This window comes from Bos indicus, chromosome X (genome assembly GCF_029378745.1).
Source record: "Bos indicus isolate NIAB-ARS_2022 breed Sahiwal x Tharparkar chromosome X, NIAB-ARS_B.indTharparkar_mat_pri_1.0, whole genome shotgun sequence".
In the NCBI taxonomy this organism is placed as follows: Eukaryota; Metazoa; Chordata; class Mammalia; order Artiodactyla; family Bovidae; genus Bos; species Bos indicus.
Genome location: NC_091789.1, coordinates 33,711,126 through 33,782,008, shown reverse-complemented (window position 1 = coordinate 33,782,008; position 70,883 = coordinate 33,711,126). Strand labels below are relative to the sequence as shown.

At 48.7% G+C, this 70,883-nt stretch overlaps 2 protein-coding genes and 2 long non-coding RNA genes across 4 annotated transcripts in view; 1 reads left to right on the top strand and 3 right to left on the bottom strand.

Moving 5' to 3' along the window:
* Positions 1-14,288: 14,288 nt before the first annotated feature.
* Positions 14,289-16,196, bottom strand: LOC139181481 (melanoma-associated antigen 9-like). Its single transcript, XM_070785010.1, has 3 exons — positions 15,555-16,196; positions 15,325-15,426; positions 14,289-14,342 (listed from the first exon to the last, which is right to left on the bottom strand). Exons 1-3 carry the CDS (start codon positions 16,194-16,196, stop codon positions 14,289-14,291), a joined length of 798 nt encoding a protein of 265 aa, XP_070641111.1.
* A 1,112-nt stretch (positions 16,197-17,308) lies between these two features.
* Positions 17,309-21,493, top strand: LOC139181480 (melanoma-associated antigen 9-like). The gene is made up of 3 exons (XM_070785009.1): positions 17,309-17,408; positions 19,726-19,818; positions 20,167-21,493. The coding sequence occupies exons 1-3, from the start codon at positions 17,309-17,311 to the stop codon at positions 20,970-20,972; spliced, it is 999 nt and encodes a 332-aa protein (XP_070641110.1). The 3' UTR covers positions 20,973-21,493.
* A 5,408-nt stretch (positions 21,494-26,901) lies between these two features.
* On the bottom strand, positions 26,902-36,063 carry LOC139181139 (uncharacterized). The gene is made up of 3 exons (XR_011565232.1): positions 35,235-36,063; positions 34,744-34,810; positions 26,902-29,798 (listed from the first exon to the last, which is right to left on the bottom strand). It is a non-coding gene; the product is annotated as an uncharacterized lncRNA (long non-coding RNA).
* A 32,172-nt stretch (positions 36,064-68,235) lies between these two features.
* Positions 68,236-70,883, bottom strand: part of LOC139180860 (uncharacterized) — a 14,869-nt gene continuing 12,221 nt past the window's right edge. Inside the window, exon 4 of the long non-coding RNA XR_011565082.1 lies at positions 68,236-70,883. This exon is cut by the window's right edge and continues 3,902 nt beyond it. This is a non-coding gene — a long non-coding RNA (uncharacterized lncRNA).

Below are 70,883 nucleotides of genomic sequence, written 5' to 3'. Positions count from 1 at the left end.
AATGACAATCTTTGGGAACATCAGAGAGGAAACAGGCCTCTAAAGAGCATCCAGTCCAGCCTCTTTTGTTTACAAAAGGGGAAAATGTGCTCCAGAAGAGAAAGGGATCGTTCAAGATTATCCATCTACTGACAGAAAGGGGACTAGAGCTTCAGTCTCCTCAGTAGTATCCAGTGGATGTCCAACCTGTGTCATGACCAGCATTTACAGACAGATCATTGAAACTCTTTAAGGAAGGGAGGGAACAGAGTATTAAACTGGGAGTTGAAAGACCTGGATCCTAGCCCGGTTTTGCCAAGTAAGCTTATCTTCACCTTTGGGTTTTAATGTCTCCACCTGTGAAATACAGGGTGACAATACAAAATCAACCAGAGATAGCAAGTTTTGGATCCATGACAGAGGCAGATCCAGGTTGTGTGGGACCTGAAGCTTTATAATACTTGAGGCCCTCTTTAAGGATAAGAATACAAAATTACCAATACAAAATTAGGAACAAAAGTGAATATTTAAAATGAGAGAAGAAATATAATAGAGCACACATTTGAAAAAAGTTGACAAATGCTAGACATATCTCAAAATTAAGGAAAAATGACATAATAAATAAAACCATAAATCCCCGACACACCTCTGTAATAGTGCCACTTCTCTGTTATAGTTGGAGACTCAGTTCAGTTCAGTTCAGTCTCTCAGTTGTGTCCAACTATTTGCGACCCCATGAACCACAGCACACCAGGCCTCACTGTCCATCACCAACTCCCGGAGTTTACCCAAACTCACGTCCATTGAGTTGGCAATGCCATCCAACCATCTCATCCTCTGTTGTACCCTTCTCCTCCTGCCCTCAATCTTTCCCAACATCAGGGGATTTTCAAATGAGTCAGGTTTTCACATCAGGTGGCAAAGTACTGGAGTTTCACCTTCTACATCAGTCCTTCCAATGAACACCCAGGACTGATCTCCTTTAGGATGGACTGGTTGGATCTCCTTGCAGTCCAAGGGACTCTCAAGAGTCTTCTCCAACACCACAGTTCAAAAGCATCAATTCTTCGGCACTCAGCTTTCTTTATAGTCCAGCTCTCACATCCATACATGACTACTGGAAAAACCATAGCCTTGACTAGATGGACCTTTGCTGACAAAGTAATGTCTCTGCTTTTTAATATGCTGTCTAGATTGGTCATAACTTTCCTTCTAAGGAGTAGGCGTCTTTTAATTTCATGGCTGTAATCACCATCTGCAGTGATTTTGGAGACTCAGAGGACTCACGATACAGTCGCACTCACAGCTAAGATATAAGCACAGCAGTGCAGTAAGGACGCAAAGGTGAATCACAGGGAGAAAGACAGGCAGAGCCTGGAAGAATCCATGTGCAGACTTCCTTATGCTCTCTCCCTCCCATGTGGGGCTACAGAGAGGATACCCTTCCCTCAGCAAGGAAAATGCACTGACAGATGTGCAATGTTTCTGCCCAGGGCAGCCCAGATTCAGAGCCCACAGCTTTTCTTCAGGGCTGGTCACATAGACAGCATCTGCCTACTGTGCACCAGAATCCCAGTCTCCCAGAAGGAAAATGGAGTTTGGCATAAAGCACACTGTGTAAATGGTCTGTGCACAGTTTTCTGTTAACTGGGGACATTCTGAGAGCCACGATGCTAGACGCCAGCAGAAGGCCACTCTTATAAGCAGCCCTTTCTATGAACAGCAGTCTCAGGCCTGCTACATTAATTCATCTGCACACCCCCCTCAGTGTTTGGGGTCTTGTTTCATGTCTGTGCCCACAATGTCAGGAATTCTGAAGAACATCTTTTCACACAAGCCCCATCCAAAGGGGAATATAAATATATCTTGTGTTTATAATTGCACCCACTGCACACTGAGTATATTCCTGACAGGACAGAACTTATGTTCATTGGCTTTACATATCTGATCATGACTGAAAGACTTTCCCATAAACTAGCTTCTAGCTCCATATAGTGTGACCTGTGATGCTCCCTCACTGTCAGCGTTCTTCTGGTACCTAGTGCTGTGAAGCACAGTAACATCACAATGTTCCCTTCAGCCTCTCACCTCTTGTCCTGATACTGCGCAGAGGCATCGTAAGTTTGAGTATTCCTGGAAGCTATTTCAATACAGGACAGCTAGGAATAACTTGAATGTGTACAGAATTGGTTGTGAGCACCTAAAATATGTTTCTCAAAATCCAAACTACTTTCTCCTGATTTAATCTCCCCTTAGCCAGATTCCCAATGTGCCCATGGTCACTACATAGCCACCCAATCCCAGAGCAACAGGGATGGAGGCAGCAGAATGGACACAGAGGTGCCCTGAGCCAACTGTGGCTAAACCACCTTTTTTTGATTTTACAAACCAGACTCTGGTATATATCATTATGCTAAGGCCCCTTCCAGGCTTGGAAATTCCAATGACTCTGAAGCTTAATCTTAAACTTCATTAGCTTCACTGTTCATCTCTGTCTGGTCCAGAGACTTACAGAAGGGAAACCAAACACCAAGAAAAGGCTTGTGACTCAGATAACAAGGCAGAAGGGAGGAGGGTGTCTAACCAGAAGCAAGGATAAGGCATCAGGACGAATTCCAGATAACCAGAATGCAAAAGTACCTGGGAGTTGGACTTCCCTGGTGGTCTAGTGGTTAAGACTCCTTGCTTCCACTGCAGGGAAATGGGTTCGATCCCTGGCCAGGGAACTAAGATTCCACATGCCTCAGAGCAAGGCCAAAGTAAATAAATAAAAATTAAAAAGACATCTACATTTACTGAGGGCTCAAAAAATAAAAAAATAAAAAGTACCTGGGAGTGAGTGACTAGCATGTGACCTAAGAAATGGAAAGACAGCCTGAGCTGGGACACCACACAAGGACCCAATGTATGGAGCTGTCTTTTCTCCACTGAGGTGAGAAACCTGGCATGATGTTGGGTAGACACTGAGTGGCAGGAAGAGGAAGCAGTTCAAGGAGGCGGGCTTCTTGAGCCAACATCAGAGAAGAACCATGCTGAGGCAGCACAGCATCGAGTCAAGTAAGGCAGAAACCAAAAAGACAAAGACAAAGACAACCCTCTGAGTCTGTCAACACTGAATTCCCGGATGGTACAGTCATAGCATCCAGTGTGTGCTGAGCTTGAAATGACCTCCAATGTCCCATGTTCCAGGCCCCACCCTCTATGGGGACAGGGAGCAGGTCACTAGTGCAGGGGTCAGGACTGCCCCTGGGGGTGGACTCCTGTCTCACTACCATCCACACCCCACGCACTCTGCAGTGTGCCACTCAGAGCCCGCCTTCCTCTTCTCACAGGGAGAGGCATCCTCGCACTTCAGATGTTTCTACAGAGAGTGGTCCTGCGTCCAATGAGATTACTGACATATCTGCCTCACTTACTCAACTCGCACACACTGATGCCTGGCCAGGGCCCATCTCATCACCTGCCAAATCATGAGTGGTACAGCAGAGTTGATGAGTGCCAAGTGACAGCATAAAGAAAGCTGAATGCAGAAGAATTGATGCTCTTGAACTGTGGTGTTGGAGAAGACTCTTGAGAGTCCCTTGGACTGCAAGGAGATCCAACCAGTCCATCCTAAAGGAGATCAGTCCTGGCTATTCATTGAAAGGACTGATGTTGAAGCTGAAACTCCAGTACTTTGGCCACCTGATGTGAAAAGCTGATTCATTTGAAAAGCCCCTGATGCTGGGAAAGATTGAGGGCAGGAGGAGAAGGGGATGACAGAGGATGAGATGGTTGGATGGTATCACCGACTCAATGGACATGGGTTTGGGTGGACTCTGGGAGTTGGTGATGGACAGGGAGGCCTGGCGTGCTGTGCTTCATGGGGTCACAAAGAGTTGGACACGACTGAGCGACTGAACTGAACTGAAGTGACTGGAAGCCAACAGTCAGCACCTAGTCAGTGTCTCCTCTGGCAGAAGCATCTCTGGGGACAGTACCAAGGTAAACTGGGCGGGGTCTTTATCCTCAGAGGGATTGCAGTCTAGCTGGGGTAACAGTGCATGCACATGTGCACACGCACACACACAGAAACAGAAACAGAAACCACCCCAGGTAACCTTGCACAAAAGGAGTACTATACAGAGGGTTCTGGAAGGTTTCACACACATGCACACACACACACAAACACATACATACAGAAACCGCCCAAGGTATCCTTTCACAAAATGAGTACTATGGAGAGGGTTCTGGAAGTTGTGGGGAGGAAGGAACAGTCCTGAAGTCAGCCTCGGAGGCTTCAGAAGGACACGGGAAGTGAGGAGGGAGGAATCGCTGTGAGCAGCAGTGTGAAGGGCTGGGCACACTGGGAGCAGGCTGCGGGAGTGGAGGCGAGTCCATGACCATTGGGGAGACAGGGGGAAGTGCTGCTTCGAGGAAGGGAGGAAGGCCTGTGGTAGGGGTCAGAGCCCCAAGAAGCATGGAGAGCGACGGCTGATCCTGGGCCCAGAACTGTTTTCATTGACCTCATTTGACAGACGGGCAAGATGAGGCCAGAGAGCTGCAGGCACTCGAACACCAAGTTGTGGGAGTCAGGGGTTGCCTGGGGGAAAGCTGTGTTTTAGGATTCGTGGTTATGCTACCAGGGTGACCTGGGTGGGAGGGGCTGGAGAAGGATTAGTAAACTGCCTGTGTCGTGTCAGCACAGGCCCCAGGTTAAGAGAGCTCAGGAAGCACTGGACAGACGGGGTATTCTTCCAGAAACTTCTTCTTAAGGATTCTGTCTGAGACTCCTCTACTCCTAACTGCTGATTTTATGCCAGGGGGAACTGAGTGGGAGAGAGGTGGCTGGAAAAAAAGACTCTCATGCTTCATCAAAGGTGTGCAAGGAAGGCTTAGGCACGGGCCCTCCACATGTACCTGCGGTGACCCAAACGCTCTGGGGATGTGACGGGAAGGCAATGCACTCTGGATTGGTACCCCAGACACACACTGAGCTCTATGGCCCCCGGCAACCATCCCTGGCATCCCTCCTCAGAGATTCCAGATTCTAGGAGCTGCGCCTTTCTGTCCACCTGTCTGGGGCTTGTCAGCAAGTTCCCCATCTTCTCCACCCTTGTAGACCCAATGCCAGGCACCAAGGAGGTGCTCACACACCAGAGAGTGAGGGGATTAATGAAGGAAAGAAGGTGACCGGTGGCCACTGACAGAGCTATTGATGGACCAGTCGCCATACTCTCAGCGTCTGGAGGAGGGGGCGGTTGGGCACACTCTGTCTGGGCTTCCCAGGTGCCTGATGCTAAAGAAGCCCATTGACAAGTCCTGGGAACACACATCCCCTAGACTGTTCTCTTCACTGACTGACCACCTAAGGAACACCTCTGTGTTTGGATCCAGCCTCCCTGGTGTTCAGTCTCAATTGCTTCCTCAGATGGTGCACATGCCACCTCCACCCCATGGGAAAGTGGTCATCCTTCTTAATGAAGGGCTCGGGCAATGCCACCGAGCACACACTGTTCTCCTGCCATATTCCACAAAGGATACCTGACATTTCAACACACTGGCTACTCTAGCAACTGGGCTTTTGTCTCCTTGCTAAAGTGGGTTCCTCACCTTAGCCATGATGTTACTGAATTGAAACAGACAAAGATTGACAAGCAAAGCCCTATGGTCTGTCAAAGCAGCCGGTCTTCTGGACACACACCAGAGGAGTCCCAACAGAGTGCCGAAGACAGAACACTCTACCAACTCTGAACCTGGAGCACTCAACTCAGCAATGGACAGAAAGGGTGGAGGCCACTTACATGAAGCTATCTTCCTAGATGCCATGTCATTAAGATTATCAAAAAAGCACATGGATGCCAGACATACCAACAGCTGTCCACAATTCTGAACCTTCACTTAGACCTAGAGTGTGGAGACAGGCCTCAGCTAGGGTCTGAAAGCAGGTCACTTGTTTCTGTCAGAAGTTCCCTTAGAAAAGTGTCCATTAGCTTACCTTGTGGCTCAGATGGTAAAGAATCTGCCTGCAATGCAGAAGACCCAGGTTTGATCCCTGGGTTGGGAAGATCCCTTGGAGAAAGGAATGGCTATCCACTCCAGTATTCTTGCCTGGGAAATTACATGGTCAGAGAAGCCTGGTGGATTACAGTCCATGGGGTTGCAAAGTTGGACACAACTCATTGACTAACGCTTTCGTATGATCCAGACTACAACCAAACCAAAGTGGAACTCTTCTTGACAAAGTTAAACAGCTTCTTAACCCAAATTGTGTTCTTCAGAAAATATTTTACAGATATTTCAGACACTCGCAGTTGAGAAACAAATACTTTCTGTCTCCTTCATTTCCCAGGTCAGTTTCCAGATCTGTATACTTGAGGATGTTGCCCTTAATAGACACATCCATTCAACACAGATTTTTATTTTATGACACAATCAGAATAACAGTAAGAACTCCGAATCAAAGGATGTGAAAAGTCAAAGGCAGTCTGTGATCAGACCCTTGCTTTTCAAAATGTTATCCCCAGACCAGACACTTAGGCATCAACTGGGATCTGGTCAGAAGCACAGAATCTCAGGTCCACTTCAGAACATGTGAATCAGAAGCCACATTTGACAAGATCACTGAGGGGTCTGAATGAACACAGAAATCTCAGATCTAGTTTTCAAACTGTGTTCTCTGGCACATTTTGGGGGCCTCTATGAGGAGTGGGCCAGGAAGAGAATAGGAAGAAGGGGGATGGGGAGCAGGCCTCGCTTCAGCTGAGCAGCCTGCCTCTGATCTGTTTGGGAGGCTGAACCCCACACCACCTGCCAGCCAGATATCCCATGGACACAAAGGTTGGAGAATCCCTGTTCTGGACCAACCATCTCATTTTCTGCATGCACAACTGACAACTTCCAGATAGCATAAGGGAATTTCACCAAGGTCACATTAGAGTCCCTTGAGCACTGTTAGAGGATTCTGAAATTTACAAAGTCTGGGAATCAAGAAAAATCTTCATAGGCAGTGTGGCTGGAATAACCTCCCAACTGCAGAAGTAGAAGCAAAGACAGACCCTGAGCCCCAGTGGGAGACATCATGACGTCCAAGGCTGTGCCCTGGAAAAGCCCTGTGACATGAGCGGCATCTTGTGCTACCTGGTTTTCAACAGAGGAGAGACACCCAGAGATAGCAAGTGCCAAGGCTATACAGCAGGAGAAGAGCTGATGTCCAAACCCAGGTCCCTGGATCCCAAAGCCCAGGCTCTGGATTATGTCATTCACATCATGAGCACAAATAGGCAGCCCCTCTGTGTGCCCTATGCACTGGCCCAGCCTATGAGCTACATGGACACACATCCACTCAAAAAAGGAGCCATCCACCCTCACAGACCCCTGGGATACAAATAATTGGCTTCTGTGCCAATGCCTGGGCTCCTGCTATAGGCTTAAGGTACGGAACATGCAAATTCAGTTTCTATATCTTTGTGGTAATGAGAGTTAAGAATCCACTTTAATATCCATTGCTGTGTATCTGACATCTCCATGCCTTGGGAAAGTTAGAAGGATTAAGAAGGCAGAAATGGTCAGAGGAGGAACAGGAAATGAAATACATTACAATGTATTACATATTAGGTTTAGCACCTCATTTTTATATTTACACCCTCCAAGCACTGCACGGAGCTTTCTGCCATGGAAGCTCTTATTACCAACCAGTTTTAACTAAAACTGAAGCTGCAAAAAAAAAAAAAAAAAAAGAGACAATCCAATCAAAAAATGGTCAGAACACCTGAATGGACATTTCTCCAAAGAAGACACAGATGGCCAAAAGGCACATGAAAAGAGGCTCAACATTCTTAATAATAAAAGAAATGCAAATAAAAACTCTAATGAAGTATGAACTTACACTGGACAGAATGGCCATAATTAAAAAACCTATGAAGAATAAATGCTGGGGAGGGTGTAGAGAAAAGGGAACCCTTGTACACTGTTGGTTGAAAAGTAAATTGGTACAGTCAACACGAAGAACAGTATGGAGGTTCCTTAAACAATTATAAACAGAACTACCATATGATCCAGCAATCCCACTCCTGGATATATTCCAGGAAAAGACAAAAACTCTAGTTTGAGAAGATACATGCATCCCAATGTTCATTGCAGCACTATTTATAATTGCCAAGATATGGCAGCAATGTAAATGTCCATCAACAGATAAACAAGATAAAGAAGATGTGGTGTACACACACACACACACACACACACACACACACACACACACAGAGGAATACTACTCAGCCATGAAAAATAATGAAGTAATACCATTTGCAGAAACATGAGTGGACCTAGAGATTATCATACCGAGTGGAGTATGTCAGAAAGAGAAAGACAAATGTCCTATGATATTAATTATATGTGAAATCTAAAAAGATGATACAAATGAAATTATTTGCAAAGTAGAAACAGACTCAGAGAATAAACTTTTTATTATCAAAGGGGAAAATCAGGGGAAGGGATAAGTTAGGAGTTTGGGATTAACAGATACACGCTACTATGTATAAAATAGTAGTACTGTGGTGCTGGAGAAGAGTCTTGAGAGTCCCTTGGACAGCAAGGAGACCAAGTCAGTCAATTCTACAGAAATCAACCCTGAATACCCATTGGAAGGACTGATGCTAAACTTGAAGCTGCAATATTTTGGCCCCCTGATGTGAAGAGCCAACTTACTGGAAAAGACCCTGATGCTGGGAAAGACTGAAGACAGAAGAAGAGGGTACTAGAGGATGAGATGATTGGATGGCATCACTGACTCAATGGACATGAGTTTGAGCAAACTCTGGGAGAGAATCAAAGACAGGGAAGCCTGGTATGCTTTAGTCCATGGGGTCACAAAGTTGAACATGACTGAGTGACTGAACAAAAATGTATAAAATACATAATTAAGGTCCTACTGTATAGAACAGGGAACTATACTCAACATATACAATAACCTATAATGGAAAAGAATCTGAAAGTATTTATATAGTGAATCACCTTGATGTACACCAGCAACGATGGGCACAACATTGTTAATCAACTATGTGAAAGTGAGGGAGAGTCACTCAGTGGTGTCCAACTCTTTGTGACGCCATGAACTCTACAGTATACAGTTCATGGAATTCTCCAGGCCAGAACACTGGAGTGGGTAGCCTTTACCTTCTCCAGGGGAATCTTTCCGACCCAGGAATCGAACTGGGGTCTCTTGCATTGCAGGCGGATTCTTTACCAACTGAGTTATGAGGGAAGTCCTGACTATACTTCAATTAAAAAAAAAAAAAAGTGAAGCTGGAAGAGCTGGCCAGCAGATGGCACAACGAGCAAGCAGCACATTACTGTCAAACTCTAGTTTCATTTCAGACGCGAAGCTGGCCCCTTTCCTAAAGCCTCCTCCAGGTGCCATTTGGGAACACTAGGTGGGCAATACAGCAGGCCAAGGCCAGCCTCCCGTATCATCTTGTCTTCACTGCCTGCACTACTCCTTCAAAGGCAGTAAGCGAGGGGCCCACACTGCCAAACTCCTCCTGGCGCTTGAAGCTGCCACAGTTCAGGCCACTGGGGAGCTGGTCTGGGCAAACCTGCACCACGTCTTCCTTCTCTGCACAATGCATCAGCAGCAGCCACTCTGCTCAGCCTGGGGGACACTGGGTGCCACAGGGGGCAAATCAACCTTCTGCCGGGAGCCAGGAGAATCTGGGCCCAACGCCCTCACCTGTGTGTGTGTTTGGTCGCTAAGTTGTGTCCTACTCTTTGTGACCCCATGGACTGAAGCACGCCAGGCTTCCCTGTCCTTCACCATCTCCCAGTTTGCTCAAATTCACGCACTCACCTGTGCGCCCCTCGTGTATCTGCTGCCTGACCCTGTGTATGGGAGGCACACAAAGCTTTGTCCAATCACCGTCTAACCAAATGACTGAATCAATGAATTCTTCTCAGGCAGAGAGGCAATGGCTTGCCTTTAAAACTGCAAGTGAGAGCATTGACCAACTGTACACAGGGCAAAGGCCAGATGACTTAGAGTCGCCCGAGTGGGACCCAGGCTAGTGTCTCAGGCCCTTTCCCATGACCTTGATCCAGCTACACACCTGGGCTCAGTTCCCTCCATGGGTCTGACCCTTCTGGGGGCCCTTCCCCCATTTCCCAGCCAAGGAGACCCTCTTCACTATGAGACCCAGCCCGGATGACACTCCCATCTAAAAAGCCCTTGATGTGAGTCAGTGGTTGGTTCCCCACTCTTCATGCTCCCCAACCTCTGCTTCGTTTCAGACTCTGCACTTTACAGATCTGCCTGGAAGATGTGCTCCAGCCTCCCCACCCCCAAGCCCTGAGTGATGCAGGGGTGAGTGGAGACCTGACGCCCTGCACAGTGGAGGAGCCTCTTGCAGGACGGGTGTCTTGGAATTGAATGTGCTTTGCTTCGTGAGGTCTGGCACCCAGACCTGCCCTCTCACATCAGGCTGTGCTTACACCAGGTCTAGCTGATGGCCAGGTGGCCAGTACACTGGAAGCAGTTCTCCTGCCCAACCCAGTCTGATGAGAAAGACGTCAAGAGCCCCTCGCACCAGCCTGTGTGCAGGGCAGAGCGTGGCGCCACCCAGCCAAAGGCACTTGGCGTCCTGTGTGTACACACGGCCACCGCTCAGGCACCAATTCCTTTTGTCAGTTCTCCTGCTTGGTCAGTAGTGATCATGAGCCTCAGGCACTGTGAGGGCCCGACCACCAGGGCCCACTGTGGACACTTTCAATGCCTGTCTGTGCTCTGCACCTCCCGACGGGCTGGCAAGAACAGTCAGGTAAACACTGCAGGTGAAGGGATGCCCTGCCCACCTCTGCCTGCTCCCTGTCCCCTTTGTGGTGAGTCCCCAGCCAGCCTCTGGCACCAAATCCCCCCCACCCCACCCCCGGGAATAGCCTCAGGAAGGACCCATCCCGAGGAGGCTGGCCCTGGAGACGTCTGAGGAGAGGTGGCGAGATGGGGCCTTGGTATGAGGTTCACATCCCCTGCCCCACGGGTTATGAGGACCCATCCTGTGCACTCAGCCCTGGGCTCAAGGCCACAGCCCAGCTGCTAGAACTTTCACTGGGCTGGCAGTGGGAGAGGAAATCCCTGGCAAGTGAGAAGATCCAGGAGTGTGGGACAAGGGGGAAATAGAGGGAAGTGACTTCTTTGCTCTGCTGTCCACAGGGGGCTGAGCAGCTCAGGGTGAAGAACAGTGAGAACTGGGGGTGGGGGAGCCAGGGTCTCCCCGGTATCTGACAAAGCTTCAGACAGTGGACAAACATCAGCCCAGGATTCTACAGGATTCGCTGAACTTCAAAGACACTGAACGTTCCACTAAGGCAGGCCTGACCCACTGGCATCAAAGGTCCTCTTGGGAAAACCTGCATCCCTGACATGAAGGCCAGGGAGACTGGGAGGCAGGCCCCTGAAGACCAGGACTACCCAGACATCTCTGAACTTCTGAACCTACAGCAGCAGCCCATCCCCCCACCGGATAAAGAGCTGGTGCCCTCCCACCCCCACCCGCAAGGGAGCAAACGGGACTGGAGCCCTCCCTCCCAGGAAGCAGGGGAGCTCACCGCCCCAAGGTGTGGCAGGACCCACAGCACTACCAGCAGGAGAACCAAGGAACCATGAGAAGAGGTGGTCACCTACTGCTCGGCCACCAAGCAGAGCAAAGTCACCACACAACACAGGCCAGGCTCGCCGGGCCTCATGATGGAGGAGACGGACGACACTCCTCACTCCCTGTCCCCACTGCCCAGGGACTGCAGCAGAGTTTGCAGGGTCGCACTGAGTGGCCAGGAGCCAGGGGCCATGATGAGGGCTGCTGCCCCCTAGAAGACCAGACCCACAGAGCGGGGCAGGTGGTCAGTACATGGCCTCCTGGGGGCTCAATGGATGGGCAACGGATTAAGGTAGGCTCCACAATGACACTGAGGCCAAGGGCAGCCACCCCAGTAAACAGGTCAAGATCCCTCATCCAGGTTCGGCCCCCAAGCCAATTCTCAGATCTCGAACTGAGGAACAGGGATAGGGTGGGCCTCCGGGGGAAGGACGCTGCAGCACCACAGCAAACAAGGGAATGACCCCAGCCCTTCCCAAAGGGACCTCAGGCTCTTGGTCAGTGACCCTATGTAGGGAGGTGGGACCTTCAGAGGGGTGGATGTTGCCAGACACAGGGTCAACTTGACAATGACGTGACAGACTAGTTAACTCTGACTCTGCAGTCAGTTTGGGAGGACCCCCTGGGCTGAGCTTTCTGAGTGGAGGGGGTCAAAGGGCAAGGGACACAAGGCCAGTCCCAAGGAATCATCAGTCGGTCTTGAGCTGGGAGAGTCTGGAATGCAGTATCCCCCAGAGCCACGTGCAGGGCTTAGTGAGACCTGGGCGAACATGTGATATGAGTGAAAGATGGTAAGGCCAAATGGAAACCCTGTGTAAATTCCAGTGAGTAAAAGAAATACACAGAAAAAGAGGAGGGGATACATGTCCCACTGATGAACTGGAGAACCTTCTCACCTCTGGTGGCGCCTCATGGACATTCTCTGCTCCTGACTCCTCACACCCTCTCTGTGCTTAGCCAAGTTACCATGGTGTGCACGCAAGTACTCATAGGGTAGCCAGATGGGTCTCCTGCCCAGAGCATAAGAGTCCATTCACTGAAGTCTTCCCACCATGGGTATGGGATGGCAATGTGCCCTCCAGACCGCCCTCCCTGCTCCTTGATCTCAGAAACAAAACAGCTGGACCTATTCAGTGGGCTGCAGCCTGGTGTCCAGAAGCCCCATCCAGTGCTGGGGGGCCTGGCGCCCGGGTCGTGGCCAACCTGTCCAGATGGAGGACAGTGAAGAGCACATTGTCCCCAGAGTGATGGAGTGATGGAGACATGCAAACCAGCATCTCCCGATCCCGGGTCAGATGCGATAAAAAGGCCTGTGATGTGAATGTGAGCGGGGCAGTGCCAGAGGCTCACATAAACTCCCGAGGTCCCCCTGGGCGGTGCCCCATCCCCTGGGCAGGGAGCAGCGGCAACAAAGTGGACACCTATGTCCTCTCAAGGAACTGCAGTGAAACTGAGATGAAATCAGAAATGCGGTTGGTTCTCAGGCTGGCCCCTCGATCTGGGCTGCATGGAGAGGGGCAGAGCCAACAGGAGCTGCCCCGGGGACAGAGGGGAAGGCTGGTTGATGTCCCAGAGCTACACGGTTGCTCCTGGGCTTGTCCTGTGGGAGTCCAAGGCCTGGAACTGAAGCTAGGCAGCGACCAAGGGACTGACATGGATGTGAAGGAGCCCTCTCTCACAGGCAGAGTGCTGGATGCCAGGGCAGTGTCTCCTTGAGGAGTGCTCACCCCAGGTGCCAAGCCTGGGGGTGGATGGCGGCCCCCAGTGGGAGGGTCTGAGGGACACGCACCGACCTCTGGGGCACTTACAGCTCCAAGAGACCGGGTGAATACTGAGTCTGCCACTAGCCTGCAAACAGAAGAGGATGAATCTGAAACACAACCAACCAGGGCGGGATGAGCACCCAGAGCCAAAAGAAGTGCCCAAAACTCAGCACACAGAGGACACACAGCTCAGTGGAGAGATGGGCAACAGGCATTTCAGAGAGGAAACCACATCGGCCAAGGAGAACACGAGGGAAACCGAGAATCTGGGTCGAGCTTGTTCCAGGTCAGTGCTGCCCTCAAACACACAGCAGGAGCAACGTGGAACCCTCACCAAGCCTCAGAGACCCAGGTGGGGTGGGAGGCAGCACTCCCTGTGGCTCAGTCCCCACATCTGGGCACGTGAGGAGAGCTGGGGCCAGCAGCAGGGAAGGGACTGCTGCTGCTACTGCTAAGTCACTTCAGTCGTGTCCGACTCTGTGTGATCCCATAGACAGGGAAGGGACAGGTGCAGAGAAATGCCACGGAGCAGGTCCTCACAGCTGCCCCATCAGCAGCCACATGTCATAGGTCTCCAGTTCACTGGGCAAAGTCTACTTCAAAACCAGGATTTGGGAGGAACAGCAGCAGCCCACCAACCATTCACAGGACCCTCACTCATTTTCTGAAACCACTACCAGGAGATTCTGGGGTGTCTGGAGGCTGCTGGAGCAGGGTGCCAGCATGAGGGAGTTGGATCTGGTGACCACTCCGGGTCCTGGCAGTGCTGAGGCCTCAAATCCAGGAGGCAGCCTCTGCCCCTCAACTTGTGGCTGGGAGGCTTCTGCAAGGAGAAAGCAGGCTGCACACTGGAAGGGAAAGCACTGCTCTGCTGACTCAACATTCCCACAGCACCAGTGAGACACCGATCCTGCCTTCCTGGGACTCAGCTAACCTCGGGGGTGGGGGGCGGTCCAGACTTGTGCACAGCAGCCACAGCCTGGGAGGAAGAGGGGGGAAAAGGCAGGCTGCAGGAAGACACAGGGCGCCCCAGAACTCCCAGATGAGAGCACCCGACACTCGGGCGGATGGAGAAAGGATGTTATGGTCCTGCCTGGAAGGAGGACAGTAGGTGGTCAGGACAAGAAGAGCCAGTGGTCCAGGGGCAGAACTGCATGAGAAAGTGTTGGGTCCCGGATGAGCTCTGTGCACAGTGCATGGCCAGCACAGCCACCCAGAGTGCTGGGCGACGAGGAAGGAGACCTAGGACCACCGGAAGCCCCACCAGGGCACCATGGACACGTTGGGGCTGAAACAGGAGAGGGCTCGGCTATGCTTTCCATCCGGGGCAGATGAGGACAAACGTGCATGCAGGGTGACACAGAACCATGGTATGTGAAACACCGGTGGGAGGAGGTGAGACAGGAGGGGTTCAGGCTGGTGGGGGCGCCTAGGCTGACAGCACTGGCCCCAGGCCATGCAGTCTGAGCTCAGATAGTAGCATCGGGGACAGGAAAAGGAGCATTTACTCTGATCAGGCAGTTGGGAGGCAGGGACACAGCAGGGAGGGTGGCGGTCAGGAGCAGAGTTAGGTGGCTGTCCTGGGTGGGCTGAGCCCCCAGACGAGAGGAAGAGGTTCGGGCCCTGTGGGGCAGGTTGTCTTGGGGGCCCGGATCTGGGTTCTGGGTTCACCACTTCTCCAAAGCTTCCTCTGAATCCACATTTGAATCTGGGTGACATCAGGGGGATGCCCTGCTGTGGGCTCTCCATCAGTGGATGGGGCGAGTGGAGCTGCACATGGCTTGTTGGAACTCTGACTATCCATGGAGCCAGTCTAGTTCAGGAGTATTCTCTACCCAAGCAGTGAATGGTCAGGGCAGAAGGGCCTCAGAGCAGGGTGGTAGTGCCCAATAAATACTGTCTGGAGATTCTAGAATCTGGATCTTGGGCCAGGCAGCCAATTAAGTGGTCTGCTTCCTTACTTGTCTCATGATGTCACTGAGGTGATGTGGAGAGGCAGCCCTGGCCCAGTGTGGGGAAGGGGGGTCCGGGGACAGAGATGTGATCCCCAGCTTGTCTCTCGTCTGAAAGTACAGAAAAGTATGTTTCAGGTTGCCTGCAAAGGCTCCCATCTGCTGCCATGTGCCTTGTTTCAGGGGGCCAGGCCCTAGATGAGTTGACAAACATGCCCCTGGCTCCACCCCTACCCTACCAAATACCAAGGCTCTGGGTATCCCTCTTGCACCCACACTTGGGTCAGCAGCTCTCTGGGCTCCCCAAAGACACAGTACACACTACCAACATACACCCCCATCCTGCTGAGTGCTCCCAAGACTGCCTCCTCAGGGGCCAGGTCTTCATTCTGCATGATCAGGCTGAGGACCAGCACCAGGAGGCTGGCCTTGGGCAGGCTCTGCCCACTGCTCAGCATCTCATCACAGGTGAGGCCCAGGGTGGGGACCATGATGTAGGTGTGCTCCCCGGGGTCCAACTCCTTCACCTCCATGCCAATGACCACCTGTAGGCACTCTGAAGCTTGACTGAAGACCACCAGGAAGTGCTCCTGGTTATCCTTGAGGACCTTCTTCAGCATTTCCGCTTGGGAGGTCAGCTGTTTGGCCAGATACTTGAGGAGAAAGAACTTCATCAGGTTAGCCACCATCTCATTCAGAGCTTCCTGGGGCAAGGCCTCTGCAAGGGCGGAGCAGGAGACTGTGGGGGAAGAGGCTGAGGGGGATGCAGCCTCCCCTGCCTCAGCCCCAAAGAGCTGTGCCTCCACAGGGCCCTGGGCCTTGCCTGGGTCCTGAAGGTCTTCCTCGAGCTTGCTCAGCTCAATCATCTCGACCACAAGCATGATGCCTGCTATCAAACCACAGAGTGAGGCATGGCGGCAAATGGAGACAGATGAGGACCACGGGCCTGGATGGTGGATAGAGGGGGCTGTGAATGGCCTCACCTGAGAACCGCACCCTGGGCAGCCACAGGCCACTTGCAGGTCTCCTCTTGGAAGGTGCTCTCAGACCTCATAGGGGCATGCCTCTGGAATGGCCAGTCCCCTGGCTATCTGAAGGAGGAAGTGAGGTGGCTCCCTAGGGTGTGGTCAGCACAGCCCGAGATTTCTGGGATTGACAAGGTAAGGGGATTAGGCCCTTGTGGGGCCCCCTCTGTTCTGGGATGGGAAACCCTTGGTGTACACTCAGGGCACCCTCCTCACCTTGACTCTTGGCACTGCCTGGACCTCCTCTGCTCTCCAAACTCAGGACCTGGGCCTCAGATGTCTGCCTTCACCTCCTGGTTCCTGCAGCTCCTGTGAGAGAAATGGAGGGGGCACCTCAGTGGTATCCTGTGGCACAGCCCTGAGCATTCTCTGACGGTACGAGGGGTGGACTCTGTGAGGTCCCCTCAGTTGTGTGGTGGGAGGTCCCCTCAGGGCTCCCTTGTAGTGCTCACCTTTCCCCTGGCACAACCTGGTCCCTCCCCTCTGGGGCCTTCAGGAAAACTCAGAACAAGACCTGAGACTGAACAGAAAGCGCTGAGGGGCCCCACATGTGGCAGCACCTGCCCAGGGTCTCCTGCAGCTTCTAGGCTGGGGGGATGCTTGGTCCTCAGCTCCTCCTCACATCCTGCCTGGCCTCCCAGCACTGACCACAGGGGCGGGAGTCTGCTCAGTCCTCCATTGGGGTTGGGGAGTCCAGCCTCTGCTAACCTGAAGCCTCTGCCCTCTGCCTGAAAAACCTCACCTCCCGTGGTCCCTAAGCCAGAGGTCAAGAAACTGCTCACCCCACTCTGGGCCCTCCAAGACCCTCTTGCAAGGGCCAAGATCCCTCCCTGTTGGGGTCTAAGCACCTCAGTCCTTCCTTGCATGGAGCCTAGACTCCAGACAAGACCTGGAAGTGTACTGTCTGCCATTTGGAGGTTCCGTTGCTATCAGCAGGTCCCCAGTCTCTCTGACAGGGACATCAGGCAATGCGGCACGAGGTTGTCCTGCCCGGGGACTACCAGGTTGCCTCTGGTCTGAGATCTGGCTACCCTCAGCCCTCCCTCAGGGTCCTCACCTTGACTTCTGGTAGGACCTGGGCTCTGTCCTCTCCCCACCGTAGTCCCTGCTCCTCACACCAGGTCCCCAGTCTCACAGAACTGGATGTCAGGAAATCAGGACAGACCTAGTGTGCTCTTCCCACCCTGAGGGCTCCCAGGGCCGATGGAAGGGACAGGGATCTGTGGAGTTCCCTAAGCCTTACCTTGGGATCCCTAGAATCTCCACTTGAGGTCCCTTCATTCTTCCCTCGGGGACCTCACCTTATCTCCAGGTACGACTTCAGATTCTTTCCTCTCCCCTCCCCTACTAACGCTCCAGCCCTCATACCAGGACCCCAGTCTTTCTGAGATTTGGATGTCAGTAAGTCTGCTCTCTATACTAGGACACCAGTCTGAAATCTGGATATTAGGAAGTCAGACCCCTGTACCAGGTTCCCCAGTCTCTCTGAGACCCAGATGTCAGGAAATGCAGCATGTGTTCATCCGCCCTATGTCCTCCCAGAGCCCACTGTGCTCTTGGGTCCAGGGTCCCCTAAGTCCTCCCTCAGGGTCCTCACCTTGACTCTCAAAAGAACTAAGATCTTTCCCTCTGCCCATCTGAGGCCCTGCCCCTTCTGCTGCTGCTGCTGCTAAGTCACTTCAGTCATGTCCGACTCTGTGTGACCCCATAGATGGCAGCCCACCAGGCTCCCCCGTCCCTGGGATTCTCCAGGCAAGAACACTGGAGTGGGTTGTCATTTCCTTCTCCAATGCATGAAAGTGAAAAGTGAAAGTGAAGTAGCTCAGTCGTGTCCAACTCTTAGCGACCCCATGGACTGCAGCTTACCAAGCTAATGTCTCTGAGAAACAGATGCGTAAGTCAGAACAGGCTGCCAAGTGCTCATCCTACCACCAGGGCGGCCCAGGGCTGACAGCAGGGTCAGGGGTCTGTGGGGTTCCTTGTATCTTCCCTCAGGGACCTCATCTTGATCCCTGGCAGATCTGGGGATGCCCCTTGTGTTGACTAGAGGCGGGACCCTCACATCAAGGCTCAGGGAGCACAGAGGGTAGATGAGCACATGCTGCATTTCCTGACATCTGGGTTTCAGACAAACTGAGTATCTGGGAAAAGGGGGTGTAGCCTCAGGTGAGCCGAAGGAAGAAGCCCAACTCCTCCAGGGTTTCAATTTGAGGACCCTGAGGGAGACTGAGGGGACCCTGGACCCCAATCAGAGGAGACCTCAGAGAAGCCTGTAGCTGCTGTCGGTCCTTGGTGGCCCTGGGATACGATGAGCCCAAAGTGCGTGGTCGCACTTCCTGACATCCGGGTCTCTGACTGGGGACCTCGCATATGGGGCGGGGCCTCAGGGGGGCCGATTCCCAGGTCCTGCAGGGTTGAAGACCCTGAGGACCCTGAGGAGGGACTAGAGGGCCCTGGACCCCTAATTAGAGGAGACCTCAGAGAAGCCCGTCTCTGTTGTCAGTCCAGGGCAACCGTGCGGGCAGGATGAGCGCAACAGGCATGCGCTAACCTCCTGACATCCAGGTCCTCAAGAGACTGGGGTCCTGGTATAAGGGGCGGGGCTTCAGTTGCGGAGAGGCGAGAATCCAGGTCCTGTGCGGAGGCGCGGTGAGGTGCTTGAAGGACTGGGGGGACCCTGAGTGAGGACCGACAGAACTCCACAGATCCCCACCCCTGTAGTTGGCCCTGGGAGACTTTGCGGTGAGAGCACACTCGGCCTGTCTGACTTCATAACATGCGAGTCTTAGAGCGACTGGAGGCCTTGTGAAAGTGGCGAGGTCTCAAAATGGCGGACGGGACAGCCTCGGGTGCTGCCTGGAGTCCAGGCTCCATGCAAGGAAGGACTGAGGCGGTTAGACCCCAACAGGGAGGGATCTTGACCCTTGCAAGAGGGTCTTGGAGGGCCCAGAGTGGGGTGAGCAGGGTGAGCAGTTTCTTGACCTCTGGCTTAGGGACCTCGGGAGGTGAGGTTTTACAGGCGGAGGCTTCAGGTTGGCAGAGGCTGGACTGAGCAGACCCCCTCCCCTGTGGTCAGTGCTGGGAGGCCAGGCAGGACATGAGGAGGAGCTGAATCGAGCATCTCCCTAGCCTAGGACCCGCGCGAGGCCCTGGGCAGGTGCGGCCACATGTGGGGCCCCTCAGCGCTTTCTGTTCGGGCTTGTGTCTTATTCTGAGTTTTTTTCTACTCCTCCAAAGGGGACGGTCCAGGCCATGCCAGGGGAAGGGTGAGCAATACAAGAGACCCACTCAGCACCTCACAGAGTCCACCCCCTCCTACCAGCACAGAAGGCCCAGGGCTGTGCCACAGTACAGCGCTTAGCTGTCTCCTCCATTTATCTCACAGGAGCTCCAGGAACCAGGAGGCGAAACCAGAGGTCTGAAGCCTGTGTTCTGAGTTCAGAGAGCAGAGGAAGTCCAGGCAGTATCAGGAGTCAAGGTGAGCGGGTGCCCTGAAGTGAACCAGAGGCTCCCTATTCCAGAACAGAGAGGGGCCCCAGAAGGCCCCAATTCCTCCCACTTTGTTGGCCCCGGAAATCTCGGGCTGTGCTGACCACACCCTGGGGAGCCACCTCACTTCCTCTTTCGGGTATCCAGGGGACTGGCCCCCAGGAGGAGCACTCCTGTGAGGTCTGAGAGCACCCCTCAAGGGGAGACCTGTAAGTGGCCTGTGTCATACCATCCAGGATGCGTTTCTTAGCCGAGGCCACTCACACCTCCTCTCTCCCCGAGGCCCTTGGTCCCCATCTGTATCTCTGCCTCACTTCCATGTCTTGTTCGACCTCAGGCGTTGTGCTCGTGGTCAAGATGAGTGCGCTCAGCAAACCCGAGGAAGACCTTCAAGACCCAGGCGAGGCCCAGGGCCCTGTAGAGGCGCAGCCCTTGGGGGCTGAGGTGGGGGAGGCTGCATCCCACTTGGCCTCCTACCACCCAGCATCCTCCTCCACTCCTGTGGAGGCCTTGCCCCAAGAAATTCTGGATGAGATGATGACTAACCTTATGACGTTCCTGCTCCTCAAGTATCGAGCCAAGAAGCTGACCTCCCCAGCAGAAATGCTGAATAAGGTCTTCAGGGATAACCAGGAGTACTTCCCGGTGGTCTTCAGTCAAGCCTTAGAGTGGCTGCAGGTGATCTTTGGTGTGGAGGTGAAGGAGGTGGATCCCACAGAGCACATCTACGTCATGGTCCCGACACTGGGCCTCACCTGCGATGAGATGCTGAGCGATGGGCAGGGCCTGCCCAAGGCTGGCCTCCTGGTGCTGGTCCTCAGCATGATCATGTGGAGTGGAGACCTGGCCCCTGCAGAGGTGGTCTGGGGAGCACTCAGCAGGATCGGGGTGTATGTTGGGAGTGAGCACTGCATCTTTGGGGAGCCCAGGGAGCTGCTGACCCAAGTGTGGGTGCGGGAGGGGTACCTGGAGTACCGGCAGGTGCCTGACAGTGACCCTGCTCGCTATGAGTTCCTGTGGGGTCCCCGGGCCTATGAGGAGACCAGCAAACAGCAAGTCATGGCATTTGTGCTCAGGGTCAGACAAAGGCCTTTGAGGGCCTTCCCACTCCTGTCTGAAGAGGCTGCAAGGGAGGAGGAATAGGGGGCCTGAGCCAGAGCAGCAGCCAGGTTGATCCTTCCCTCTGTGATTGAAGAGGGAGTAGTCAGCCTTCAGTCAGAAGTGAGGGCCAGTTGGGAGAACCAGTGTGTGTAGCGTCTTTGGTTGCTGTTCTCTATGATGACATGGGGATTCATCTCTGTTTTCTTTAGAAATTTTTCAAAGTTTGGTTTCATAGAAGATTAAAGAAACTTCAGTATCTTAGCTTGGTGAATGATACTGAACCCAGTGTAGTTTTGGTTACCCAGTTCAAAAACAAGAGTTTTGCTGTTTTGTAAAAGAGATTGGGAAGTCTTCCATTTTGTTTTGTGGTCCTGAACAGAATACAATGGAACAGGAATTAGAACTGTTTTGAAATGTGAACTTATGTAGCAATAGTATTGAATGGAGAAGAATTAGATAATAAAAGTAATTATAGTGAATTCATGTTTATGTCCTTCTTGTATGTCATTCACAGTAACTAAATTATCTCAGTGTATTGAATTTTCCTTAGTTATTAAAGAAAGTAGCAGACAATCTGCGACCCCTGCTCACTGGCTCATTTATTCCAAAGACGTGTACAGATTCTCTGCTCCGTGAACGGCCATGTTAGCGGTGGACACACTAGGAGAAGCAGGACACCCCTGCACTTACAGCGATGGTCTAGGAGCTGCAGTCACATGAGCTTTGTCTTGGGGATGAGGGGAATCTCTGAAACGGATCATTGCTGTGAGGTGTCCTTTTGCTTCTTGGATAAACTCCAGAGAACTCTCTTTCTAGGGCAGGAAGGAAGGGGTCCTGGCTCTTGTCCCATAGCTGTTGACCACAGGGATGAAATAGGTGTTTTCTACCCACCATCTGCTAGGAATCCTAGAGAAATGTGAATCTTGCTCTTTTATGTATGGCCCAGTATTCCCTGTGCTGGCCCTCCTCTCTCTGCCCTGGGAAGCTGATTACCAAGTACATTGAAACGACAGTTTATTTGGGCATCTGGACTTTATTATTTTCACTTGTGAGCATGGTCTAGATTTCATTTGGATGAAATGAGTGAAGAGAAGCTGCAAAAGTGGACAGGACCTGCCGTGTGACTAGAATCCTGGGATCTTTGAGTGAGCTGTGCCCAGCTGGAGACACTGCTCTCCACCCCGAAACACACACAAACACTGACATTGAATAATATATTCTCCGGGAGGAAAACACAGAACAGCAATTCTGAGTGGTTTTCTTTCTTTCTTTCTTTTTTTTTCTTCTAATATTTAGTTTATTTTCTCACTGCCGTTATTAAGAGTGACAGAGGTAGAAACTTAAAAAAGGTACACAAATCCTTCCATTTCCAATTGAGCTGCCAATTCTCTGAGGTGTCTTGAAAACAAAACAATTTCCAGGGGAGAGAGGGACAGAGTATGAGATCCGAATAACACAACAAATAAGTAGTAGCCAGGAAAGATGCAACATCCGCCAGCGTCCCCGGGTTCAGGCAGGTTCAAAAGTGTGGAGGCAGTAGAGACACAGGTTAAGGCTGTGCCTGGCATCAAAAGGCAGGAGCGACTTCTGGGCCTAAGGAGGTGGTAAGGTCACTGCAGTGGGGGGTGTGAATGGGTGCAGGGGGCTGAGGGGCAGCTCTCCGTGCTGAGTGCCAGAGAACAACAGAACAGGAGATGTCATTCTGGCCACGTATATGGCAGCTGCCAGATAGTCAGTGGACACTTGGAAAAGATGGAGAATTTCAAGACCCATGTGACCTGCTCAGACTCTCCTCCCCAAAACAAAGGAGATTTTTAACTGCTGCTCTTTGTTGAGCATCTGCTAGGCAATATGGAACTGAAGAGATGTCAGGTGTTCAGTCACCTTTGTCTTCCTCTCTCCCTGCACACATGGGGGCACAACCCTGCCAGGCCTCTTCACTTAGGAAGGGTCATGTGATGACCCAGGGCCAGTGAATTTTGAGCAGAAGCATTTTTGTCACGACCATTTGTTTTGAAGGGACACAGGCGCCTGGGGGTTGATCCTCAAGTCAGGATAACACACAGACACACATCTCTCCGAGTGTGGTTCCTCTCCCAGAGACTAAAGTCCTGTACCTCTGACCCTTGACAGAGGCTGCCCCACAGGGAGCTGGCTGCAGGAATTCCACCCATCTCCCCCAAAGACCCACAGCCCGCCCCCACCCCCCATGAGCTGCACTGTCAGCCTCTTCAGGGCTGTGCTCAGTCTCCATCAGGAGGGCAGCAGCCAGCTGCCAAAGGCCCCTGTTGGGGTTGGGGGTGTCCTCCTTGTGGGTCCCAGCCCCGAGGCCCCCGACCTCTGCTGCCCATAGCGCCCCCTCTCCCCCGGAACCTGGCCTTGGGTTTTGTCCTGCTTGCCCCCCCATCCTGCCCCATGCACTGAGAGTGGATTAGGCCCTGGTCCTGATGTCCTCATGTGTGTAACTGTATTTGGAAATCCCACAGCAGCATCCCCTTCCACGGTGCTTCAGGTGGAGCCAGCAGGACTTGATGCAGCCCCTGGGCAAGTCTCCTCATGGTGGGTCACTAGTAATCATTGCCATGGAAGTACGGGGCACATCTCTAAGATCTGAAGTATATCAGACCATTCCCTGTGGAATCCCTGTGGAACGTGTTACAGTAAACTCAGGATCTTTTGAATGTGACTGTGAGGTACTGGCTTTTGAGCTTGAGTGTGAGAGGCAGAGGGGTATCTGGTCAGCCACCTGCAGAGCCAGCTAGCACTTTGGTGCCCCCATTCAGGCTGTTCAAGCAGAGGACAAGCTCTAGCAGATGCCTGGGAGGATGCTTACCCAGGCACCAGAGGCCCCAGACTCCAATGAGGATTCAGAAAGGAGCCAGGCAGGAGAGGAATCTGGGGTCCCAGGGGTGCAGGCTGCAAAGAGGGTCAGCAGCCCCAGAGACATGGAAGCAGCAAGCCCCTGGAGATCTCATCAGACCTGCCCGGGGCTGGCCGGGAGAGGAAGGGGGGAGCAGATGCCGCTGCAGATGAGCTGCCACCCTGGCCTCCATGAGGACATCCGTGATCTGGGGCCAAGGCTGGGACCACAGCCCCAGGGGGCACTCCAGGATGTATATGTGACAGCTCTCATTACAGGTACTCCTCATGCGCCTTATTGGATATGACTGCTAAGTGTGGTTGGGTTCTTGGCTCTGGGTACATAAGAACCTCAGGCCTTTGATTGCTAGGAGGCCCAAACTGCCCCCCGCCCCCACCGACTTATCTGGGGGTCATTTCCAGGATCCAGCATCTTCTGCAGCAGTCTCTGTGTGGATACACACCACCCTGTTCCCAAGCTAATCTTGCCTTGGGCATCACAGATTGGACAGGCATCTCCCCTGGGTTAAGGATTCTCAGTGAATGTTCTGTTCCTCTGAGAAGTCCCTGTGTTTCCTCATGGCTTCTCTGGAGGCTCACTGTTAAAGAATCTGCCTGCAATGTGGGAGATGCAAGTTCGATCCCTGGGTGGGAAGATACTCTAGAGGAGGAAAAGGCATCCCACTCCACTATTCTTGCCTGGGAAATCCCATGGATAGAGGAGCCGGGGTGGGGGCTGCGCCACAGTCCATGGTGTCACAAAGAGTCAGACACGACTGATCGACGGAACACCCACATGTATGCACAGCTAAAGGTTTGCTCTGGACCCTTGTATCCTTGGCAAGACACTTACCCCTGCCTGGATCTTGACAGACTTCTGTGGCAAATAATACTGGCAGATGTCTTAAAGCGGTTTTTGAGCAAGTACAGGGTTCCAGGTCTACACCTGGCCTTGGTTGGTGGCAAAACGTCTATGAGGTTGGATCAGGGCAGTGTTTGTGGGGCTTGAGAAAAAAGTGGATCCAGAGATGTTTCTGTGGTGGAAGAGGCCCGATTAGTATATTATATGGGATTGAAGGTTAAGGGACAGGAAAAGCTGAAGCTAATTTAGCAAGGGTTGTTTCACACTTACAGGTTCTGTGTGCTTGTGTTTGGTTTCCTTTCTGTTTCCTTTTTTAACGTACTCAGCATGTTTTGCCCAAAATTTCCTTGCCTTTTTTCTTTTGAAAACAAGACTTTGTTTTCACCTTTTCCTTTATAACCCTTTTAACCCTTGTAGCCCTTTAAGATTTGAAAAGAAATTGTGAAAATAGCAGAAATCTCTTATGTCCCTCACCCAGTCTCCCCTATTCCTAATATCTTACAGTAATATGTTATATTTATTACAATTAAGGAGGAAGTATTGATGCATTATTTGTTATCAACTAAAGCCCATGCTTTACTCAGATTTCTATAGGTTTTACCCATTCCCAGATCCTGGCAAGGAAACTACCCTAACATTTAGTTGTAATGTCTCCTTGGGTTCCTCTTAGCTTTAACATTTCTTTGCTTTGGATGATCTTGACAGTTTTGAGGAGTACTCGGTAGATGTTTTGCACCATGTCCCGTGACTTGTATTTGTCTGATATTTTACTCATGACTAGTCTGGGATTACAAGTTTGGGGGAGGAATTTTACAGATGTAAAATCCTATTCTCATCACATTGTATCAAGTGTATATATTATTAGCACAACTGATCACTGATGATGCTCTCATTGATCATGTGGCTGAGGTAGTGCTTGTCAGGTGTATGTGATAAAATGATTGTTGTATGTCCCCTCTCTATCCTGTCCTCTTTGGAAGAAAGTCATGATGTGCAGTCCATGCTTCAGGGGTGGGGAGTTATGCTCCACTTTCTACAAGTGGGAGTGTCTGCATAAACTGGGGTTTTTCTGTGTGGAACACTTGTCTATCCTTGTTTGTGTAATTAAGAAATTATTTATGTTTCTCAGTTTGGAATCATGGTATCTTTATTACACTTTGGGTTAAAATCCAATACTGCTGCTGCTGCTGCTAAGTCGCTTCAGTCGTGTCCGACTCTGTGCGACCCCAGAGACAGCAGCCCACCAGGCTCCCCCGTCCCTGGGATTCTCCAGGCAAGAACACCGGAGTGGGTTGCCATTTCCTCCTCCAATGCATGAAAGTGAAAAGTGAAAGTGAAGACGCTCAGTTGTATCCAACTCTTAGCGACCCCATGGACTGCAGCCTACCAGGCTCCTCTGTCCATGGGATTTTCCAGGCAAGAGTGCAACTTTATATATTTTAATTTTCAAATTGTTCTCAGATTGGCCATTGGGAGCTTTTCCTGTCAAATCCCTTTGTATATACCTTTGTCATACCCCTGGAAATGTTGCTTCCTCTTTTGAAAGTTTTTTGAGCACTTTTTTTTTTTTTCCACACTGTACAAGATGCTTCAGGCTCATTTTCCATATTTTCTGTCCCAATTCTAGAATCATCAATTTTTCCATGGAGCCCTTGTTCCTTTTATTGCCGAATGGTATTGACAAAACTAGATGTGTGCACTGAGTGTGCTCATTGGTACTGAAGGGTCATTGCTTCTGGGCACCCGTTGGTTGACAGGGCAACGAATTATATGTGTACTTCTTATCCTGTGTTTATTTATATATCTAGAAATATTTTAGATGGTAATGATTTCACGCATATGACACCAAAAACACAGGCCAAAAAAAGAAAAACATAGATAAATTGGACCTCATCAAAAAAAAAAAAAGTCTGTGCATCAAAGAACAAAATCAAGGAAGCTACCATATGATCCAGCAATTCCACGTCTGAGTGTATGAAAGTGAAAGTGAAAGTGAAGTCACTCAGTCGTGTCGTGTCTGACTCTTTGCGACTCCATGGACTGTAGCCTATCAGGCTACTCTGTCCATGGGATTTTCCAGGCAAGAGTGCTGGAGTGGGTTGCCATTTCCTTCTCCAGGGGATCTTCCCAACCCAGGAATCGAACCCAGGTCTCCCTCATTGCAGGCAGATGTTTTACCATCTGAGCCACCAGGGAATCAAAAGGAAATGAAAATAGGATATCGAAAAGATATCTTCATTCCTACATTTATTGCAACATTGTTCACAATAGCCAAAATATGGATACAGCCTAAGCGTCTGTCAGTGGATGAATGGATAAAGAAGATACAACATATTCAGTATACAGCCATGTGAGAGAAGGAAATCCTGCCATTTGCAACAACTTGGAAAGAGCTTGAGGGCATTATGCTAAGTAAAATAAGTGAGACAGAAAAAGATACGTACGGTTTGTTATCATTTACATGTGGAATCTAAAAGGACAAACCGGGACTTCCCTGGCAGTCTAGTGGCTAAGACTCTGCACTTCCAATGCAGGGAGCATGGATTTGATCCCTGGTTAGGGAACTAAGATCCCACACTGTTGTGCTGTTATTGTATTATCTAACTACTTGGTCATCTAGGCGAATCCATTCAAGGGAAGTACACAACAGAGTGAGGAAACTAAATACCCTCAACTCCGTGTGAGAGGACCAGAAGGAGAGTCTCCTGGTAGCCAGAGTGAGGGCAGATAGTGGGGAAGAGCAAAGGTGAGCAAGGGATCCCAGCAAGTTGTAGGAACTCCTGAGTTCAACCTGAGCTGCACATGCAGGAATTTCACCAGAGACAGAATATCAAAAGCATGGAGAACTGAACCATTGCCCAAGGGGCAGGCTGTGCCCTGCGTGATTCACAAATACTATGGATCTAAATATCACTGCATCAACCACAGCAAAATGCACATTTATTTCAAGCACATGTGAAACATTCAACACGATAGAATCCTGTATCCTCAAAACAAACTAAAAAAATTTAAATGATGCAGAGTATGTTCTCTGACAAGAAAAGAATCAAACTAGAAATCAAACAATATGGAAGGAGAAGAAAAATCTCAAAACACTTGGAAATTAAAGAACCATCACAGGTAAAAGAGAGATTCTCAAGGATGTAGAAACTACACTGGAATGAATTAAAATGAAAGGGCAACGTATTGGAATTTATGGGATGCATCTAAATCAGTGTTGAGGGAAAATTATAGCATTTAATGCTTAGATTAAGAAAGAAGAAAGACCTCAATCAATAATCTGTGCTTCCACGTTAACATAGAAAAAGAAGGAAAACTATACCCAAAGCAATCTGCAAACAAACACACCAAAAACAGAAAAGAAAAAAATTGAAATCAAAAATAAAAAAAATAATGGGAAAAAAAACTGGTTCATTGAAAAGATCAACAAAATTGATAAAACTCTAGCCAGATAAACAAAATCAAAAAAGAGAAGACAAATGACTAGTATCAGAAATGAAATACTGACTATCACTACAATTCTACAAGCCCTACACTAAAGATGTTGGAAGGATAAAAAGGAAACACTAAGAAAAAAATCTATGTACTGTACATAAATTCAAGAACTTAAGTGGAATTTTAAAATTACTCAAAATCCAGAAACTACTCAACTCACCCCTGATGAAATGTATAACCTTTATAGTACCACAACTATTAGAGAACGGATATCACCTTTTAAAATTTTCTAAAAAGAAAATCTTTAGAACCTCAGAAATATCAAACAGCTCAAGCAGAAATTGTCAGAACCAACTTTATCAGAACTCTGAAAAACTGCCAAAACTTAGCAGCAACTAAGCTACCAAGATTGTGAGCTCCAATGGGTAAGGGTTACTTGTCATACTCTGTGGTCCTGGTGTCCACCATGGGCCTTGGCACTCAGTGGGAGATCAGAAAGTGTTCACTAAATAATGTCTTTCTCGCGGCTCCTGCAATCTGGTTGGATCAACTTTATTTGACCCCCAATACATTTAACCGGACAAGGTGATGGCACCCCACTCCAGTACTCTTTCCTGGAAAATCCCATGGACAGAGGAGCCTGGTAGGCTGCAGTCCACAGGGTCGCTAAGAGTCGGACACGACTGAACGACTTCACTTTCACTTTTCACTTTCATGCATTGGAGAAGGAAATGGCAACCCACTCCGGTGTTCTTGCCTGGAGAATCTCAGGGACAGGGGAGCCTGGTGGGCTTCCATCTATAGGGCCACACAGAGTCGGACACGACTGAAGCAACTTAGCAGCAGCATCAGTACATTTAACAGGTCTAACGTGACCATAAACACAAACAGGAGCGGTGACACAAGTATATCTCTGCAAACATCTGTGGGAGAGGTGCCTGACACTTACATAGCCAACAGAGACAGAACTATTTTAGCCCATGGGTAGCTTTAAAAAAATTCCTTTTTTTTTTTTTTTTCATGAAAATCTGATCACTGCTGTGAAAGAACAAAATGATGGCAAGAAAGAGCTCCTCACAGAATGACAAGCTGAGCCTGTGTCCTCCAAGTGCTGGGAGAACCAAAGTGGCATTTAGGAGGAAATGACCAACCAGGCACAATAGGAAGGCTATTTAGGTTTGGAGGAGTACAGTATTCTGTGACTTCCAGAAGTATAAAACCCAGTCCTTTCCTGAAATACCCTCTGGCACACTCAAGACACAGAGACCTGCCTCTTCTAACGGGATAAACGTTCTGGCCCTTCCCTTATAGTGTGTGTGTCAGATGTCAGCACACAGGAAACAAGTGTTGCACAGTGCAAGTTCCAGGCCTAGCCTTCCTGTCACTATTATCCAAAAGGGAGTGTATGAAACGAGCAGTTATAATTCTGTTCACTTTTGCTTAAGTCAAAAGGACCTGAGACTGTGTTTGGTTAGCAAATCCACCCTTCTAGCAACAGAGAGGTCAAGACAGTAAGGTGATAGATACCTAAGCACAAAAATAGGCCTAAGACCAAAATTCCGATGCAAATGAATGGTGCACATGACCACAGGTTAGAGAGTCCATAATACACAGTGAGGATGCTCAGCTGGTGTTTTCAGCTCCTCATCAAGACTTCATGCTTTCCTGGGTTTGGGGCCATGATGTCGAGCAGTCACTGGATGGAGTTTGATCTGAAAGCATAAAGAGAACACAGGTGAACTGAAAGTGTGTCTTATTGAAACAACTTGATCTCAAAATGAGCAAAGGATTGTTCTTAGATGGGAGTTTAAATGGTGCCCTTCTTTTGAGGTATTCATAAGTACATCGCAAACTGAGAACATTTAAGCTTTTCTCATATCCAGTGAGGATAGTATATAAGAAAACAGATCCAAATCCCACTCCCAAGAGGAACTGAGGAACATGAGACAGCCCAGGTGTGATCCTGTCACTCTGCTGCTTAATTCTCTACCATCCATAAAATAAAAGCTTCCCAGGTGGCGCCAGTGGAAACAAACCTGCCTGCCAATGCCAGAGACATAAGAGATGCAGGTTTGATCCCTGGGTTGGGAAGATCTCCTGGAGAAGGAAATGGCAACCCACTCCAGTATTCTTGCCTGGAGAATCCCATGGACAGAGGACCCTGGAGGACTACAGTCCATAGGGTCGCAAAGAGTGTGACATGACTGAAGTGACTTAGCATGTAAAATAAGGCCCACACCCCTTCCTCTGATATTCAGGGTCCCTTGAATTGGACAGAAACCCCCATATATTCTCTATTTACACTATGATCCCTTTTATTGTTTCCCATGTTGGAAGACTTCTGTTTCACTGCAGGAAATAGGGCTGAATATTTTTTGTTGGGTTGTAATCTGTGTGACAAGTTAGCCACAGGTAGCAGTGATTTCTGGCTGGTTATTTAGGAAGTTTTTCAAGTGCTAGCTTCCTCTCGTCCTTATTTCTGCATCTGGGCTCAAGAGAGGAGAAAACCTGACAAACTGTACTTCAGCTAGGTAATCAAGGTCAATATCAATGGTGATAAATCATGTTGATAGAATGTGCCCTTGATATGATGTCATAAGAATGGCACTTTGTCTCTCTGGTCTTCCTCCCCAAAACTCTTTACCCAGTTTAATCCTTTGGACTAACACTTATTTTTACGATGACTGGATGTTGATTTTTATTAGATATTTTTCTGTATTGATGTAGGTCTGATTTTTCTCAATCTGTTACTGTAATAAGCCAATCCTGGGCTTATACATTCCCAGATCCATCCCTCATTCCTCCTTGCTCTGTTCTAGATTATACAGGGGCCGACTCCAGCAGGCTGCAATCAAACTAGCCAACAGTTGGCTGCCATTTTGGCTCAGCTAACCAGAAACACCAGCAAGAGATTAGAAGCCTGGAAGACAGAGCAGTCAAACATTTTTTCCTTCCTCTGCATCAGGTGGCTTGTCCTTCAATGGTTCCATATTCTTCATGGCTCCAGCCATTCAACCATGAGGTTGACCCATCATGGCTCTGAATCCTGTTGAATCTAACACCCAGGTTCCAGTAACACTGTCTCCTTTCCTTGTCCTTCCATCCTAGGGATGAGTGATTTACTCGTGTTGCTAATAATGGGGTTTCCCAATTCTCTCCTGCTTGGCTTCCTACCACTTTTGTAACCAACCCCTTGCATTAAGTTCCCTCCATGGTAAATATTTACAGTGGTTTCTGTTTTCCTGGACAATCCTTGACTGTTACATGCACCCAATTATAATGACTGAATTTATTAAATTATAATAAATTATAATTTAAACTCCTTTGCATTCCTGGCGTAAACCCAGTTCTGTCACCAGAAGTTAAATGTTTGTCTCTTCTGTAATTAATAATAATAATAATAAAACAAAATACCCTGGGCTCTGAAACTTTCCCCAAATAATGTATCTTTCATCATCATCTTCACAGTCTTCTCAAAAATAATTTTCACACTCACTAGTTTTTGGGCATATATGGAAAAATTCCAACAGCATAAGTAATAAAGTGATTTAGTAAACTTGTAAAAAATAATTCAAGCAATATCAGATCAGATTAGTTCAGTTCAGTCGCTCAGTCATGTCCAACTCTTTGCGACCCCATGAACTGCAGCTCACCAGGCCTCCCTGTCCATCACCAACTCCCGGAGTTCGATCAGACTCATGTCCATCGAGTCAGTGATGCCATCCAGCCATCTCATCCTCTGTCGTCCCCTTCTCCTCCTCCCCCCAATCCCTCCCAGCATCAGAGTCTTTTCCAATGAGTCAACTCTTCACATGAGGTGGCCAAAGTACTGGAGTTTCAGCTTTAGCATCATTCCTTCAAGCAATATACATGGAGTTAAATAGCATGGCTTGTGCAACAGAGGCAAAATGGTGCTCAAAGGCAAATATATAGCCTTAAATAGATGTATTAGAAAATAAGAGCTATTTAAATCACCCAAGAAATTCAAGAAGCTAGGTAATGAACATCATATGAAACCTTAAGTAAGAGAAGGTAGGAAATAATGAAGATAAGTATAGAAATAACACATGTACACCCATGGCTGATTCATGTTGATATATGGCAAAAACAACTACAATATTGTAAAGTAATTACTCTCCAATGAAAATAAATTAATTAATTAAAAAATAAAAATAAAATGCAATACAAAAAAAAGAGAAAGCAGCAAGGCCAAAAAACAAATGCCAATTACTTGAAAATATTTATGAACAGACTTTTAAAAAAAAAAATATGAGCAGATACTAAAGAAAAAAATAACATGTAAACAATATAAGTTAAAACTGTATAAACTATAGATGCCAAAGATATTTAAATGATGTAAAAAGCACAGCAACTATGCTTATATGATTCCCTCAAGAGAAGCAAATGGTGGACAAGGAAAAGTTTCTACATGTAAAGTATTTATGGTAATAAACTAAAACTGAATGAGAAACTTTGCAAATTACCCCTCTGCAACCCCCAACGGGTAAAAGAAGGAGAGGATCATCAGTGACTGCCAACTCAGCACAAAGGACAAGAAACATTATGTTCTTCTTAATGGAAGTACATGCCATCACCTAGGTAGCAGTCTTGTAAATAAACAAGTTAATCAAACTTCTACCTGTAACTACCAATCTAGAGAACTGCTGAGGGGCCAAACGTGTTAAATGACACCAAACTGTTTCATTCAACACAGTCTATATTATGGAAAACTTGAAAAATAAAAAACCTGCTTTTTTCACAACAAAAGCTACAAGAAAAAAACATGATGCAGGGGAAACCTATTGATTAAAAAAGACTCAAGGAACATAAAAAAAAAAAAAATCACAATATATAGACGGTATTTGTGATCCAAACTAAAAAAAAAAATTAATGTATAAGGTAAATGTGAAAAATTACTAGATATTTGCTCTTGTTAAAACATTTAAATTTTTAGGAATGATCATTGTTTTGGGTTTATGTTTTATAAAAGATTCCTTGTCTTTTAGAAATGCATGCTGACATACTTAGAGATGAATCATCCTGTTGTCTTGGACTACCTTCACATTAGTCCATTGGCAGAGATGTGGGGAGGGTGAGGGTACATTGGAACCAGACCGGCCATGTACTGCAGATGATTGATGCTAACTGCCAAGTATATAGTGTGCCTTATACCATTCTCTACTGCTGTATGTGTTTTACAGTATCTGTTATAATAATAAAGTTTTATTATAAATATCATGCAATTAAATTTGAAATTCTGGGTGAAATGGACAATTTTTTTTAAAAAGACCAAATCAGTCCATAAAGAAACAGGAAACTTTAAACAATACAAACTTTAATTGTAGTCAACACCCAAGCTACCTTCAAATGTTCCAAGACAGGCAGTTTGGGTGGGCAGTTCTACCAATGGTCAGGGAAAACTAATCTCCATTTTATGTAAACTCTTCTAAAGCACATACAAAAAAACTGGGAAATTAGTTAACTTATTCTCCCAGACCAGCTCTCCTTGACTATAAAACCAGATGAGTACTCCCACTCCTACCATGCAAAGAACACTTGAGAAAATTTCACCCACACAGTAGCAAATATTCTAAGCAAACTAATAGCATATTCAATATAGCAGTGGATTACATGAACAGACAGGTTATGGCTAAAGAATGAAAGTATGATTCAAACTAGAAAATAGCTCAAGTATAATTCTGCACAGTAACAAGTTAGGGGAAATCATTGAAGCATGTCAGTGGATGTGGAGAAAGCCTCTGAAATCAATTCAACATGAGTACGACTTTTAATAAATTGAGATTAGAAAGGAACTTCCATTTCCTAATATCTACAGCAAACATACTTACATGTGAAATGTTTGATGCATTCCCATTAAAGACAGGAACACATCAAAGATGCATGCTCTCCCTTGTACAATGCAAAAATTCTCTGGAACAGAGAGTTAGGACTGTGCATGTCAAAGGAAATGAGAAGTATGAATATTGAAAAAGATAATATTTTGTGACAATATGGTCATCCACATAGGGAATTCAAAGAAACCGATACATGGAATACTCAAATTAATAAAACGAGAAAAAACTTTGTATGGAAGATTACTACAGTAAAACCAAGAGCCTTGCCACATACACAAAGCACTATTTAGAAGATGTAATTTAAAAATGCCCCATTTGCAACACAAATCCAAAAATTACCTAAGAAGGCTAACAAAATATATAAAATCTTAATAGAGACTACAACACAAATTTATAGATAGATATCGAAGAAGGCAATGGCACCTTACTCCAGTACTCTTGCCTGGAAAATCCCATGGACAAAGGAGCCTGGTAGGCTGCAGTCCATGGGGTCACGAAGAGTCAGACACAACTGAGCGACTTCACTTTCACTTTTCACTTTCATGCATTGGAGAAGGAAATGGCAACCCACTCCAGTGTTCTTGCCTGGAGAATCCCAGGGACGGGGGAGCCTGGTGGGCTGCCATCTATGGGGTCGCACAGAGTCGGACATGAAGCGACTTAGCAGCAGCATGGGGAAAAAAGTCTCAAATAAATAGTCTCAAATAAAAAGTCTCTAGCAGTATACCATATTCATTTATGGGGGAAAACTGTTATAAAGGTTTCAAGTCTGCTTAAATTATTTACAGATTTAGTGCTTTACCTGTAGCTCTCAAGATGGTGGTGAAGTGTAGGCTGCTGTCTCTGTTCCCAAAATCTACCCTGGCAAACTAAAGAAGAGAAAATGAAGCAAATGAGAAGTACAATATCGACCACAAAAGCTAAATAACAAAACATGAGAAGCCTCTGGAGGAGACTGAATTCTGTGCTGAACAGGATAATAAAATGCAGGAGGAGAGACTGGGGGAGTTTCTGGGGTTAACAGTGTGAGAGATTCCTGCGCCGCCATCACAGGGCTAACAGCTGCCAGACCCTTTGAGCTCTGTCCTGTCCCTCAGGCCCATCCTGCAGCCCAACACACAGGGCTCTTCACACCTGCTCGCCTCCCAGATGAAGAACTGAGGCCGTGGGCCTTGGGCATCTTCCGAGGACCACGTGCTAGTGAGGGCCAGGGTGGGCTCCGAGCCCTGGTCTCAATTTCTCTGGAGCTCCCACCCTTCCCGCCCCGCCCAGGCTGCGGCCCAACCTTCTGACCTCTCACGCCTTCCTCTCTCAGTGCTACACGATGCCTCTGAGGTGAGAAAAAGCAGGCCTGCGGAAGGAAGGGGTCAAGGAGAATCAGAAGCACTGTGGGGCTGCTCTGGGGTTTGCTGAGAACTGACTGGCGTCTCTGTCCAGTCCCAGCGCCTCCCACGTGAGGGCAGCGCCCTGTCCCTGCTGCTGCCATGGGGCCTCCTGCCCAACTGAACCTGCCAGTCTGACCAGCTCCTCGCTGCTGCCCCTTCTGAAGGCTGCACAGGAGGATCTCCTGTCCTTCTCTACACAGAGCTTTCCAACTCCCTGCAGAAGTCCTCTGGCTGTCCCAGCCCTCACTCCAGAACCCCTCCAGAACTCCAGAACAGTTCCTTGGCTTTGGATAGTAACCTTTAGACACCTGGTAATCCTTCTGGGTAACTTCAACACATTCTCCAAATGTTTTCTTGTTGGGTGTGTGAGTACTCTGATGTGCCACATAATCAGCAGGTTCTTTGGATATAAACCTGAAGTTAAAGAGAGGGATTTTTAAAAACCCCTGACATTTCCAGCCAGATTTTAATGGGGTGTCTTCTTTGAAACTGGCCACCGAACACATGCCCAGATGGATGAGCTTACTAGGTGGTCAAAACCCAAAGCCTCCATCCTACGTGGTAGATGAGGAAGGGCCACAGAAGTGGAGCCAAGGTTTTCAAGGCTGAACTCTTGAAAACTGTGGGATCCTCCTCTGAGGTGAAGAAACAGTTCCTTGGTAGCTCAGATTTTAAAATAAAAAAAATAATTATCCATCTTTCCTTGGCCTCTTGTCTGGTACCTGACCCACAGGAATGTCATGGTTGTCAATGTGCCTAACAGTACCTGGGCAGGTGCTCAGGCAAGTCCAGTTGTGTGGAGGCAGCTGAAATTCCCAGAAGATAGCCTCGCATCAAAAGAGACCATTCTCATTCGACTGACGTTACAGTCAGTGTTACAGTCAGGATCGCAAAGGGAAGTACAGAAATGTGCTATGTGGTAACATGCAAATCCACCTGACAGACATTTACATGCTTCTCTTAAGATTAATGTGACACTGTGTTTGGAAACAACTGACATATAGGAGGCACTTAGGTATCTGGAGGATATCAAGGCAAATCTGGCTTTCCCAGAAACTCTTCCAAGAAATGAAGAAGCTAGTCATAACAAATGATAATGGCCACTCTTAATTGAGCACCTACTGTGGATCACTATACGAGAGAGACTACAAGTGCTTGTCCGTATCTTGTCTTCCTTTCCTCCATCCCAGACACAGGGGACGCTACATCGCCTGTCCACTTGTAGTTAGGAAGGGTCATGTGACTAGCCATTACCATCGAGAGATACGAGAAGGAGCATTGTTGCTCACGTCTGGAGCCAGTATGCCATTTCTGTGCTTTCTCTTTCTCGCAGCAGCAAACATGGCTATCCAATGGTAGAACTCCAGAATGGAAACAGCATGGGAACTGGGGCCCCCTCAGATCAGAGTTAGTGTTAGTGGCTCAGTTGTGTCTGACCCTTTGTAACCCCATTTACTGAAGTTTGCCAGGCTCCTCTGATATTCTCCAGGCAAGAATACTGGACTGGGTTGCCATTCTCTTCTCCAGGGGATCTTCCTGAACTAGGGATGGAACCTGCATCTCCTGTCTCGTGCGTTGCCAGCAGTTTCTTTACTGTCTGAGCCACCAGGGAAGCCCAAGTTGAGCCATTTAAATTTCAGGTTTTGCCTGTTGTGTCAACTAGCAGTTACTTTATCTGATATACAGCAACTATTTTGGCTTCCCTGATGGCTCAGATGGTAAAGAAAACACCTGCAATGCAGGAGACCGAGGTTCAATCCCTGGGTTGGAAAGATTCCTTGGAGAAGAGCATGGCAACCCACTCCAGTATTCTTGCTTGGAGAATCCCATGGATAGAGGACACTGGTGGGCTACACCCCATGGGGTCTCAAGGAGATGGACATGACTGAGTGACAATAACTAACAAATGTGCTGTTAGAGTTATTTATGTATTGTAATTACAATGATAATGGTGCATGCACTCTTCTTGAGAAAACTTTTAAAACTTCAGACAAATCATTTTTTCCCTCTACAAAGTTTCCTCAAAATTCAGCCCTGCCTTCAGAAATAACCACATCTAACAATCTGGTGTATGAATGTTAAAGCTGATTCTAGACTTTCACACATAATTGTTCGTGAGTCTGAGGTATGGGGGCTGATTATGACCATGATATGGCAGTGGCATGTGACAAGCTTTATATGGGCGGTGCTTTGACAGGATGGCATGTGAAGGGAAGTCCCTCACAGCAAGAGATCTTGCAGAGATCATGGCAAAGACTCACCACCCAGAAGGGCAAGATGCAAGAGAAGTCCCAGTGGAAAGGGAATCGGAGGGTGATGGGGAATCTCTGGGTCAGAGAGCTCCGAAAGGCAGCAGTGGCTTGAAGTCTTATGGGTTCCAGGTTATAGTTATCTCATCTATGCCCAGTTACTGTTATCTATGCCCATCAGGTTTGGGGTACAGTTTTTCAGAGTATGCCAAGAAAGCAGGTTCTAAATGGTGAAAATCAGTTTATTTGGACTACATTTAAAGTAATTAGATGTTTAAAAATTTGAGCTTCTTGGGGAATATTTTAGGGAAGGGCTCCATCTCACACTTCTGCAACCATTCTGTAGCACACTCCACTCCCAGCCCCAAGCTTAAGTTGCCTTCCTACTGTGCCTGATGGGTCATTTCCTCCTAAATGCCACCACAGCTCCCCCAGCACTTGAGGGACACTGGCTTAGCTTGTCATTCTATGAGCTGCTCTCTCTTGCCACCATCCTGTTCTTTCACAGCATTGATCTGATTTTCCTAGAAAATGGGACTTTTTACAGTTACCCATGGGCTAAAATGGTTTGTCTATGTTGGCTGTGTAAGTATCAGGCACCTCTCTTACAGATGTTTGCAGAAATGTACTTGCGTCATTGCTCCTGTTTGTGTTTATGGCCTTGTTGACATGTATTGGGGGCCAAATAAAGTTGATATGACCAGATCATGTGATCTGTAAGTCATTTTCTGATTTTCTACTGAGTGCCCATGGGGGCCACCAGGACCACAGAGCATGACATGTAAACTCTGACTTGAGCAACTCATGATCCAATAGGCAATCTGGCCACATACACTTTACAGGATTCTCAAGGCAAGAATGGAGAAGGCAATGGCACCCCACTCCAGTACTTTTGCCTGGAAAATCCCGTAGACGGAGGAGCCTGGTAGGCTGCAGTCCATGGGGTCGCTAGGAGTCGGACAGGACTGAGCGACTTCATTTTCACTTTTCACTTTCATGCATTGGAGAAGGAAATGGCAACCCACTCCAGTGTGCTTGCCTGGAGAATCCCAGGGATGGGGAGCCTAGTGGGCTGCCGTCTATGGGGTCACACAGAGTCAGACACAACTGAAGCGACTTCACTTTCACTTTTCACTTTCATGCATTGGAGAAGGAAATGGCAACCCACTCCAGTGTGCTTGCCTGGAGAATCCCAGGGATGGGGAGCCTGGTGAGCTGCCGTCTATGGGGTCGCACAGAGTCGGATGCGACTGAAGCGACTTAGTAGCAGCAGCAGCAGCGAGGCAAGAATACTGGATTGAATTGGCATTTCTTCCTTTGGTGGACCATGTTTTGTCAGGACTCTTCACTGTGACCTGTCCATCTTGGGTGGCCCTTCACAGCATGGCTCATAACTTCATTGAGTTATGCAAGCCCCTCTGCCTCGACAAAGCTGTGATCCATGAAGGGTACCTTGATGCTGGGAAAGACTGAAGGCAAAAGGAGAAGGAGGCTGCAGAGGATGAGATGGTTAGATAGCATCACCTAACCAATAGGCATAAATTTGAGCAAACTCTCCAAGATAGTGGAGCACAGAGGAGCCTGGTGTGCTGCAGTCCATGGGTCGCAAAGAGTCAGACACAACTTAGCAACTGAATAACAATAAATGGCCACATAACAAAGTTCCTTCTTTATGTTCTAGAAATACCAAGGCATATAGACAACAAAAATGGATAATCACAAATGTATTCGGTTTTGAGTGAGAATACTTAGTCAGACTTAGGTTTAAAGGAGTTAGCAAAGTACATGGCTATAAACAGGGACTCTGAATCCAGCCAGCCTGGATTTCAATCCTGACTCTTCCACTTCCCGGCTGAGTGATCTTGTGTAAGCTTTTGACCTCTCTGTGCCTTAGTTTCCTCATTTGTAAACCATGGATAGCAATAGTACCTAACTCATGGGGCAGTTTTGAGGACAAAACCAGGTAATATCTGTAAAGCACATTCAACAGCACCTGCCACATAGTAAATGCCAAGTGAGTGCTTATTAAACCAGCAAATTCTGACCTCACCAGACACTGCTGTGTAGCCTCAGGATTCTGTCATTCAGCTCGATAAACAGAACTTGGAAAGTCTGTAAAACAGGGCTAAAATTTGTGCTCCACTGAGATGTGATGAACCTGAAACACAGCCTCCTGCCAAGCATGGTGTATGGTTATCCTTATCCTTGATGGAGGCCTGGAAGCCCTCCAATCCTCCCATGCTCCAGAGGGTGTTATTGCACCTCTCGAATGTTCTACATGGATGCCTCCCTTCCCATGACTTAAGCCTCCAATAGCAGAACTGCAGGGTAAAACTTGCATTTCACTCTCCCAGTCATTTCTGTTGCCATTTCAGATCACAGAGGTCACAGTAATGATTTGAAACCAGATGACTGGTATTCCCTAGCCTCTTCTCATTTAGATAAATAAGTGTCAGTAGATCAACATCCTGACATGTGCTGCTCATCCCCAAACACTCATTTATGCTTTTTCCACACCCTGTCATGGGCATGTGCTTTTGTTATGCATCAAACACATCCTGCTGTTATAGCAGAGGTAACTGGGAGCCTTGGCCCGAGTGGGAAATTCAAATCAACAGGAATACTCATTATTTGCGATCAGCTTCTAATTAGTTCCATCATTTCTGTGCTCTTCTGAGCCTACCTCTGGGTTTTTTCATATGTCTGCTCCCCTGGTACTTGAAGATGCATGTTGCTTTCCGGCACTGGCGGTCAGTAACCCAGGGTAGACAAAATAACCCAGCGCCTGCAAAGACAGTTCCCTACAGGAAAGGAGTGCCAGTGAGAAGAGCCAGACAGGAAGCTTCCTGCCATGCTCTCAGAAAAACAGCCATTGTAGGGACCACATCTGTTATAGGGACCCCAAACAAATTGCTTTAAAATTATTTGTGAATACATTAAAACTGCCATTACTTAAAATTGCCCAGCACATCAAGAAACTTTGCAGACCTCACCTCGGGGCTTAATTCCTGAATCATGTCAAGAGCTGCCACACTTCCAGGCACGTTGGAGGTAGCCAATGGACCGTGACCCAATCTCCTGGGAGATGTCAGGCTGGTGGAGGAGCTGAAGGCATGCTAGTGAATGCTAGCTGAAGGCATGCTAGTGAGTTTGCCCACACCTGTGTTTTCACTTATAACATAATGGAAACTGCTCCTTCTGTCTTCCCTGCCACCTTTGCTTTGAGATGTATGTGATGTTGAACCTGGAAAGGCCCTGAGGGATTTTATATGGCAGGAAAGGTCAGGTTATTCTGGTCCTCCATGACTGACTCTCTATGAGTTTTCTAATCTAATCTTCAGATAGTATGATGGTCACTCCTGATAAATGTATATCAATACCAGTGTACTCCGTTCAGTTCAGTTCAGTCGCTCAGTCATGTCCGACTCTTTGTGACCCCATGAATTGCAGTACGCCAGGCCTCCCGGTCCATCACCAACTCCTGGAGTTTACCCAAACTCATGTCCATCGAGTCAATGATGCCATCCAGCCATCTCATCCTCTGTCATATCCTTCTCCTCCTGCCCCCAATCCTTCCCAGCACCAGGGTCTTTTCCAATGAGTCAACTCTTTGCATGAGGTGGCCAAAGTATTGGAGTTTCAGTCTCAGCATCAGTCCTTCCAGTGAACACCCAGGGCTGATCTCCTTTAGGATAGACTGGTTGATCTCCTTGCAGTCCAAGGGACTCTCAAGAGACTTCTCCAACACCACAGTTCAAAAGCATCAATTCTTTGGTGTTCAGCTTTCTTCACAGTCCAACTCTCACATCCATACATGACCACTGGAAAAACCATAGCCTTGACTAGATGGACCTTTGTTGGCAAAGTGATGTCTCTGCTTTTTAATATGCTATCTAGGTTGGTCATAACTTTCCTTCCAGGGAGTAAACGTCTTTTAATTTCATGGCTGCAATCACCATCTGTAGTGATTTTGGAGCCCCCAAAAATAAAGTCTGACACTGTTTCCACTGTTTCCCCATCTATTTCCCACGAAGTGATGGGACCAGATGCCATGATCTTAGTTTTCTGAATGTTGAGCTTTAAGCCAACTTTTTCACTCTCCACTTTCACTTTCATCAAGAGGCTTTTTAATTCCTCTTCACTTTCTGCCATAAGGGTGGTGTCATCTGCATATCTGAAGTTATTGATATTTCTCCCAGCAATCTTGATTCCAGCTTGTGCTTCTTCCAGCCCAGTGTTTCTCATGATGTACTCTGCATATAAGTTAAATAAGCAGGGTGACAATATACAGCCTTGACGTACTCCTTTTCCTATTTGGAACCAGTCTGTTGTTCCATGTTCAGTTCTAACTGTTGCTTCCTGACCTGCATATAGGTTTCTCAAGAGGCAGATCAGGTAGTCTGGTATTCGCATCTCTTTCAGAATTTTCCACAGTTTATTGTGATCCACACAGTCAAAGACTTTGGCATAGTCAATAAAGCAGAAATAGATGTTTTTCTGGCACTCTCTTGCTGTTTTGATGATCCAGTGGATGTTGGCAATTTGATCTCTGGTTCCTCTGCCTTTTCTAAAACCAGCTTGAACATCTGGAAGTTCACGGTTCACGTATTGCTGAAGCCTGGCTTCGACACTTTTGAGTATTACTTTATTAGCGTGTGGGGCGGTGGCTGAGAGCAGCTACCCCACGTCTGAGGTCAGAGGTGGTATCCGAGAGGAGCAACCCCACGTCCAAGAAGCGGTGGCTGCGTGGGTGCAGGAGGACAGAAAGGAGCTACTCCACGTTCAAGGTCAGGAGGGGTGACCTCGTCCAAGGTAAGGAGCAGCGGCTGCGCTTTGCTGGAGCAGTTGTGAAGAGATACCCCAGGTCCAAGGTAAGAGAAACCCAAGTAAGATAGTAGGTGTTGTGAGAGGGCATCAGAGGGCAAATACACTGCAACCATAATCAGAGAAAACTGGCCAATCTGATCACACGGACCACAGCCTTGTCTAACTCAGAGAAACCAAGCCATGCCGTGCGGGGCCACCCAAGACGGGCGGGTCATGGTGGAGAGGTCAGACAGAAAGGGGTTCACTGGAGAAGGGAATGGCAAACCACTTCAGTATTCTTGCCTTGAGAACCCCATGAATAGTATGAAAAGGCAAAATGATAGGATACTGAAAGAGGAACTCCCCAGGTCAGTAAGTGCCCAATATGCTACTGGAGATCAGTGGAGAAATAACTCCAGAAAGAATGAAGGGATGGAGCCAAAGCAAAAACAATACCCAGTTGTAGATGTGACTGGTGATAGAAGCAAGGTCCGATGCTGTAAAGAGCAATATTGCATAGGAACCTGGAATGGCAGGTCCATGAATCAAGGCAAATTGGAAGTGGTCAAACAAGAGATGGCAAGAGTGAATGTCAACATTCTAGGAATAAGCCAACTAAAATGGACTGAAATGGGTGAATTTAACTCAGATGGCCATTATATCTACTACTGTGGGCAGGAATCCCTTAGAAGAAATGGAGTAGCCATCATGGTCAACAAGAGTCTGAAATGCAGTACTTGTCTGCAATCTCAAAAATGACAGAATGATCTCTGTTCATTTCCAAGACAAACCATTCAATATCACGGTAATCCAAGCCTATGCCCCAACCAGTAATGCTGAAGAAGCTGAAACTGAACGGTTCTATGAAGACCTACAAGACCTTTTAGAACTAACACCCAAAATAGATGTCCTTTTAATTATAGGGAACTGGAATGCAAAAGTAGGAAGTCAAGAAACACCTGGAGTAACAGGCAAATTTGGCCTTGGAGTACTGAATGAAGCAGGGCAAAGGCTAATAGAGTTTTGCCAAGAGAACGCACTGGTCATAGCAAACCAACGTACTAGTGTATACCAATATATTGGTATGTACCAGTGTACCAATTTATACAGATATAAATCCAAATGTACAATAATTAATGAATAAACAGAATGTGTATCTATGCAGGGCTTCCCTGATAGCTTAGTTGGTCAATGACATATTATTCAACCATTAAGAAGGATTGAACTAAAAACTTAAGGGGAAAGAAAGAAGGATGTACTGATACTTGTTCCAACCTGAACCAACCTTTAACTATTTGAATGGGGTAAGTTCCAGAGAATGGCTTTTCTTTCTAGAAAAGGATGTGATGGGTAATTTCTCGCTAGTGATTTTCTAGAGGTGGATTCAGATGTAGGGTAGGGCTTGGGAGTAGATGTATATTACACTCATATACACGTGAAAGGTTCTCTCTGGTTGAATTTACTGATACAACACCTAGAAGAGGATATAACATTTTAACAGGATAACTTTTGGAAGGATATGAAGAGAGTGCAACTTACAGCTTTAGTCATTTGCTTGTCTCTGATAACAGCTGCAACTCACCTACAGCCTCCAATCCATGACAGGGCAGCAGAATTCCCAGGGATCTTGCTGTTCAGGCTGAAGGGACATAGCAAAAAGGCAGGTATTCCAAAGGCCTGTGTGAGGCATCCGCTGATTGGTTGTCAGCTGCAGAGCCAAGAGTAACATCAGCACCCCAAACGTGTGGTTCCCTAGCACCCACTGTGTTTGTTAACTTCCCTGAACAAACACCAGCAGATGGTAGGGGAGGCCAGCCTGGGATCAATACTGTAGGGTGATAACATCTGTGCGGGGCTTTGGGGTTGGGGGAGTTGAAGTTCTAAGCTCACTGACCTGCTTCAGGGATCCAAATCCCCTGTCAGTGCCGCATGGCACAAGTTGATTCTCGAGGAGGGACTGGAAGAAGGAAAACTCCATAATCCATGTCACACCCCAAGGTTTGAACACATAGTTGTAATTGGTTCAGAGGCTGTTCTTTAAGCTGAGCTAGGAGCTGAGGAGGCTCTGGTTTGCACAGTGAGGCAGGGACCTGTTTATGTGTACAAGCTGACTTTCACACATATTCTGGTCAGTATGCCACAGGCTTTGCGTAGACCCCATCTGTGGGCACAAATAACTTTGCCAAGTGAGAACAAAGCCAGTGGCCTCTGCAAAAACCAAAGCTACAAGTGAAGCCTCAAGAGATATAACTACGCTACTGCTCTCTGAGCTCTTTCTCTGAGCCAGGCCCTTGGTTAGACACATTGGGCAGTAGGATGAGAGGAAGGAAAATCAAGGAGGCAATGTTATCAGGAGCCAGGAACACAGGCCTAGGGAACCTCTGTGCCCCAGGGCCCATGACATGTTCATGAGGTCACTGGCCTCTTACCTGGCCAGAACTGGATCGGCTTTGTGTCTCCTCTCCTTCTCCCACCCACACCAGTACCTAAGCCTCCACACTCATCCAGCCACCAAGGTCCCCCAGTTCTAAGTCAGAGATGTCTAGAACCCATTTTCTCCCATGGCCACGGGCTGAATTCAGGCCTTCATTCTTTCTGGTCTTCTAACTGCTCTCTACTCCCAGGACCTCAAATCTGTCCTCCACACTGCTGATGAGGAAGTATCTAGAAGCACTGACAGGACCACTGAGATAGGCTGTGAGCTTTCTGTAGGTAAGGGGAGGAAGTTTCCAGTTCAAAAGCAGCCCACATCATCAGCGTTGGACAGCCACTCTGGCACTCTACCCTGCAGCCTAACGGGCGGAACAACAGGCACGGAGCTGCCTGCCACTCCCGGGGAAGTGGGCAGTCAAGAAGTGGGCCACCCAGAAATGCGGACCTTGTGCCTCCTCTGCCCTCTATGCAAATGCCCAGTGCTTCCGGCCTGACTCTTAAAAATAGTCTTTGCACTTCATGTAGCACCTTTCACCGGAGGATTTCACAAAAGAAACTCAAAGCAATCTGCTCAGAGACCTGGATCACAGGCTTCCCTTTCCCAGCCATGTCTGAGGGCAGGAGGAGAAGACAGGCGAGCAGGGCCCTGGCACTTCCTTGGAGACTTTCTTCTGCTTGGGAATTCCTTTCTGGCCCTCTGAAATCTAAAGTATAATCCCATTTAATATGAAGAATAGAAACAAATAGCACTGTGTGTTTGAGCATGAGACCGAGGGGCAGCGGTGAGGGGCAAAGAAAGTCGGGAAGAACTGAATGGTTACCAGTGTTACTTCCTCTGGGAAGGAGGATGGGGGCGGGCTATGTGGAATGATTGCTCCTTTCACTTCTGGGCTGTATGATTTTTTTTTCCAGAAAGTATATTTATTGCTTGGGTAATATTAAAAAAAATCTCTTTGTAGTGTATCATGAATATTGGTGAAAAAAGTAATGAAGCATTTTGGTGGGGCAGTAAACCAGTACCATGCAAATCTCAAACCACTAAAATATTAAACAAGTAACGACCATTTATATTGAATATAAATATAAATGAATATTGCCCCTGCTTCTTCAAAACAAGCTTTAGATGCTGCTTTTCTTGGACTTAAAGACATGGAAAGGAAAATATTTTTAGTATTAGGCTATTAATAGAAGATACTCATATCCTGCTTGCACTGGTAGTTACACAGCTTAATGTGTTTGTCAAAACTTAGCATTGTATGCTGAAAATAGTGAATTTTACTCCATGTAACGTATGCCTCCAAAATAAGTAAAACAGGTTATCATTAGAGGACGGTTGGCAGTCCACAAGAACTACCACCGCTCATTGCAGATTTTCTCCATGTAAGACTGTTTATCAGCTTAAATACAGTATTTCATGTATTCCTCTCAATGAGCCTGACACCATCATTAATTCTCTTTTACAGATAAAATAGTAGATGCTTGGAGATGTAATGTGCGCAGTGGCACAGCTGGTAAGCAGCTGGTCTGGAACGGGAATCCGGCTCTCACACCATGCGCCCGCACCACCCTACACATGTCCATCCAGAGGGTCCACTGCAGATGCCGTACTCCCTCCTTCTGACACCCTTGGCCTCTCCAGGGAGAATCTGGAGTGAACTCACTTCAGGTCTCTACTCAACCGTGTCTTTGGGTCTGCCTTCATGTCTGAGTGATGCCGAGGCCACCAAAGGCAGCAGCCTTGCACTCCCTGCCCACGTTCCCACCTACTTCTCCCAGAGCAGCCTCAGTGGAAGATGCCCCAGTGTCCACCTGGTCACGTTCTGACTAACCATCTGCCCACAGATGGATCTGCCCCATCAGAAGAGCAGAACTAGAAGCGGTTGATCTAACTAGCGTGGTCCAGCTTCTATTACTCCATGTCCACCAGAGAATTCATCCCCGGTGCACCCTTTAATCTCCCAGGCCATGCTTAGCCAGTCAGGAACCGCACTGTGGGACTGAATCTCATTCGAGGCAACTCAGGACACAGGAGTGATGTGTCAAATCACGACTTGCTTGCTGGTGTACAGGCTCAAGCAACCCCAGAGTTCTACTTGTGAGAGGGAGAACAGCACATCCATGCCAGGAACAAGCAGGGCAGTGTGGAAAGGCTACGGGGTGGGGGAGGGTGGGGACAGGAGGCCCCTGGCCGCCAGAATTCCCCTCACTGGCCTTCAGTCACCTGCTGCTCAGACACAAAATCCAACAGTAAAGTGGGAGGGGGCAGTGAAGTGAGCCTGCGTACCTGTCAGGAGCTAGAAAGGGGAGCAGGTACTAGGGGTGGGGACAGGGCTTGGTGTGGGCAGAATCTGGAGAATGGCAAAGGACCCCAGGAAGGGCATAAACTTGGGAGAAGGCCCAGGCATCCTGGGAAGGTCCTCAGGGAGGCTCTGGGCCTGGGGAGGTATGAAGGGTGCTGGCCAGTGGGCTATAGGTTTCTGAAGAAAGACACTGGGTTTCTCCAGGGTCTGGAGAAAGCTGAAGAGTGTGGGGTCAGAAGAGGATGTGGGGCTGTGGTGGGGAGTAGGGGCAATAAGCAGATTTCAGAGATAGGGAGAGGGCCTTGGAGCTTGGAAGAGGGGAGAGTGCTCCAATAAAGAGAGGGGGCTCCAGGGAGAGGGCACAGGATCACAGATCAGGATGGAACCACAGGGTCTTGGGAAGAACATGGAGTCCTGGGGATTTCCCAGTGGACTCCGGGGCTCCGGGGAGGGCAACGGGGTGCAGGGAAGGGATGTCGAGCTTAAGAGAGGGTGCTAGGGTTCTGAGAAAGGGCGCTGGGTCCAGGGGAGGAACTCGCGGGGTGAGAGGTGGAGCTTGGAACTGGGTCGTGGGCAAGCAATCTGGGGAGGGGCACCAGGGCCAGGGAAGAAACTCCAAGTACAAGGGAATGGCAAGCCATCTGGGGAAGAAGCACGGGGTCAGAGATGGGGGCACCCAGAGTACAGGGAAGGATGCAGGACTGGGAGAGGGCTTGGGGTCCCAGGGAGCAACACAGAATCCATAGGAAGAGCTCGGGGTCCTGGGAAGAGACACAGATTCCAGGGACAAAAGCGGGGTCACGAGTGGGGCCTCAGGGGGCTGAGGCAGAGCTTTACCTGCTTCGGATGTAATCATCGTACAGGTCCCGGCAAATGTACCACAAGATCACGCAGAGGATGAGCAGGATAGCGAAGAGGAACAGAGCCATGAAGATGGCCTTGGTCCCCGGGGAGACCAGGGCCTGCATGGTGCCACCGAGGGGGTGCTGCGGGTCCTGAAGTAGGGACAGCGACGAGAGCAGTGCAGGCTGCCACCTGCACCCATGGAGAGACGCCCTGACAGGGAGGAAACTGCTGCGGGCCAGCACCCCTGGGGGGCCTGCTCACTTGGGGCCAAGGGCGTGCCCGGTCTGGCGGAGACACCGGTCCCCTGAGGGAGAACGGTCAAGTGCTGCGGGCACCTCCCGAGGGGACCTGGGGTCTCCTGAGGAAAGAGACTGGGGAGAGGTGTGGGGTCTCCTGCGTGTTCCTTAGGGCGTCCCTGAGAACGATCCCACTCATCTCTCTGGCACTTCGGGGAAGGACACACTGGGGAGGTCATATCTCGTCCCAGCCCGTCCCATCCCGTGCCCAACACTACACACTGACATTTGCCTGCACACACTGACCGGTTCCAGGGCTGTCACCATCCTTTGGTGGATCTTTAAGGAAAAGTGAGTCACTCAGTCGTGTCTGATTCTCTGCCAGTCTCCTCTGTCCATGGAAATCTTGAGGCAAGAACACTGGAATGGGTTGCCATTCCCTTCTTCAGTGGATTTTCCTGACCCTGGAATCGAACCCTGGTCTCCTGCATGGCAGGCAGGTGCTTTACCACGATTCTGAGACACCAGGGAATCTCTTATCTCTAAGAAGGGAGGACCCAAAAGTAGCTGTGACAGGCCAGGGCTGCTTGAACAAATCCCAAGCCTTTTCAAGGACCACCAGGGTGCACCCACCTGTGCCTGGGGTGAGCCAAGGCCCACTCTTGCTCCTTTGTCTCCACTGCAACCCACCCTCCTCCCCCACCCCAACTCCTGCCCTCCTCTGCAGCCCACCAGTGGTTCTGGACCAGCAGCACCCCATCACCTGGATGCAGAGAAGAGAACCAAGATCACAGGCTCCACCCAGCTACACAGCGAGGATCTGCATATTAACGAGGTCCCCAGAAGGGCGAGGGGCGTCCCTGGTGCCTAAGATGGTAAAGAATCTGCCTGCAATGAGAGGGACCCAGGTTCGATCCCTGAGAAGGGGATGGCAACCCCGGAATTTCATGCAGAGAGGCGACTGGCAGCTTCCATGGGGTGGCAAAGAGTCTGACACGACTGAGACTCACTTCCACTTTCAGGAGGGGGAGGGGACAAGTCACCACGTGTTCACTGCGCCTTGTGCTGTGCTCCTCTGCCTTGTAGAGTCTGTGAATGCAGGGTCATTGTGTCTTCCATGGTCAGGAGTGGCTTCCCCAGTGGCTCCTGCGTGCCTGCTAAGTCGCTTCAGTCGTGTCCTGCATTGGCAAGAGGGTTCTTTAACCCCTACCGCCACCCAGTGGTAAATATTTCGCCTGCAATGCAGGAGCCGCAGGAGATGTGGATTTGATCCCTGGGTCGAGGAAAATTCCTTGGGGGAGGAAATGGCAACCCGCTTCAGAGTTCCTACCTGGGAAATTCCATGGACAGAGGAGCCTGCTGGGCTACAGTCCATGAATGACTTAGCACGCACTCATAGGAGAAATCGTGCCTGATTTCTTCAGTGGAGACTTTCTAGAAGCTCCAGTTAGTTACTCACCTAGCAAGAGTCGTTCTCAGTTCCTTAGGAGCATGATTTCATTCACTTTGGAGAAGAAATTTTTCATGACTGAAGAGTAGGGACCACGGAGAAAAAATTGATCTTAATGGTTTAAAGGAAAATAGAAGTTAGGACTTCTCTTCCCAGTCCCCACCCCACCTCCAAACCTCTGTTCTTGGTTTTCTCCTAATGTCTCAGGTGGAGACAGGCAATAAATACTGATTGCTGTACTCTGTATGTCACCCCTGAAGTCTAGCCTGTTCTGGTGGGAGGGGGAAGTAGCGCTTTGCCCACGGGGTGGTCAGAAAACGTGATTGTCAGATTTGCAAGCACTGGCTGCAGAGGCCAGATCACCTTTCACTCCCCCAGCTGCCAACACACCATTTATCAGCCACCGTCAGGAGAGCATTGCTGTTGGAAGGAATGAGGCCACTTCCAATTTGAGTGAGATCCTACGTGCTCAGTCGCTCAGTTGTGTCCGACTCTTTGCGACCCCATGAACCGCAGCCCACCAGGCTCTTCTGTCCATGGGATTCCCCAAGCAAGAATAGTAGAGTGGGTTGCCATTTCCTCCTCCAGGGGCTCTTCCCGACCCAGGGATTGAACCCTCATCTCCTGCACTGCAGGCAGATTCTTTACTGCTGAGCCACATTGAGAAATATCTCTGAATGGGAATATCTCTGGACAGGCTTAGCTCAGTTCAAGCAAGGAGTGTTTTCCCATGGTCTTTGCTGCTGAATGCCTCCACTTGTCACTGCTCCTCTGAGTTAGTGTACCATAGTTTTCTGTGCTGAATCTTTTCCTATGGTGATAGCAACTTTCCTTCCTTAACATCAGGCTGGGACAGCAGGACCATCCAGTCTGTAAAATATTAGGCACCCACTGATGAGATGGTTGGATGGCACCACCAACTCATTGGACATGAGTTTGAGTTAACTCTGGGAGTTGGCTATGAACAGGGAAGCTTGGCGTGATACAGTCTCCATGAGGTCACAAAGAGTCGGACACGACTGAGCGACTGAACTGAACTATGTACAGGGTATCTAGGGGGTATGGCAGTCAAGGTGGCAATCTGTAAGACAGAAACCATCATGAGAGTCTAGTGGAGGCCCTAGAACAGCATGAAAATACCTAGGGAAGAGGCAGGTGTGGAGTTTGCCTACTCAGATCTGAGCAAGGTTCAGAAGAGAGACTGAAGAGTAAGGTCAGATATGAATGGAAGAACGGGAGGAGGCTTCATGGAAGAGCTAACAATAGCAGAGAGAGGGGAAGGTCACTGCATGTACCGCTAACCCAGAAGTGTGAAGTACAGTCCTATGTGAGATGTCCCAGTAGGGTCATTCTGTGGCTAGAACAGAAGACTGTGGTGCAGGGAAAGACAAAAGGAACACACAAATGCAGATGCTGGTGGGAGCTCGGTGGCTGATAAAAATGAATGAAGCTGCCCAGCTGCAGGGGAAACACTGGCCCAGCACAGGGGCCAAGTATTGTCAGTGCTCCCCCTGAACCATTTTTTAATTGAGCCGTAAATCCAGAGTTTGATGCTGCGGCTCCCAATTTTAAATGGCTGGCAACCATTGCGGATTTTCTAAAAGCATCCTTTCTCTCATACTGACATATCTCCCAGTCCCGTTCCCCCACATATGACTTCCTCTGCTTTTCTCTGCTCTCCTTTCCCAGGGTCACACAGTGCCCAGCCAAGATGGTACCTGTGGGTAACAGGCAGTGGGTGGGAAAGGGTGAAGGGAAGAGAAAGGGCCATGGTGATGGAAGCTACCAAGTTCAGTTAGTCTCCAGAGAGGCAAGCCGTAAGTTCCTGGTAGTTGTTCTTTCTCTCTACCAGTCAGAAAGAGCACCCATGAGACCAAGACAAACAACAGATCAACCAATTGTATCGACATATATTTTACATACCAGAGAATTTACTCTTCACTCATTTTCAGTGTATCATTGAATGCATCTTAGTATTGAGCATGATGTGTGCTGTAAGCTTTTATTTATGGATACCCTTATCAGGTTGAGGAATTATTCTTCTATTCTTAACTCACTGAACAGTTTTTATTATAAAATGTATTGGATTTCGCCAAATGCTATTCCTGTATATATTAAGGTAATCTTGTGATTTTTGTACTTTCTTCCATTAATATAATACATGGCATTAATTGATTTTCACATGTTAAAACAACTGCATATCTGGTACAAACCCAACTTGGCTATGGTGTATTGTCCCTCTTGTGTGGTGCTGGATCCAGTTGATCAGCATATTGTTGAGCACTTTGTACCTTTGTCATGGTCTATCGTTGTCTTTCCTTGTGCTGACTTTATTCAGTTCGGTATATGATATGGCTGCATAGAACAAGTTGGGACGTGTTTCTGCTCTCTTTAACATTTTGGTACAGTGTGTGAGGATCAGTGTTCATTCTTTTAATGTTTGTTAGAATTCACCAGTAAAGCCATCTGAGCACGGGCTTTTCTTTGTGGAAAGAATTTGTATGTACTAATTCAAAACCCTTAATTTTTAAAGAATTTTATTTCCTTTCTTTGTGGCTGTGCTGGGACTTTGTTGCTGCCTGCAGGCTTTCTCCAGTTGCAGCTAGTGGAGACCACTCTCTCGTTGCAGAGCACAGGCTCTAGGGTGCACGGGCTTCAGTACCTGTGGCACATGGGCCCAGCTGCTCCATGGCATGTGGAATCTTCCCAGACCAGAGATTAAACCCTCATTCCCCGCTGTGGCAGGCAGATTCCTAAACATTGGACCACGAGGGAAGTCCCCCAAATCCTGACGTTTAAAAGTTTTATTTAGATATTCTACTTCTTCTTTTTAAATATTGTTTGAAATAAGTCTATTAATACAAATTCATATAGCTCACAATTCGTCCATTAAAAGTGTAAAATGCAGTTATTGTTAGTGTGTTTGGAGAGCCAGACAAGCATAACCACAATCAATTTTAGAAAATATCCAGCACACCAGTAAGAACCCAAGTGGATGAACATTCACAGACACTATATCCACCACCACCTCCCTCCAGCCCCCCTCCAGCCTTGTATGTGTGTGTGTTCAGTCGCTCAGTCATGTCTGACTCTTTGCAACCCCATGGGCTGCAGCCTGCGAGGCCCTTCTCTCCATAGGGTTTCCCAGGGGAGAATACTGGAGTGGATAGCCATTTCCTTCTCCAAGGGATCTTCCCAAGCCAGGGATCCAACCTATGTCTCCCGCATTGGCAGGTGGATTCTATTCCACTGCACCACCTGGGAAGCCCCTAGCCTTAGGTAACCATTAATCCTCTTTCCTTATCTGTAGATAAAGGTCCGTCTAGTCAAGGCTATGGTTTTTCCTGTGGTCATGTATGGATGTGAGAGTTGGACTGTGAAGAAGGCTGAGCACCAAAGAATTGATGCTTTTGAACTGTGGTGTTGGTGAAGACTCTTGAGAGTCCCTTGGACTGCCCAGGAGATCCAACCAGTCCATTCTGAAGATCAGCCCTGGGATTTCTTTGGAAGGAATGATGCTAAAGCTGAAACTCCAGTACTTTGGCCACCTCATGCGAAGAGTTCACTCTTTGGAAAAGACTCTGATGCTGGGAAGGACTGGGGGCAAGAGGAGAAGGGGACGACAGAGGATGAGATGGCTGGATGGCATCGCTGACTCAATGGACGTGAGTCTCAGTGAACTCCGGGAGTTGGTGATGGACAGGGAGGCCTGGTGTGCTGCGATTCATGGGGTCGCAAAGAGTCAGACACGACTGAGCGACTGATCTGATCTGATTCTGGATATTTCATATACATGGATCATAATATGTGGTCTTTGGTGGCTGGCTTCCTTCACCTAGCAGGATGTTTTCAAGGTTCACCCACATTGTCTTTTTTCATTTTGTTCTTCATGCATTTGGTGTCACATCTACGAATCCATTTCTGAAATCCAATGTCATAAAACTGTACCTCCACATTTTCTTCTGAGATTTTTAATGGCTCAAGTCTGGAAATTGATCAAAGGACCGTGACTCTCTGTTTTTGTGATTCAGAGTAGACTTTTGTTCATTTGACCTGTGACATCTCTGCTTATACAGATCAAGTAAGAACTTACTGGGCTTTCTAACTCTTACTTCTAGAAAGATCATGAGCAACTAGATAAAACCATAGAGGTGCCCAAGTCAGCCTGTTGTGAATGTGCTTTGACTCTTCTCTCCATTACTGTAACCAGGCCCACCTGGCCCTTAGTGGTTGTGTGCTCCCATTTGGCTCCAGCCATCTGGGGATCTAAATACTCCACTGTATTTAGGATTCCCAGTTCAGTGACTGCAGTTCCTACTGTGAGTTCTGGCCTGCAGAGAAGAGCAATCACAGAGTTCTTCAAGGGTGCTGGGACTCCCCTCATAGTCTTGGTGAAAGGTACGCCTTCAGGACTCTCCCAGTATGGATGACTATGTCTTCAATGCCAAATCCACACTAACAGTCAAATCTCTGTAAACCTCTGAATGCCTTCCTCTGTATTAAACCAAGGCAGGGCTGACATTTCCAGCTCATTCACTGTGGGCCAAATTTTGGTCCATAGTTCAACCAACCAGACAAACCAATAAAAGTGCTTTCTAACACCCAGAGTTGCAATATTAAATGCAGAATCTATGCTTAGTGAATCATTTTGGCCTGATCTAGCTTTCTGTGGTGGAGAAGGAAATGGCAACCCACTCCAGTGTTCTTGCCTGGAGAATCCCGGGGATGGCGGAGCCTGGTGGGCTGCCGTCTATGGGGTCGCACAGAGTTGGATATGACTGAGCGATTCCACTTTCACTTTTCACTTTCATGCATTGGAGAAGGAAATGGCAACCCACTCCAGTGTTCTTGCCTGGAGAATCTCAGAGATGGGGGAGCCTGGTGGGGTGACGTCTATGGGGTCGCACAGAGTGGGACACGACTGAAGTGACTTAGCAGCAGCAGCAGCAGCTTTCTGTGGGGAGGCTGATCCCACTGGGGTCAGGAGGCTGCTTCCAACTGAGGGTGGGGAGGATTCTTCCACTGGCAAGGATGACTCACCAGACTTGATGGGCTCAGTGTCCCCAGCTTCCTCAGGGTCTCCCCACACAGCTCTATCACAGTGTACAGAATCCCATTCTTTCCAAGTCAGCGCCTTCATTTTACCAGGAAACACTCTAGTGGCAGAATTCAACTTCCACTGTAATTCAACCAGTTGCAGGATGAGTGCTTGCATGTGATCATTAGCAATCTCAACCCTTTATCTACAGGTGATAACTGTCTCCTTATGGGTACATGTAGAATCTTTTAGGTCTTTTACTGTAAACTGAGCTAATCCTTTTCTTTCACCACGCTTTCCAACTACACTGGGAACAATCAGGAAGCTCATCATATCTATCGGTGTTTCAAAAATGTCAAAAAGTATCATATACACAGTCACAGAACACCTTGCACCCAGCACTTCTTTTAAGTGGTTCATCAGGCATATCCAAAGGAGATATTTTCCATAAACCTATTGTCATAGACTATTGATGCTGTCTTTACTACAGAGTCATTACCAGCTTTAAACCTAAGCAGATTACAGAGCTAATTCTAGAAACCCCAGAACCATTTGAGAAAATTCATTTTTTTAAAAGTTGAAGTATAGCGGCTATACAGAACTATATGTTATAGATGTACAATATAGTGATTTACAATTTTAAAGGTTATGCTCCATTTATAACTATTACAAAATATAGGCTATATTCCCCATGTTTTGCAATATATCATTGTATCTTATTTTATACATAATTGTTTGTACCTCTTACTCCCATATTTCTATCTTGCCCCTCCCTCCCTCCCTCCCTCTCCTGACTGGTAACCACTAGTTTGTTCTCTGTGTCTGTGAGTCAGCATCTGCTAAGTTAATATTCAGTTTTTGTTCAGTTGCTCAGTCATGTCCTACTCTTTGGGGCCCCACGGACTGCAACACGCTGACCTTCCCAATCCTTCACCATCTCCTGGAACTTGCTTAATCTCATGTCCATTGAGTTGGTGATGCCATCCAACCATCTCACCCTCTGTCCTCCCCTTCTTCGCCTGCAGTCAATATCTCCCAACATCAGGGTCTTTTCTAACGGGTCAGTTCTTTGCACCAGGTGGCCAAAGTATTGGAGTTTCAACTTCAGCATCAGTCCTTCCAATGAACACCCAGGACTGATCTCCTTTAGGATGGACTGGTTGGCTCTCCTTGCAGTCCACTGGACTCTCAGGAGTCTTCTCCAACACCACAGTTCAAAAGCATAAATTCTTCAGTGCTCAGCCTTCTATATGGTCCAACTCTCATATCCATACATGACTACTGGAAAAACCATCCATAACTTTGACTAGATGGACGTTTGTCAGCAAAGTAGTGTCTCTGCTTTTCAATGCACTGTCTATGCTGTTCATAGCTTTTCTTCCAAGGAGAAAGCATCTTTTAATTTCATGGCTGCAGTCACCATCTGCAGTGATTTTGGAGCCCAAGAAAATAAAGTCTGTCACTGTTTCCATTGGTTCCCCATCTATTTGCCATGAAGTGATGGAACCAGATGCCATGATCTTAGTTTTTGGAATGTTGAGTTTTAATCCAGCTTTTTCTCTCTCCTCATTCACCTTCATCAAGAGCCTCTTTAGTTCCTCTTCGCTTTGTGCCATAAGGTTGGTGTCATCTGAGTATCTGAGGTTATTAGTCTGTTTTATTTTTAAAATTCAACATCTAAGTGAGATCATAGAGTATTTGTCTTTCTCTGACTGACTCATTTCACTTAGCACATTGACCTCCAAGTCCATCCATGTTGCTGCAAATGGCAAAATGCCATTCATTTTTATGTCTATGTAGTATTCCATTATGTGTATATGTGTGTGTGTGTGCACGCCACACCTTATTTATAGATTCACCAGTTGATGGACACTTAGATTGCTTCCATATCTGACAACTGTAAATAATTCTACCATGAACATTGGGGAGCATGTATCTTTTCAAATTAGTGTTTTTATCAGATATATACTCAGGAATGGAATTGCTGGGTCACATAGCCCAATTTTAGTATTCTGAGAAACGTCCCTACTGTTTTCCATAGTGACAGCACCAATTTACATTCCCACCAACAGTGCACAAATATTCCCTTTTTGCCACATCCTTGCTATCACTTGTTATTTGTGTTCTTTTTGATGATCGACATTCTCACAGGTATGAGGTGACATCTCATTGTGATTTTGATTTCCATTTCTCTGATGGGTTAGTGATGTTGAGCATCTTTTCATGTGCCTCTTAGCCATCTGTATATCTACCTTGGAAATTTTCTTTTCAGTTTTTCTGCCCATTTTTAAAGTGTGTGTGTGTGTGTTTCTTTTTTTTTCCTGACGCTATGTTTTTGAGCTATTTGTATATGTTGGATATTAGCCCCAAATCAGTCATTTGCAATATTTTCTCTCATTCAGTAGCTTCTTTTCATTTTTCAATGGTTTCTTTTGCTGTGCAAGAGCTTTTAGGTTTAATAGGTCCCTATGTTATGCTAAGTAGCTCTAGTTGTGTCTGACTCTTTGCCACCCTATGGACTGTAGACCACCAGGCTTCTCTGGCCATGGAGCTCTCCAGGCAAGAATACTGGAATGGGTTGCCATGTCCTTCTCCAGGGTATCTTCCCAACTCAGGGATCGAAACCTCATCTCTTATGTCTTCTGCATTGGCAAGCAAGTTCTTTACCAGTAGTGCCACCTGGGAAGCCCATTTGTTTATTTTTGCTTTTATTTCCTTTACTTTAGGAGATGGATCCAAAAATAAGGCTGTTGTGATTTATTTCAAAAAGTGTTCTGCCCAAGTTTTCTTTCTTTTTTTTTTTTAGGTGCGTCACACACTTCTAGCTCTCGAAGCCTGAGTTCCGTTTTACAGCCTGGGAGCTCCCCAGACGCTGCGTCCTTCTCTGATGCCTCCTCCCCACTTGTGGGTACCGAGGTCTGAGGCGCTCTTCTCTCTCTCTCCAAACTTGGAACGAGACTTTTCAACCCACGCCTCCCAGCCCGCCCAGGCAGCTCTGCCCAAGTTTTCATCCAGAAGTTTTACATATTCAATCTTACACATAGGTCTCAAATCCATTTTGAGTTTGTTTTTGTATATAGTGTTAGAAAATGTTCTAATTTCAATCTTTTACATGCAGCTGTCCAGTTTTCCCAGCACCACTTACTGGAGAGACTGTCTTTTTGTCCACTGTATACTGTATTCTTGCCTCTTTTGATGTAGATTAGCTGACCATAGGTGCATAGGCTTGTTTCTATGATTTCTATCCTATTTCCTTGATCTGTAGGTCTGTTTTTGTGCCAGTACCATACTGTTTTGATTACTATAGCTTTGTAGTATAGTCTAAGGTCAAGAAGCTTGATTCCTCCAGCTCTGTTCTTTTTTCTTTTTACTTTATTTGACAGTGTCTGGTCTTTGTTGCAGCATATGGGATCTTTGATATTCATTGAGGTGTGTGGGATGCTCAGGTGCAGCATTTGGAATCTTCAGTTTCAGCACCTGGGATCTTTTTAGATGTGGCATGTAGGGTCTTTAGCTGTAGCATATGAACTCTAAGTTGTGGCATATGAATCTCTGTTGCACCATGCTAACTCTTAGTTGCTGCATGTGGGATCCAGTTCTCTGATCAGGGATCAAACCTGGCCCCCCTACATTGAGAGAACGGAGTCTTAGCCACTGAACCATCACTGAAGTCCCTCCGACTCTGTTCTTTTTTCCCAAGATGGTTTTGGCTATTTGGGGTCTTATGTGTCCATACAAATTTCTAGTTCTATGCAAAATACCATTGATAATTTGAATCTATAGATTGCCTTGTGTAGTATAGTCATCTTACAAAATTGATTCCTCCAATCCAAGAACACAGTAAAGTTTTCCATCTCGTTGTGCTGTCTTCAATTTCTCTCATCAATATTTTACAGTTTTCCAAGTACAGGTCTTTTGCTTCCTTAAGTAGATTTATTTCTAGGTAGTTTATTCTTTTTGATGAAGTTACATGGGGTTATTTAATGGTAAATGGGTAATATCCTGAAGTTCTCTTTCTGCTATGTGCTGTTAGTGTACAGAAATGCAAATAGATTTTTATATATTAATTTTTTTTTACTTCTATATATATATTTTTAATTTTATTTTTGTATACTGCAACTTCACTGAATTCATTGACGAGCTCTAGTAGTTTTCTGGACCAGAACGCTGGGAGGTCTCTTGGCCAGAACAAAAGGGAAAATCAAGTTGCCATGGACAGCCAAGGGGAGCAGGGGTGGGTGAGCATCTCTCAGGAGGATGCAGGGGCAACCAGAACATACAGTGGGGAAAATGGGGGCCCAGGGGTTCAGCCATTGGCAGGGAGCACCCTGCCACAATCCTGAAAGCTGAGGAGGCAGCCGAGAGTGTTTGCTGGGCCCCAGACAGTCTAAAATGGAACTCAGCTTTTCAGGGGTCTGAGGCATCCCTGGATCACATGAGAGGGCACTGAGTAGGGCTTCTGTCTAAGGGGAACACTGGGCAATTCTATCTAGCTCACCCGAGCTGTGTCTAGAAACATTTAATTCAGATGTGTTTCAGCCCCCAGTTTGCAAGAATTGACAAGGAAGCCCACCCCTCAATGGTGATGGGAGGCTTCTAGCATGGAATCGAGGTCCACCGGGAGATCAGTGCTTACACGCCTTAGATGTAGACTTGCTGTGAGATACAGCATACTTCCCCATAACCATGTGACAGTCTTAAGTGTCAGCACCCTCGCCACCTCCTGTACCTCCCCCAAGTCCTCAGCACCCTGTGAGGCAGGTGCCCCTAGGATTACCCATGTGGGGAAGCAGAGTCTTAGATTGGGTGAGCCAGGCAACTGGGGATCAGCAGTGCTGTGGTGCCCGCCGTGGCATCTCCTCACCCGAGCCCTCTCTTTCACCCACTGGGCCGAGTGCCTGGGTCCAAGATGGCTGACACCACAAGGTCAGAGGCATTTCTGATTCTGGAAGTCTCAGGAAGATCCTCAACCCCAGGAACAGAGTTGGGCTGTGGGGCATTAGTAGGGTGGGCTGCATGTGAGGGCTGCCCTGCATGGCCACCGCTTTGATGCTAGAGCACCAGGCCCAAGAGCAGGATGGCAGCTCTCACAGCCTGGATGCAGAGCTGGACAGAGGTCCCGTGGGCATCAGTCACAGGAAAGGAAGCTACAGTGTGCATGAAGGCCCAGGGTGACCACCCCCTCCTGCGTTCCTGGGACCGTGGTGTGCAGAGCAAGGCTGGCCTGGGGTGGACATGGGCAGGCTGCAGAGCCCAGAGGATGGTGGCCTGTCCTCCTTCTGTGTCCCCAGGATCTCACCCGTCACCTCCACAGCCCCCATCCTGGGGCTCCTGCAGACTGGTGGCAGGTTGTAGGCCGGTGGCCGCTCCTGCAGCAGGGGCTTCAGTAGGGGACTGGATTCCCAGCCAGGGACAGTGCACAGAGGGCCAGGTGGCTGTACCCTTGACCGTGGACCCCCACCCAGGACATGGCTGTGCTTGAGCACAAGGGTGCCATGCCGAACCCTCAAGGCACCTATGAACACAGAGGAGGGGCTGACTTTGAGGGTCACACGTCTGTCGGTGCGTGTCTCCCTGGCCTCAGGGCTCCAGGACCAGAAGGCCATGCCCGGTTTGTATGAGTGCTCAGCCTGAAACTTCACACCCATGCACAAGTGTCATGGTGCCTGCTGCCATGATGAGCGTGGACCAGGAGGCTGACATGCTGACCAGCCTGGGTGCAGCCAGCCCTTTATTAGTTCACTTAATGGCTGCCTTGTGATGTCAGCCCTGAGGAAGCAGAGGCCTTTGGTGAGGGGCCAAGCACCCTTGTGAGCCTGGACTGCTCCTGGCCACTGCACTGTCCCATTTCCAAGGAGGGACACACCACCCTCTGTGTGGCTATGGACAAGGAGGGCCCCGTGATGGATGGGGTGCCCGGCTTTGGGGAGTCTCCCTTTCTTCCAAACACAGGGCCTCTGGCCCTCGGCTCAGGGAGATGCGCCCCTCCCTGTGGACCTTTCAGCCGTCCTGGCCCAGCTCGTGCCCACGGGCCACTGCAGCTTCAGGCTGCTGCTGGAAGAGAGCACTTTTTAGGCTTTGGGGGAAGAGCCTTTGTTGAAGAGGCTGCACACCGAGTGTGGTGCCCTGCCTTGGGGAGAGGGCAGCCTCCTCTCCCTCCCCTTTCTCAGGAAGCTGAGGACCATCGTCAACAGTCACCACTTTGTGTTCATCTGGTGGGAGGAAGATGGCACTTGCATAGGCATCAGTGAGGAGCTCTTCGAGAACATTTTGGAGAGGGTGGGCTCAGACAAGGTATTTGAGACAGACCTCATGAAGAGCTTTTTCCGTCAGCTTAGCCTGTATGGATTCAGCAAAGAGTGCCAGGATGTGCTCACCTCCCTCTGCCTGACCACCCTGCTCACGGATGAGCCACCTGTCTGTGTCCTGAGCAAGGTAAGGGCAGGGGAGTACCTGCTGGGCCCTGGGGGTGGGGTGGGTCCAAACCTCAGGGCCGCCGGGGACGGTGGCCGGCCTGCAGGGAAAGCTGTATGTAAAGATAGGACTGGGGACGGGCATGACTGCCAGAGCTGCCAGTGCTGTGTTGGCGAGTTGTGAGGGGGAGAGCCTGAGCATTCTCAGTGCAAAGAAGTCACTGCCCCTCCTCTCTTTCTCCGGTGGGGATGTCTGTGTGAGATGCTGCAGGTAAGCTGAATGCACAGTAGGGATCAGGTCAGGATACCCAGGGGCCAGGTGTCACTCTGTACCGCTGACCCATGGGCCCTTAGATCGCAGTCACATCGGGGAAAGAGATGACACTGCTCAAATGCTGGACCTTCCTCTCCTCCAGCCAGGGCAAAAATGGGCCCAGGGTGGAGGCAGGCAGGGAGAGGGGTTTGTGTACCCCCATGACTCCCTCACGGCTAAGACCAGAAAGAATCTGCCTGGAACGCGGGAGACCTGGAGTCGATCCCTGGTTTGGGAAGATCTCCTGGAGGGCACGGCAACCCACTCCAGTATTCTTGCCAGGAGAATCCCCACAGACAGAGGAGCCTGGCGCGCTACTGTCCATGGGGTCCCAAAGAGTCGCACATGACTGAGTGACTAAGCACATGACTCCCATAGCTGTAGAACAGAAGTTTAGTGCAGGGAAGCACAGGTCCTTTCCTGGGAAGTGTCCTGGTCAGCCGAGAAGTGCAGGCCAGGGGTCAACACCTGTATAGAAAGCAGGGAAGCTTCTGCAGTCTGCCTGCTGCAAATGCCAAGTCCCCTCTCTGGGCCTTGTGCGGATACTCTTGGGCCACTCTGTCATTTTCCAAGGTCGAGAGATGATGAATTACTGAGTCTTGAGGATGGGCAAGCTGGGACACCGAGTCCTGTGGGACAGGGTCCCACTTTCTCCATGAGGCCTGGGGGTGGCTGGGTGAGGGCACCCAGGGGCCTAGCTGGGAGGGTGCTGGTTTCAGTAAGCCTTTTGAGACTCGGATTTTGCTATTCTCTCTCTCTTGGTGAACCCCATTACAGTTCTGCTACAGTCCCCTTTTTAAGAGAGACAGCCCACACCTCCTTGGGAAGATGAAGAGTAGAGGGGGCATTAAGTCTGTGTCTCGGCAGGTGGAGGGCAGGCTGGTAGCCCTGGGTGTCCCTCCTGCATCCAGCACCATGCAGCCACAGGCCGGCCTGTCATCCTGCCCTGAGGGTGCCCAGGAAAACGCAGGCCACCTGGAACTCGCCCCCATCACCGCCCTGGCTGGGACCCATGCCGCCCTGCTGCTGGTCTGGGATGGAAGTCCCTAACCACTTGATGGGTCCTGATGCCTGGCAGCCCGAGTGCACACAGGCTCCAGTTTCTCTAATCCCTGTCCTGATGGAGGTGGCCCTGCCCATCAAGGGCCCGTGAGTCTGCTTCACCTGGCCTCCTGCCCAGATGGCTCCTACTGTGGTGGTGGTTGGCCCCACCACTGTGCCCACCCAGATTTTCAGCCTGCTCCCTGGGCAGCTCCCAGTGGCCATGCTGGTGCCTCTGTGCACCATCTGGATTCCCAATCGTGGCTCAGGCACGGAACCCCTTCTATTACTGCTTAGGCAGCCCCTCTTCCCCATAATCTCCAGGCATTCTTTCCAGTAATCCCCACAGCCTTCAGGTGCACCCCAAGAGGACCCCAAATATGCACCCTATTCAGACAGATAGAGGCGGCCCTGTGGTCAGAACACTGCATGGCAATAAGGAGCCTGAAAACACGAGGGATTTCCCGCCCGGCACACTTCTTCAGCGCCTCCATCCTGGGCCTGGCTGAGCATGTGAGTCCCCTCAGGCAGCTGCTCGCTCAGGAAGGTAAGACAGATGGCCGCCCACCCCCGGCACAAAGCAGGTACCTCGTACACACCCAGGGAAGCCCCTCAGATGCTCTGCACCCACTCATTGAAAAGACCTATCAAGGGCTGGACAAGAGCCTGGCAGAGTGGCTTCATAGAAACAGGGACACTGTCCAGCAGGCTCCTCACTTGACAGATGAGGAGAAATTAAGCCTCCCCTTGTCGGGGGCCCCAAAAGAGCCCTTCCTGTCCTGAGACGCACAGGGCTGGAGCCCGTGGTCCCTGCCCGAGGTCTGTGGGTGTTTAGTCTGGGGGCTCACTGGTGTCTGGACAGCAGGCCCAAGGTTTGGCTTCATTGCAGGGCCTGCATCTGGTGACATTTTCTCCTTTCTCTTTTCCTTTTTCAGCTGAGCACTCTAAGGGTGTCACACCTCAGCACCCTCTGCTCACTGGGATGTCCAGTTTATAACATGCTCTCTCTTAAAAGAGTGTTTGTCCTGAGGAGCATAGCAAATAGCCCTCCAGGGTTGCACTGCAGAGACAAGGGCTCTAAGGTCAGGAGAGAGAGAGCGCACACACCAGTCCACTGGAACCGGAAGGCCAGGTCTCCCTTGTTGGCAGTCTGGTGCAGGAACAGGAGGCCCCTGAGAAAGGACTTGGGGCGGCGAAGGCCAGGGCTCTGTCAGCCCCAGCACTGAGCTGCTGTGACGCCCGACCAGGCTGCTCACTTCCAAGACAAAACACAGCCCATTACAAAGGTTCACTGCCTGGGGAACACCTTAACTTTTCAGAAGGTTTCATTCGATTTTTTTGTCTTGACTTCCATATGCCTCCTGACCTGGAATCACATGCAGATGCTGCTATTTTTAAAACCACATTCCCAGAAACCTCAGCATGTGTGGCACCTGCTTACCTGTAAATCTATAGAGAAAGTGAAGATGTTCAGATTGCAATCTCAAGTCATCTGCTTGTCACAAAAGGCAACTTTTATTTACAAAGTCAAGGCTGCCTGACATCAAGAGACTCATGTGGTACTTCACTCCCACCACTCAGCCCTTGGTAGATTCTGACTGATAGCTGCAGAATGAAGGGACTAAGCATGGGTCTTCCTGGGCTGGGCAGAGGCAGCAGCCTAAGGTCACACAGGAGTGTAGGGATGGAGCAGGGACTTGATGGGCTGGCCCTGGAAAGTCAAACTGTCTTGAGCCCCAGGCGTGCCCAGGTCACCAGAGGAGAAGCCAGGCAGCTCCAGAGGCACAGAATTAGTTCTGTCCCCGGGGCCACACAGGTGACAGTGTCTAGGAGAGTGGAAATGCAATTCAACCAGACAGGGTGTCTCAGAGAGGGGCCCTGTGTCACAAGTGCTCCAACTAGGCAAGGGTGACCCTGGAGGCCCAACTGGGCAGACCCCGGGGAGCTGGTGATCCACGGCCAACTCCCTTCCCACCAGCTCTGCCCGAGCCTCCCTCGGCCCAGTGCTCATCTTGGGTCCTCAGTGGCTCTTTCATCCTCTGGGCTCCCTTGATCTGTCGTTTCACAAAGGGAGGTGCCATGGCCAAACGGAGGAGGTGGGAAGGCTGGAAGAGTTTGATTTCTGGATGACAGAAACAAGGTTTAGCCTATGATGAGCAAACCTGGTGGTCCTCTGGAGTGCCAACTCTCTGCAGGAGGAACCGCCTAGGACTCTGTGGGAACTGTCATGAGGAAATGCCCTGGGATGAATCAAGCTACAAACTGGCAGGGGAGGCTGATGAGACACCATGACCTTGGTTTTGTTCACACACAACTCCACAAACAAGGCCTGTGAATGGGCAGCAAGGTGCTCAGCCATCCGCTGAGCCTCTGAAAAGGGAGGGAAGGTCCCCATCTCCAGGGTCTGAGGTCCCAGCCAGGGGGCCTCCTGAGGCCCCATGCAAACCCCCCAGACGATGATCTCTGCATGCCCCTGCCCTCAGCAAACCTGGGGATGCCCAAGTCTCACTCAGGCAGCACCTCTGGCCTCTGAGTAGTGCTCTGGGGGGTTCTAGGGGGGCTGGGGGCTGCCAGGCCATCATGGGGGCTGGGCTGGACTGCAGTGAGGCTGAGTCCTTGGCCCTCAGGGGCCCCAGGGGCAGGGCGGGTCAGCCACCCACCCTCCCCCCGAATGTCTCTCCTTTCTGGTAGAAGAGTCTAAGGTCGCCCAACCAGTGAGGACTTAGAACCCAAAACAAAGGAGTTTTTGGCCTCCAAGAGCCCCTCTGGCCACTCAGCAGAAGCAGGGCCCGTGGAGAGGCATCCATGCCGACCAGTGGAAGAGTCACCAGATGACCCTGGGGATACCCCACAGAGGAGGAGTGTGAAGTCACTATGAGCAGCCAACGCCATCTCTAAGCTGCTGAATTCTTGCTAACTCGCCTGCCACTCCTCACCCTCTTTGGCTAAAACATGTTTAATACAAAAGTTTACAAAGTCTGGTGACTGCTGAGGGGCCCCCATGGGAAGGTGAGTAGTTACCTGCGCTCCCTGACTGTCATGGGTGCAGAAGCCCCCCATCCAGCATCTGTGCTGGGACTGCAGCCTTCTCTCAAGGGTTAAGGAGGCCCCTCCTGAGAGACAATGAGGGGGTCCAGGAACCCCAGACCAGAGAGCCCCATAGAATACAACTCCACCCCTACTGGGTCTCCTGGGTGCCCCAGTCTGGGCCATCAGGCTGAGACCCCAAGCACCCTTACTTCCTCAGTGAATTCAGGGATTCAGAAGCTTGGTCTTTGGAGTGCAGTCACAGGTGGGCAGAGGGAGGGGCCCACGTCCTGTGGAGACTCGAGGTGAGGACCAGTGGAGGCTGAGGGTCCCCAGGGGATGCATGTGTGGCCCTCCTGACAGCCCTGGGGCACCATGGGGTGTGGTGTCCAGATGTAACGTCACTCACTGATCCCGATGGGAGGGGAGAAGTGAGGGCCTGGGTCAGGTGCCCGGGTTCAGGTCAGCAGAGTGAAGGAGCCCAGCTGTGCTAGGAGTCAAGATAGAATCCTGACGGGGGCTCCGGGGCCCCAGGACATCCAGATCATCACTGCTCTCAGCCCTGGGAGACCCTGGCAGGGTTGAGGTAATGAGCCCCCTACTCCTGCTTGCCTCTCAGGGGTCCTGGCTGGGGTGGGCCTGATTTTAAGGGGAGAAAAGTCAGGGTGAGAGGGTAGTACCCAGACCTGCTGAGAGTTAAAGTGAAGAGCAGAAGGAGGGTTGAGGATGGCCAGGGGCATCATCTCAGCTCTGGGAAACCCTGGGCATGGAGCCCTGATGTCATGCCCACAGACTTCCCTTTGGGGTCTCAGTGAAGTAATGGCTTGGTGTGAGGGTCTTGCCTCTGGTCAACAAAAGGGGCATCCCCAGACCTGCCAGGGCTCAAGATGAGGACCTTGAGGGAGGACACAGGGAACCCCACAGGTCCAGGAACCTGTTGTCAGCCTGGGGCGACTCTGGTGGCTGCATGAGCACACGATCTCAAGGACATTGGAGACGTGATATAAGGTGCGGGGCTTCAGAGATTGGAGGGCAGATTCTTAGGTTCTGAAGGAGTTTAGGTGAGGACCCTGATGGAGGACTGAGGGGACCCCTCAAGAGGAGACTTTTAAGTGGCCTATCTCAGACCATTCCCAGGTACGATTCTCAGCCGAGGCCCATGGTCCCCAGGTGTCGCCTGCCTCACTCCTGTCTGTGGCTTGATCCTGGGCATCACGCTTGTGGTAGAGATGATTGAGCTGAGCAAGCCAAGCAAGCACGAGGAAGACCTTCAGGACCCAGGCACGGCCTAGGGCATGGTGGAGGCTCAGCTCTCTGGGGCTGAGGCAGGGAGGCTGCATCTCTCTAGGCCTCCTCTACTCTTGGGGTGGAGGGAGCAGCCACCCTGCTCACTATGAGTTCCTGTGGGGTCCTGTACAAAAAAGATCTTCACGACCCAGATAATCATGATCGTGTGATCACTTAACTAGAGCCAGACATCCTGGAATGTGAAGTCAAGTGGGCCTTAGGAAGCATCACTACGAACAAAGCTAGTGCATGGAGGTGATGGAATTCCAGTTGAGCTATTTCAAATCCTGAAAGATGATGCTGTGAAAGTGCTGCGTTCAATATGTCAGCAAATTTGGAAAACTCAGCAGTGGCCAGAGGACTGGAAAAGGTCAGCTTTCATTCCAATCCCAAAGAACGGTAATGCCAAAGAATGCTCAAACTACCATACAATTGCACGCATCTCACACACTAGTAAAGTAATGCTCAAAATTCTCCAAGTCAGGCTCGAGCAATACGTGAACTGTGAACTTACAGATGTTCAAGCTGGTTTTAGAAAAGGAAGAGGAACCAGAGACCAAATTGCCAACATCCACTGGATCACTGAAAAAGCAACAGAGTTCCAGAAAAGCATGTACTTCTGCTTTATTGAGGAGAAGGCAATGGCAACCCACTCCAGTACTCTTGCCTGGAAAACTCCATGGACCCAGGGGCCTGGTAGGCTTCAGTCCATGGAGTCGTGAAGAGTTAGACATGACTGAACGACTTCACTTTCACTTTTCACTTTCATGCATTGGAGAAGGAAATGGCAACCCACTCGAGTATTCTTGCCTGGAGAATCCCAGGGACGGCAGAGCCTGGTGGGCTGCTGTCTATGGGGTCGCACAGAGTTGGACACAACTGAAGTGACTTAGCAGCAGCAGCAGCTGCTTTATTGACTATGCCAAAGCCTTTGACTGTGTGGATCACAATAAACTGTGGAAAATTCTGAAAGGGATGGGAATACCAGACCACCTGACCTGCATCTTGAGAAACATGTATGCAGGTCAGGAAGCAACAGTTAGAACTGCACATGGAACAACAGACTGGTTCCAAATATGAAAAGGAGTATGTCAAGGCTGTATATTGTCACCCTGCTTATTTAACTTACATGCAGAGTACATCATGAGAAATGCTGGACTGGAAGAAGTACAAGCTGGAATCAAGATTGCCAGGAGAAATATCAATAACCTCACATATGCAGATGACACTACCCTTATGGCAGAAAGTGAAGAAGAACTAAAGAGCCTCTTGATGAAAGTGAAAGAGGAGAGTGAAAAAGTTGGCTTAAAGCTCAACATTCAGAAAACAAAGATCATGGCATCCAGTCTCATCACTTCATGGGAAATAGATGGGGAAACAGTGGAAACAGTGGCTAACTTTACTTTTCTGGGCTCCAAAATCACTGCAGATGGTGATTGCAGCCATGAAATTAAAACATGATTACTCCTTGGAAGGAAGGTTATGACCAACCTAGACAGCATATTAAAAAGCAGAGACATTACTTTGTCATCAAAGGTCTGTCTAGTCAAGGCTATGGTTTTTCCAGTAGTCATGTATGGATGTGAGAGCTGGACTATAAAGAAAGCTGAGCACTGAAGAATTGATGCTTTTGAACTGTGGTGTTGGACAAGACTCTTGAGAGTCCCTTGGACTGCAAGGAGATCCAACCAGTCCATCCTAAAGGAGATCAGTCCTGGGTGTTCATTGGAAGGACTGATGTTGAAGCTGAAACTCCAATACTTTGGCCACCTGATGTGAAGAGTTGGCTCATTTGAAAAGACCCTAATGCTAGGAAATATCGAGGGCAGGAGGAGAAGGGGACGACAGAGGATGAGATGGTTGGATGGCATCACCGAGTCAATCGACATGGGTTTGGGTAGACTCTGGCAGCCTGGAGTGCTGTGGTTCATGGGGTTGCAAAGAGTTGGACACGACTGAGCAACTGAACTGAACTGAACTGGATGGAAATCTGAGTTTTCATCACATATGTAACTCTAATAACAAGCCCACATCTTTAACAAACACCGATGATATAATTGCTGGATACATAGTACTAGGCTGGTGACTCATGTCACCGAAAATGATATGGCAGGTTCTGAAAAAGAGACGAATTTAAACTGAGAACATCAAAACTGGGCTGGAGGTTTTCATGATTTTAATACAGTCTAAAATCTTTAGAAGTACAAAGGGATCTGATTTGCAAAATTCGAAATGACAGTGTTTAAAACAAAGCGAGGATTTTATTTTCATGGTTACCTATTTCACCTATGGAACTAGAAGTCCACTCAAGTGATCCAAAGTTTGAAAGGAAGTACACCCAGGGCAGCCTTAATTTTGTTTAGAGTATCAGAAATTTCTTATGTAAATGAACAGCTGGCTGGACCAGTGCCGTTGCAGGAATTCTGGCAGTAACAATTGCAATGCTTACAGCAAGCGGCAGGACAGGACAGTGAGAACCATGTGACTTCAGATGTGAACTAGAACCTCTGAGAGCTACCATGCATTAACACGACAGAGGAAGTTGAGGCCTGTGGTCAAGGTCTGTCAGAAAGAAAACCTCTTCAACCAACCAAGGCTGTGACATCCTTATCCCCATAGTTAGCTGGAAAGCTGACCTTCGGGGGGCTCTTCATCTTCCTTTTTTTATTCTTTCTCTTCCTCTTCTTCACTATCCGTTTCAAACAAATAGTAATCTCCTCTCCTGACCACTAAGTAAAGCAAAATATGTACTTATTTCTTGGAAGAAATATGAGACAGTTGGGGGCATATTTATGAAATGCCCCCCAAAGACACATAAATTGTCCATCAAAGGCATCAGTGGGGAGGAGGAAACAGGAGATGAGGAGGCCTCACTCTGGGCTGAGCTACATGGTCTGTGGAGGCCATGGAGGGGACCTGGCTGCTGCTGGGTTCGTCTGGCATTTTCTTCCTTCTTCATAGGGAATTGTACATGTATGCACCAGATCAAGCCTGCAGCAACCAGTTCTGTTACCAAGATGGCCCAGAAGACTGAAAACTATCATGTCACAGTTCAGCACTTTGGGACCTCAGACAAGGTCTGAGGAAGTGGAAGCTTCATTGTTATCTGAATGGGTCCAAATTGTTATGGCAAAGCTAACTGGGATGATTAGGGACCAGGAGTCAGTGTCATCACCTTCTGCTTTACTTTATACTGTGCAGACACAGGCCATAACACAGGCTGTAAGGCATTTGAAAGAGCTTTTTTTTTGTTTTTAATCACACATTATCATGAGGAGGAAATGGGCAAATAACACAGAAAAGAAAAGAAAAGAAAAAAGCACAATCACAAAAACACTACCACCACACTCTGGCTGTTTCTACTCATAGGCTAGGACAGAAGGAGCCAGGTGGACATGATCCATACGGTTTAGCACTGTTAGGCTTCCGGTCAACAAGGAGTCCCCCAGTTGCTTACTGAAATTTGAGGGGAAGTGTATTGACCACAAGACACAAAGCACAAACTGTATGGATGGTCCTTGCTGGCATTTTCCTTGCAAAGACATATTGTGTCTTAAGCACGGGGACAGTCTAGAGAGCTGAAATGTTCAGAGAGCTCAAGAAGTTTGAGAATGGAATCTTTATCAGTTTGATGACTATTTTATCAGAGAAAAGAGACCCAGCATGTGCATTTCTGATGCTACAAGAACTTTACTGTCACTGCAGGAAAACATATGCATATTTTCAAGTTATATTAGAATTTTCAAATGTTGAGGTGTCTTTTGGATGACATCATGTGATGTCTTTAGGTATCTTCTGGACTTATCCATTGTAAGGTCACAGGAAACCTTGGCTTGTTGAAAATTAGTTGCTATCACTAAACATGACAGTGAGAAATTTTGCCCATGTTTTCAGACATATCTGAAACCTTCATCCATGAAGATGCAGAATGAATGATTTGGGCCTTATATCCTTGAACAGAAGCACTGTAATTTGTTATGTTTATTTTGAAGAAGGAACCAAGCCCAGAGGACTGGGCCCAGGCCTGAGGAAATAAATGCAATTCAACGTAAGGTAAGAATAAGCAAGAATGAACCAAAGTCATAGCATTACGTCAGACCGAGATGGAGACCATGAAA

Bases quoted from the DNA above. Each gene is read 5' to 3' on its own strand.
- LOC139181481 (XM_070785010.1), bottom strand. From the start codon at position 16,196: ATGCTTGTGGTCGAGATGATTGAGCTGAGCAAGCTCGAGGAAGACCTT. The intron at 15,427-15,554 runs GTAGGGTAGGGG...CTGTACTTTCAG, and splicing joins ACCCAGAGCCTTGGTATTTG to ACGAGAGACAAGCTGGGGAT. The intron at 14,343-15,324 runs GTAAGGAAGCAG...TCTTCCTCCCAG, and splicing joins TCAGTGACATCATGAGACAA to GCTGTGGCTGCTGTGCACAA.
- LOC139181480 (XM_070785009.1), top strand. From the start codon at position 17,309: ATGCGGCACGAGGTTGTCCTGCCCGGGGACTACCAGGTTGCCTCTGGT. The intron at 17,409-19,725 runs GTAGGACCTGGG...TTTATCTCACAG, and splicing joins GGTCCTCACCTTGACTTCTG to GAGCTCCAGGAACCAGGAGG. The intron at 19,819-20,166 runs GTGAGCGGGTGC...GTTCGACCTCAG, and splicing joins AGGCAGTATCAGGAGTCAAG to GCGTTGTGCTCGTGGTCAAG.